General features: G+C 30.4%; 8 protein-coding genes across 14 annotated transcripts in view; 3 read left to right on the forward strand and 5 right to left on the reverse strand.

Moving 5' to 3' along the window:
• LOC124542958 (sushi, von Willebrand factor type A, EGF and pentraxin domain-containing protein 1) overlaps window positions 1–1,190 on the reverse strand; it is a 27,553-nt gene extending 26,363 nt beyond the window's left edge. For 2 of the 4 annotated variants that reach the window (XM_047120917.1, XM_047120916.1), the window contains exon 1: window positions 980–1,188. In XM_047120917.1, coding sequence (XP_046976873.1) covers window positions 980–1,022 — 43 coding nt within the window. In that variant the 5' untranslated portion in view covers window positions 1,023–1,188. Of the gene's footprint in view, window positions 1–979 lie in introns of all 4 variants that reach the window. The other 2 variants (XM_047120919.1, XM_047120918.1) reach the window with 1 other exon arrangement.
• Window positions 1,191–5,296: 4,106 nt separating this feature from the next.
• On the forward strand, window positions 5,297–15,089 carry LOC124543175 (SET and MYND domain-containing protein 4-like). The gene is made up of 15 exons (XM_047121251.1): window positions 5,297–5,633; window positions 6,159–6,417; window positions 6,582–6,762; window positions 6,828–6,972; window positions 7,251–7,403; window positions 8,565–8,696; window positions 9,047–9,254; window positions 9,858–10,059; window positions 10,347–10,443; window positions 11,091–11,277; window positions 11,954–12,101; window positions 12,632–12,769; window positions 13,725–13,804; window positions 14,113–14,189; window positions 14,705–15,089. Exons 1-15 carry the CDS (start codon window positions 5,485–5,487, stop codon window positions 14,898–14,900), a joined length of 2,352 nt encoding a protein of 783 aa, XP_046977207.1. The 5' UTR covers window positions 5,297–5,484; the 3' UTR covers window positions 14,901–15,089.
• A 3,645-nt stretch (window positions 15,090–18,734) lies between these two features.
• Window positions 18,735–26,277, reverse strand: LOC124542893 (transcriptional repressor CTCF-like). Of its 3 annotated transcripts, none has more exons than XM_047120801.1 (15): window positions 26,154–26,277; window positions 25,180–25,301; window positions 24,743–24,882; window positions 24,512–24,664; window positions 23,482–23,568; window positions 23,309–23,391; window positions 22,884–23,053; window positions 22,605–22,741; window positions 22,318–22,468; window positions 22,069–22,235; window positions 21,777–21,913; window positions 21,321–21,555; window positions 20,025–20,220; window positions 19,290–19,432; window positions 18,735–19,099 (listed from the first exon to the last, which is right to left on the reverse strand). In XM_047120801.1, the coding sequence occupies exons 2-15, from the start codon at window positions 25,283–25,285 to the stop codon at window positions 19,028–19,030; spliced, it is 1,977 nt and encodes a 658-aa protein (XP_046976757.1). In that variant the 5' UTR covers window positions 25,286–25,301; window positions 26,154–26,277; the 3' UTR covers window positions 18,735–19,027. The 3 variants fall into 3 exon arrangements, with proteins under 3 accessions (XP_046976757.1, XP_046976758.1, XP_046976756.1); XM_047120802.1 differs by lacking the exon at window positions 26,154–26,277 and adding an exon at window positions 25,798–26,073 and having other exon boundaries at window positions 24,521–24,664; XM_047120800.1 differs by lacking the exon at window positions 26,154–26,277 and adding an exon at window positions 25,798–26,072.
• Window positions 26,278–31,392: 5,115 nt separating this feature from the next.
• Window positions 31,393–36,010, reverse strand: LOC124542894 (zinc finger protein 248-like). 2 transcript variants are annotated; one of them, XM_047120804.1, is made up of 2 exons: window positions 35,609–36,010; window positions 31,393–33,841 (listed from the first exon to the last, which is right to left on the reverse strand). In XM_047120804.1, the coding sequence occupies exon 2, from the start codon at window positions 33,777–33,779 to the stop codon at window positions 33,177–33,179; it is 603 nt and encodes a 200-aa protein (XP_046976760.1). In that variant the 5' UTR covers window positions 33,780–33,841; window positions 35,609–36,010; the 3' UTR covers window positions 31,393–33,176. The 2 variants fall into 2 exon arrangements, with proteins under 2 accessions (XP_046976760.1, XP_046976759.1); XM_047120803.1 differs by having other exon boundaries at window positions 35,613–36,003.
• A 10,187-nt stretch (window positions 36,011–46,197) lies between these two features.
• LOC124543126 (gamma-soluble NSF attachment protein) lies at window positions 46,198–51,029 on the forward strand. The gene is made up of 8 exons (XM_047121191.1): window positions 46,198–46,374; window positions 47,934–48,001; window positions 48,193–48,347; window positions 48,433–48,588; window positions 48,669–48,739; window positions 49,210–49,357; window positions 49,486–49,734; window positions 49,941–51,029. The coding sequence occupies exons 1-8, from the start codon at window positions 46,322–46,324 to the stop codon at window positions 50,040–50,042; spliced, it is 1,002 nt and encodes a 333-aa protein (XP_046977147.1). The 5' UTR covers window positions 46,198–46,321; the 3' UTR covers window positions 50,043–51,029.
• A 1,511-nt stretch (window positions 51,030–52,540) lies between these two features.
• Window positions 52,541–54,597, reverse strand: LOC124543270. The gene is made up of 2 exons (XM_047121433.1): window positions 54,383–54,597; window positions 52,541–54,045 (listed from the first exon to the last, which is right to left on the reverse strand). Exons 1-2 carry the CDS (start codon window positions 54,513–54,515, stop codon window positions 53,633–53,635), a joined length of 546 nt encoding a protein of 181 aa, XP_046977389.1. The 5' UTR covers window positions 54,516–54,597; the 3' UTR covers window positions 52,541–53,632.
• Window positions 54,598–67,285: 12,688 nt separating this feature from the next.
• On the forward strand, window positions 67,286–71,035 carry LOC124543408. Its single transcript, XM_047121625.1, has 4 exons — window positions 67,286–67,438; window positions 67,528–67,586; window positions 70,138–70,448; window positions 70,696–71,035. The coding sequence occupies exons 1-3, from the start codon at window positions 67,421–67,423 to the stop codon at window positions 70,418–70,420; spliced, it is 360 nt and encodes a 119-aa protein (XP_046977581.1). The 5' UTR covers window positions 67,286–67,420; the 3' UTR covers window positions 70,421–70,448; window positions 70,696–71,035.
• Window positions 71,036–71,115: 80 nt separating this feature from the next.
• LOC124543409 (mitochondrial thiamine pyrophosphate carrier-like) overlaps window positions 71,116–72,089 on the reverse strand; it is a 5,572-nt gene continuing 4,598 nt past the window's right edge. The window contains exon 5 of the mRNA XM_047121626.1: window positions 71,116–71,460. Within this exon, the coding sequence (XP_046977582.1) occupies window positions 71,245–71,460 (216 nt within the window). The 3' untranslated portion in view covers window positions 71,116–71,244. The remainder of the gene's footprint in view (window positions 71,461–72,089) is intronic.

The following is a 72,089-nucleotide window of genomic DNA, read 5'->3' on the forward strand; positions in this document are numbered from 1 at the left end:
GAGAATGGTATGTGTTTTCGGTCAATACTCTTAAAATAATTCGATGAATTGCAATATGTAAAGCTGCAATATATAAAGCAGTAATATAGGGCAACCGCCAGTTTTAATCAGAAGAATAAAATTGACGTTTCAAAGTTATCTACATTTTTTTTATAAATATCAAAGATGTATTTAATTAAATGTTACTAAACTAAAGAAAGTTTGTAAATCGATCAATAGTCAAATAATGCTCTATGTTTAATCAAAATATTAAATTAAAAGAAATATATTTCGATCCCAAAAATAACTTTTTTAAATGAGTACATTGTTTTAATTTACAATATTATGAATGAGCCATCGTTCAAAATTTTGGTATCTATTGTGCGTTTCTTCAGCGACTGAAATTGAGTATTATTTAACATTCTAACTTTTAAATATAAATAATTAATATATTCAAAAACACTTCGACACTTTCAGTGTCATATACTGATCTTCTGTTGACTAATATTCAACTACCTCTACGGTTAGCATGATATGAATAACATTTATGAGAACTCACTTCCGACTCTCGAGTTATTGTTATCTTTTTATTATTATTAAATCCTTAGTTTCTTAAATGTGAAAGTAACTTTTGTATGTTTATTTGCCACTTTCACGCTTCAACCAATAACCCAATAGCAAAATTTAATTTAATACATACATTGCAATGTTAATTCATCGTGGTTAGGGGAACAAGGTAGATTTTGTTCCCGGTCCATAAATACTTTTGGCGGGACATATCTGATAAAGCCAATATGAAATATATTTAAAGCAAAAACACTTTGGTATTTTTGTATTTATATATTTAATAATTTTATGTTTTTATTAATTGGTAAGATAATGTCAAAAGGCATTAATGGCTCTTGAGGAGAGTAAACTGAAAGTGGACCATCTTCTGAAGCGACAAGAATATTCTTAACCCACTTCAGCAAACAGACGTCAAATCAATTATTAAACTAACCTTGCACGAGAGCGAAGACAGCACTAAAGAAAATGACATCCATGGTAATGTTCACACTTAAAGTTTTTCTAACGACACTCACGACGGTTTTTCTTGACAAAGCGCGGTCATGGCGCGTGCAACTTACGCAGCCTTCGACGGTCTACTGACTTTGCCGTCAGCCGGTGCTGTGGCGCTGCGGCAACAGGTGCGCCGGCGCATCGCAGGTACACAACGCACCGCAAATCGCAAACTCTGAGCTTTCGCGTGCCGAATAAATTTCTCGAGCTCCAGAGTACATTTTACGTGTTTCGACTTGGAATGCCGATTTCTGTAGTGGTCGCTTATTGGGTTAGTGGGTATTGAAGATGCTATTTGCATAGTAATTTTGAGTAACCCTTTTTATAACCGATACTTACAATCGAATGTTTGAATGACACAGTATAGTATAGAGTTATGTCTAATTATACATTTTGGTTAATGGAGAACAATAAATATTATAATTAGTGATTTTGAATTGTTGTCATTATTTTATGTTAACTTATCTTATTGTAGATCTTGATACAAAATTAGGTATCATGTTAAAAAAACCTCATTCACCGTTTGAATTCGTATGTCATATATGATGCTGGCTCGTTGATGTCGTTTGTAAGGAATATTTCGATGCGACATAGATACTTAAATAAGAATTAAAAAATATAGAACATACCTTTTTTTTATAAAATATTTACCAATTATAAAAAGCTATGATTTTTATAAATATTCGAGGCCAATTTTATTTTATTAATCCATCTTTGTCTTTATTTACAAAAGCGAGAGAGAGAAAGATAAGTAGGGTATATACTCTACTAACGTATTCGAATTATTTTAAATTAGATATAAAGTTGCGTATAAGACAATTACGTTCAAGTACGTATTTTAATAAATAGTTAAAAAAAGTAAAAAATCTAATGCATTTCCGTAATTCTAGTTTAAAAAGTGGCCAAATAAGTTAATTAAATCAATTATTAATTTAATAAAAGAAATTTTAATGTCAATGTGTATGTCGGGCTTTCAACTTACAGTTAAAAAACTCGTTCAAAATCAATTTACATATTTCGATTATGTTTAAATTCATTTAGTTTCTATTAATTACGAAACTATTATGAACTTATTAAAATGTGAAACTATCTTATTTGTTAAACGGCTAGAGATAATTGGCCAAATTTGGTTATAAGCTATTAACATTTTATTAGGCCAACCTCTTAAAACGTTTCTTAGTAACGAATAAAAAAAGTCTTTCTAAAGCTTATTCATTAATAAAATTTCCAAGTCGGACAACTGCCAAGCTATTTCTTTATATGACCTTAATGTTAACATTGTTTTGCCGTACGAATACGTAAATAACATTTATTACATCAATTTATTTACAGACATTTCAAATTTCTTATTTTGTCTATTAACAACAATTTATGAAAAAATATATTATTTACGTATAATCCGATAGATAAAAATATTTTTATACACATTTCATTTAAGAAAATTTAAAAGTCAATCAAACATATTTTAATTTTCTATGCATTCCATTATAAGTGTTGTGATAGTTCTCTTCGCAGCAGTAGTATTAGTAGTACCCGCCCCGGCTTCGCACAGGTACAATTATACTGATACTAAATATATTACAGAATTTGTTAATTTATGACGTTACATTACAAACTTAAAAAATTTCAGTGTTTCTTTATTATATTGTACAAAAACCTTCCTCTCGAATCATTGTATGAATTAACAAAACCGCATCAAAATCCGTTGCGTAATTTTATAGATTTAACCATACATAGGGATATAGGGACAGATAAAGCGACTTTGTTTTATACTATGTAGTGATTTAATTCTTCCAAATCCGAAGAAATGTTTTGCGAAAGAATAGACGTAAGCCTAACCACATTGATTATCATTTTTAAAAAAAGTAGTACATACCTACAGAATTTACAATTAGTAGTATTTATGCTTTGAATACCAATTATTATCAACGCACTATAATATTACATTAATATTACAGTTAATGTTCACCAAAAATACATAGCTAGTATTTATTGTACTATATTATAGTACAATAAAGTAAAGTAAAGTAGGTATTTGAGTATGTACCTATATGATATTGTGAATTGTACTTTTCACGATAATCTTTTTTATGCTTTTATACATATCTCACCTAAAACGCTATTTTAATTATATCAAGGTAATAAAAAAAGTTGTTTTAGGATCCTACGAGGATTATAACAAATTCCTTCAATTTATAATTTCCATTAACTAAAAATTAATCCTACCTTATAAATAAAATCACTATAATTAAAAATATTTATCGAAAGGTAAAAGTATCCAATCTATGAGTCTAATAAAATAAAAATTCCGATGCGTTTTATCGTACGTCATGGGGGTGATGGCTGTGTCGTCGAGTAACGCATTCGTTTCCATAATGGATTCTAAAAAGGAGCGTCACGGATAATCTCTTATGGCACAACCTATTTTTATTGAATGTGTACTATGTACTTTATCCGTGAACAATAGTACTGGTTTTCGAATACGTCAAGTGAAATGTATTTTGTCACCTAATAGGCGACTATCACGACTTCGCTTTCGGTGGGTCGGAATGCGACGAGCACTCTCCATTATCCTTCCTTAGAGGGATAGTAACTTAATAGCATTGTTACGACCTAATTTCATATCGCTCATATATGACTAACGCTTTTTACGAGTATACACTACGTCTTATATAGGCAGTATACAAAAAGCATGTAAAAAAAAAAGTTGAAAAAAATAATTTTAATCAATAAGGAGTATTTATTCATTATTATAATTGAAGGGCCAAATTAATAAGTAGTTGTTGATTTAATATTGATACAGAATACATACTTACAATTATGGCCATTATATGCATATTTATTCATTATTATTGATCAATTCAATGATTATTATTTATATTATTGACTGATAACAAAACATTAGTTATCGACGATAGAAGCAGTATCAAACCTAAATAAATTGAGAATTAAATACACGTATCAACAGTTTAATAAAACAAAAAGATAATTCAAAACATGTTTGTTTAAGTATACAGTAACGAGCACCATTTTTTTTAAAATAGACTAGAGATAGACTCTCTTCTTCTTCATCTTAGGTCTAGCACCGCTTCTAATTTTTTTCATCTTCAGTGATTAATGTTACCTATTGATACTTTTCTAAACTTTTTTATGACTTCTTAGAATTTCAATTAGTGGCTACTGTTAATATTTGAAATGATCTGCATGTAAATTTATTATACGATTAAGAACAAGAATTCATAACATTTTCAACTATATCGAAATAAAGTAGATTTGCCGTAGAGCTTATAATAATTATTTCATTTTTATTATAGATAATGATAATCATAAAATGGTATGATGATACCATTTTTTTTTGTTTTATAATATTTGACCCTTTGGTAGGTAATCACATCTATGAAAACGTATGTGCTGGACGTAGTGTCTCGTATTATTTTCAGTACTTGTTAGTAATAAGGTTTAATTGAAAGATATAATTATCATTATATTTAAAAGCTAATAAAATAATCTTAGTCATCAAATAAATTAAAAAATTAAATATTACATTATTTTAACATACACGATATTAGGATTTACTCCTACAAAATTGTACAAATTTATAAAAATGCTTGTTTTCTTTAATGTTAAAAATATTTAATTTAAATAATATAAAGAAAAATATTAACAACTATAACGCGAAGTATTTGTGATAATATTCTCAGACAAATTGTTTTATAGATATTTTGTATATTTTTAATTGTGGTTATGTTTTTATTATTGTGGTTTCAAAAAAAATTAAAACTTCATAGTCATATAAATATTTGTATAAAAAAGATTCACAGGGCAAAAATAAAAACTTAACACGCGTGTTGGAATAGGGGTTCAGGTGTTAGGGATATAATGTAACATGCTATTTTAAATTAAAACCTACCTCTGACTCAAATTTCATTCGGTTTCGTTCATCCTTACAAACCAAACTTCAGCATTTATAATATTAGTAAGCACATTAATATCACCACTTAAAATTTTATTTTATTAGATTTAAGAAATAGAAACAATTACAACTGAATAGTACGGAAAAAAAATAATATACAATAATAATAACGTTAGGCATTATAATTACTTATTGTTTACTTTGCTTTTCGGCTCTACACGTTTTGTTCGCTTCTTTTTAGAATCAAAAAGTATATCAGATTTTTAATCAAGTAAGCGTAGAATGGAGTATTGCTAATGTCAGTGTCAAATATTAACCAACAAATTTACGGCAGTCAAACATATTTAGATAAAGTTAATGTAATTACATCACTTCTAAATTTAGAAGTTTAATAGACGTGATTATTGTCAATGTCATCTAAAAAGTCAATATTGCGACAAATAAATAGGGGCAAACAATAATATCTACCACTTGTCTTCTCTGCTATTCTCAAACGAATTTTGAAGAAATTTAATTTGTATATTAACTTAAAAATGAATAGTGTTACTGATATGCCCGAGGATTGTGCAAAACAATGGGAGATCTTATTGTTGTTATTATCATCGGAAGAGAAGAAAATCGATCGTACCAATGAAAATGAAATCGATACAATGAATTATTTTTACAATAACAAGGGAGTACAGTATGTAATTGTGTAAATATATGTAGAAACAGATGAAATAAAAACTAAATAATCATAAAAAAATTAAGATGTCACTACTATATCACTACTATAAAAGTTTTGCATTGAACTATTTAAAACTGATATAAAATCCGTCGTTGCACATATGTCTATTAATTAGGGAGCCACCATATAAAAAAAGTAATAAATATTTGATAAATTAAATGTTTTCTGTGACAAAACTGAAAAAGAAATAAAGTAACCAAATAACTTTAACTGAATAATTTTAATTGAATCCTTCCACATAAATCAAATTTTTTAATCCTTGGTCCAACACATATGATGAAAATCTTTTTGTTACTCCATATAAGTTTTTTCTATAAAAAAGCCATACAACATGTAGTAATCATCTCTTTAATAATGCTTATTTGCATCTATTTTCTATAGGTATTGTTTTACTATACTTTTATTAGAAATACTAAATAATTTCAAATTCGGAACACAATAATTTGAAATTTTAATACTATATATTATGTTGTTCCATAGAAAAATCCTTCTACATTGGTTGCAACAAATGAAACTGTCCTATGCCAGAAAAACAAGTGAATCAGATACAGCTTTAAAATGTGATGAAGTCTCCTTATATTGGAGGCTACGTGGAAATGAAAAATTTCGTGCTAATCTACTGGAAGAAAGTTATAAGTGCTACACCAACAGTGTATTATATGCTAAACATAATAGTCTTATGTATGCACTAGCCTTGGCGAATAGATCGGCAACTTTATTGCGCTTAAAAAGATTTCAGGTTAGCTTTTGATATGTGTCAAGAATATTTGTTACCTTGCAATATAATATAGGCTCATAACTTTATAGATATATACCATTTATTTATTGAATATTGCAATGCCTCTAAAATTGTATTCTTCTGTACACACAATCTTTTATGTACTTCATTTTTATTATCAAAAGGAGTGCCTCTCAGATATCACAATGGCAATAAGCAATGGCTATCCAATTGAGCAACAGCACAAGTTGTTGATGCGCCGTGCGGACTGTTACATCGAATTACAACAGCGAACTGAAGCACGTGCCTCGCTGGACGCAGCTATTCATCACGCTGACACTTTAAATTTTTCTGCTGTTAATGCGAGTAAGTTTTTTTCTATATTTAATTTATCTGATTTATTTTTATTCAACTTTATTGCATTGTTTTAGTGGAGTTTGACCGTCATTTAAAAATCTTGGAAAGAAAACTGGAGTCTGTAGTAGGTGACACAATAAAAGAGCCAGTCAAACTGCCCGATTGCTACATGGGGTTTAACCCACACTTCAAAGCGGCTTCCAATGCAATAGAACTCAGGTTAGTTTTTAGTTAAATAGTAAAAGTTTTGAGTTTTCTGCAGCAAATTGTTACAAAGTACTGGCACTTTATAGATTATAAAATTATTTGGATATCCTGTCCATTATTATGAAAAAATATTAATTGCGTTACTTCCCATAACCTCTAAGCCTGTAAATTAGCCTGTATCTTGAGCCTTGATCTGCATCTTTAGACACTGAGTTATTTGTATAATGATTAATAATAATAATTACTAATAACAGAGGTTGGTCGCTATAAATATAATTTTGTATGTACAGATGTAACGACACAGTGGGTCGGCATGTGGTAGCTAAAGCGAATACAAAACGGGGCGACGTTTTGTTCTCAGAGGAGCCCTACGCGTGGGTTACTTTGCCCTCCGAAGAGAAAGTTTGTGAGATGTGTTGTGAAGCTGACATTAATCCAGTGCCGTAAGACATATACAGATATATTTAGTTTTAAACTAAGGTTTTTACACTCATACGTATGGCCTTGAAGAGATTATCGATCATTTAAATATGCCATACTTAATTATCTTCTTTCCTGTTCGACGCGCGATTCACGCATGTTAACCTAAAGTCATTAGTAGCAAAACGTTATTCTGTATTTAATTTGAAATTTTATATTGTAAAAATATGTTTTAGTAATTATTCCTTACATCGCCAATGTACCAACATCCATGGGAATTAAGATGTTATGTTCCTTGTAGTTGCATTCACTCACCCTCCAATATATTGCCGCAATGTGGTATAAGTTACGCTGAATGGGACCTACCACAAAGATCTGCCACAATCATCCTGCTGTCCTTATCTCAATTTTATTTGGGGTCGGCGTAGCATGTCTACTCCTTACATACTTCTCTGTCAGACGTCATCTCACAAGTAACATTCTTTCTAACCATATCCTCTTTCACACAATCCATCCATCGTTTCCTTGGTAGTCCTCTACCTCTATATCCGTCAACATCCATGCTCAACTGGAACTTTGTGCTACCCGCACGGTGGCGGGTAAACCCCCACGAATATTCCCAAAGAGGGTTAGCGTCAGACAGGCGGCCGGCTTTAAAAATCAAGCCACTACCTTTAGCAGCATGGAGAGCGAAAACTAAGCTCTACCACAAATCAACATTATTTTATTTTATATAATATGTTGTTTATTAACGTTTCATTCTATTCTATAATAAGCTATATCAAACCAGTTCTTCTATCTTAAATTATGTTCCACACTAATAAACAGACATAAACTAATATCGGTAGTGCTGGAAGTTTAAAGGAATACTGAAGAGAAAGTTTCATTTGCTTGTAAAATTGTAATCCTATTTTGTGTAGTCTGTCACCGACTATGTTCTGAGCCGAGGTGCGATCTCACAGGAAACATCCTCAGGGCAAACCTCACTCTTAAGTCCGAAAGGGCTTAAATTCAAGGCTGAGTCTAGTTTTCGTCCCAACGCTCTATGATGCTGTAAAGGCCATTAGGGTCAACAGCACAACACTGGCAAAAAAGTTGCCACTGTTTATGCAACTGGCATAGTTGGCAACCGAAAAACTGAGGTTAAGGATTTCATGTCGGACGTTTGGCTGTCTCGTTATCAGTTGCAGCGTGTGTTCGCGTAGCGTGTACTGCAGCGAGAGTTGCCGCGCGCTCGCTCTGTTCCACCGCTGGGAATGCGAAGCGGCGCAGTGCGCACTCTTTCCCACTATTGGGATCGCGCATTTAGCTTTAAGGTATTAATTCATTATTTATTCGGGTAGGAAGACAATCAGTCCTGCTCTTGTTAAATTGTAATACAAAATGTGTATACTTTTCATTTGAATATCTTTAATTTATTTTCCTTAGCATTTATATAGAGATTACAAAATCAATTGAATTGTTGTGCAGAAATGTTCCAACCCACAGAAATACTTATCTTATTAAACTAAATAAAATCTAATACCAAAACTGTCACTACAAAGATAGCTTTCTATTTTAAATTTTAGTTACTTAAAATAATTATGTTTTCAGTGGGTTGGAACAGGTCTATTTAAACTACAGCATTTATTTGGTGACAAAATAAATATATTTTATGTATATATAGGGTGTTACTAATAAGTGCAAGCAACGGTTTCCCCGCGCCCCCGCGGCCTCTCCCCGAGCCGTGTACCGCCATAGACCTCTTCAAAAGTTACTCACAAGTTGATAAAATAAAAATATACGACAAAAATACACCGGCATTCTACAGGATGTTTAATCTCGTCACAAACTTCGACAAAATGAACAATATGGACTATATACAGTACGCTTTGGTGAGTAGTAGCAGTACAAGTAGATCTATTGTCACCATTCAAAACATTCACACATATTACTAAAAGACTACATTATTAAATACACCTTATAGTCAACACTATTCCTATTATTATTTAAGAGACATTTTTCTGCACATTACTTGAATAACTCAAGTCGTATATCACATAATAACGCAGTGCCGTTTAGAGACGTCTTATCTGTAGCTAGCAGGAATATTGAGTACTAGAAGTATAATGCGAGTGTCAAATATTTCTTCGTGTCCTATTTATGGCGTAAACAGCTGAAGAACCTCTGAGTTTATATGTGATTCAGACGTATGGCTGCTATTCTTTTTGTAATATAAATCTGACTCTTGTATTTCCATCAATTCGCAGTTGACCAGCGTTGTAGAATAATTTTAAACTATTCTCACACTAAAAAGTAATAGGTCCTAGGGCATAGGTCCTCTCTCTTTTGTGGTACAATAAGAGATTAAATTTAAACTTGAAAACTCACAGGTTTTTGTTCTTCCAGCCCATCTCTCCCCTAATTTTTCCTCAGTCCTTATATAAAATAATGTTTCGTTTGTGTTTGTATGTGCGTAACTCGTTGCCCTTACACAGACAGCGACGATGCTGACCCTGTACCTGGAGAACTTCACGTTGTTCTTTGATTACTTGCCGTCTAAAGTGCCTTGCTCCCTGTCCCACGCGGAGCTGAGACTGTTCGCGGCCGCTGTCATTCTGCGCAGTCTCGGGCAGCTCGTCTGCAACGGACACGCCACTCTGAGCTTATCAACCGTTGAAGAGGCTAACGGGAGGAATGGTTAGCAAAACCAATATTATTACTACAACTTAATTTACAATCTAAAACTTATAATGTCGATCTGATTGATCTCAAAAGATACCATTCAACTCACGCGCAGTACCAATGTGTTTACGTCCTTTCCGAGTCATTTTTCATGAGTCTCAGGTCGATCGGAGAGTCGGCTCAGGACAATATATCAGCACCTCATAAAATTTCTATAATAGTGTTGTTAAATTTTACTTAGAATATGTGACATGGGCTGTGAAATATGGGAAAAATCTTTAAAAAGTAAGTTTTTCTTGCAGAGCGTACCCTCACGGAGAGAGAGGTGCGACGCGCGACCGCTATCTATCCTTCTGCGGCCATGATGAATCATTCCTGCGACCCGAATATTATTAATACGTAAGTAGGGACGCGATCATGAATTAGTCTGGATTACTCACTCGTATCCAATACGACTTATATATTCTTTAAAACTTTTAAAACTAAAGTTGTAACCTTTTTATATTGTATGTTTTTCATTTGAGTTCTGCTTACATTGCTAATCTATCTTTCAAGACATTTCATATTTCAATTGAATAGTCAACTGGAAAACAAACAAGCTGGTATTATTTATTGAGAAACCACACAAGAGATTACTTAAAACAAATACTAGAGATTTAACATATATTATCACTCAACGTATTTTATAATTTGATCAAGATGGACATTTAAATTTATAGGACTTAGCTCAGATTGGCAGTTCTAATAACATTTCTAACTCTAAATTAATAAAAGGCCTCTATAAATATAAATAAATATGAGACAACATCACATACATTACTCTGATCCCAATGTAAGTAGCTTAAGCACTTGTGTTATGGAAATCAGAAGTAAAGACGGTACCACAAACACCCAGACCGAAGACAACGTAAAAAACTAATGGTAATCTACATCGACTCGGCCGGGAATCGAACCCGGGACCTCAGAGTGGCGTACCCATGAAAACCGGTGTACACACCCCTCGACCATGGAGGTCGTAACGTTAACCATGGATAACGATTGCATAGGTTCTACAAGAGTCGTCTAATAATTCGTTGTTCGCGCGAACTGTCGCCGGGGTCGGAAGTACTGAACTGTTACGGGCCGCACCGCGCTCGCGAACCGACCGCGCAACGGCGCTCGCAACTGCGCGCGCAGTACATGTTCACTTGTAACTGTACCGCTTGCAGAGACAACGAGCGGAAGGACTTTTTGGTAAGTGGTCAAACTCAAATGCTGTGTTAACTACCTGTGAATATAATTAATGAAGTATTAACTCATTACTAATATATTAAATATTAACAGTACACTTACTTGGTGGTAGGGCTTTGTGCAAGCCCGTCTGGGTAGGTACCACCCACTCATCAGATATTCTACCGCCAAATAACAGTTTTGTTGTGTTCCGGTCTGAAAGGTGAGTGAGCCAGTGTAACAGGCACAAGGGACACAACATCTTAGTTCCCAAGGTTGGTGGCATATTGACGATGTAAGGAATAGTTAATATTTCTTCCAGTGTCATTGTCTATGGGTGATGGTGACCACTTACCATCAGGTGGCCCATATGCTCGTCCGCCAACCTATACCATAAAAAAACCCTACTGCTTTCGTCCAATTTAACTTCCGCGTCCATTTTATCTCCCGAAGGGTGAATTAATAAAATTAGCTTATGCCTTCTTTAAGACCATCTCCACACCCAATGTCGTAAATATAGAGACTGTAATAAATATCAAGATATAAAAATATTTTACCTATACTTTTTCTATAGTAAATAATAATAATTGAGTACTAACTCAACAGACTATCATTTTTGAATTTAGATTCATTATTTATACACACACATATAATAATCATGATCGAAATGTGGATAATAATAATAATTATTATTGTTTAGCTGTTGTTTAGTGCATACGCGTGCCAGTCGTGTAAAGGCCCCATATCGTGGCAGAGTAAGCGACCGCGCTGCCAGCAGTGCAGCGCTGAGTTCCACCCGGACCGCGCACTGGCTCTGATCGATCGAGCTGAGGAGTTAGCTTCTCAAGGTAACATGAATGAAATAAAGCTCAAACATTTTATATTGCATTAACAATTGAGTTGCTGGCGTACTTATTATCGTTATTCAACAAAAATAGCAGCCTGTAAATTTCCCATTGCTGGGTTAAAGCCTTCTCTCCCTTTGAGAAGGTTTGAAACAAATTTCACCACGCTGTTCCAATGCGGGTTGTTGGAAAGCCTTTATCTAATTCATTTCACTTATTCGTACTGAGTAGTGTGTTTTAAAGACACTGAAATAAAGTATTTGGGTGGTTTTAATTGGCGATCACCTGACGCTAACTGGTTCGGTTTCCAATTACCATAGGACTGTTGGGACCAAGTCTTTTCCACGAATTCGGATAAAAGGCTGTGCTGTGTAAAACCAAACGACATTTTTACTTCAGCTAATTATTTTACTTACGCATTGAAATTTGTAATAAAAAGTAAACACATTTTAGACAAATAGATATCAAACTACTAGAATAATTTACTGTTAGTTTGCCGTTTTCGAATAAATAAATTGAGTGTTTATGTCTAGCCGAGCTGGCGGTCTGCTTAGAGAGCCGCTGTGACAAGATGTTGGCCTCGTACCGATTGAGGCAGCAGGTGTGGCACCGACACCACGCTGGGCTTAGAGTCACCGCCGACAAGCTAGCTCGTCTCTACGCGGACGCCGGTAAGTGACAGCGGGTCACTTGACAGTACAACAACAACAACAACAACGGCCTGTAAATTCCCACTGCTGGACTAAAAGCCTCCTCTTTTTCCTTCTTCCTTTGAGGAGAAGGTTTGGAACATATTCCACGCTGTTCCAATGCGGGTGCTGGAATACACGTGTGGCAGAATTTCTATGCAGGTCACATGCAGGTTTCCTCACGATGTTTTCCTTCACCGCTGAGCACGAGATGAATTATAAAGATAAACCAAGCTCGTGAATCGGCGGTGCTTGCCTGGGTTTGAACCCGCAATCATCGGTTAAGATGCACGCTTTCTAACCACTGGGCCATCTCGACTCACTTGACTACCCAGTCCGATATGTACCTATCAATATTATAAAGTTACTATTGAGAGATGGTTATATGTGTAACTTTAAAAAATAAAATTCAATTTTGCTATTATAATTATGTTATCAGCCAAATCGCCTGTTTATAGATAACTATTTACAGAAAAACCGACTACTCCGCTATTGTTTACACACAATACATTACTCTGATCCCAATGTAAGTAGCTAAAGCACTTGTGTTATGGAAAATCAGAAGTAACGACGGTACCACAAACACCCAGACCCAAGACAATATAGATAATTAATGATAATCTACATCGACTCGGCCGGGAATTGAACCCGAGACCTCGGAGTGGCGTACCCATGAAACCGGTGTACACACCAATACATCACGGAGGTCGTCAACTTTACAACTAAACTTATAAGGCAGCCTGCAAAAACTGAGGTGCTGGTGGTATAATACTGTTATTTCTATCAAGAAATTCTCACTAAAAGTATTGAAGTTGACAGAATGAGTACTTACCCCGTAGTCTTATAGACCAATCCACGTTTCTTTCAGATATATAATTGTCAGTTCGAGAAATCATTTTAATTTATTTATATTATAAGCCAATGTGATTGTTAACAGGTGAATTCAGTAAAAGCATGGATCTTATAAAGCAAAACATTCAGAATCTCGAGTATCAGTTTGGGTCTTTCAGTGTTGAGGTAATAAATGTTTGTTTATTATGTGATATATACATGGAATTATTTATAAATATTAATTACGACATGCTTCGACTTCGCATAGGGCCCTTTATTATTTAAATAACTGAAAAACCCTGTAAATTTTAAGTCGATCATAATGTTTAATCTCCTAGGACAATTCTAGAAGATTAAGTATGAGAATTCTCATACAATAGGTATGAAGGCCGTATTGTTTGTATAGAGGTCTATAAAAATATTCGATTTTACCAGTACGAAGTCAGAGCGGTGGGTAATTTTTAAGCGTTTATTAATTCATATATTTCATTCAGGTGGCCCACGAACTGAGGAAGTTATCGGACGTTATGTTAGAAAGAATCGTCAATTCTTCTCAACACGTGGATCACAGGTATGGCATATCTAGATTACGCGAAAGACACTTATTTTATGTTTAGACAAGCAACACCTAGTCAGAATTTGTTGGCCATGTATCATACATAATTTATTTTTTTCACTGACATCTTTATACGATAATAGTGTATCTATAATACTGCATTTTTTTACACAGTAACTTTGAAATTAAATTTCATTTTAATCAAAAACTTTCGATGATCTCGTGTTCAAGACAGCAGTTGATACCTGTCTGAGTTTTTGAGTAAACCGCGCACAAACCGACCGAATTACTCTTTACTTTATTGTAACTGTAAACCAGAGCCAATTAAAGAAGCTTTATTAACGACGTTGCATCTAAATCACTACGCTAGTTGCAAGTACTGTGAAACGCGAGCTCACATATTGAACATAACAGTAATTATAAAAAATATGTAAACCCGTTTAAAAATACAATGTAGTGATTAGACTAAATAACAATTGAAATATTTTTTTTAATTGTACAAGATTGAAAACTTAAACTATTTCTTCCAGGGAGTGGTGCCTTGAAACCCATAAAATAATAAAGAAAGCTATTCAGTTGATGGAACTGAATTATGGTCCATGGGAACCGGTTGTGTCAAGGTTGAAAGATCAGGAGGCGCTTGTGTCTTCTCTTCTAGCAGAGAGCAGGACTCCGGAGGCAGCGGATTGCATCCATCACAATTTACATTACAACCTTAAAATTTAATAAATTGCTTATTTTATAAGAATTACGATCCCGTTTAAACCATAGCGAATTTAAATCATTTTACTAAAGTATCAATGAAAGTATGTAGTTATTATATTAAAATACTTTCAGTAACTTTACATAGTTACGAACGAATTTTATTGTTTTTGGTACAAAACGTTGTCACGGTACAGTATAAATAAAATGAAATAATATATCAGTTTTTCATTTCACTTGAATCATTACACAAGTTTTATTTATTTATTATTTTTATTTTCGCTTGCAGGCAGCTGATATTATGTTTGCCTTTAAAGTTAACATTTGTAATATAAGGAATCTGGTTTTACTGGCATTTCGAGAATTTTCCTTTTATATCAACAGAACAGATAGATTAAGAAAATTTAGTTTATTGAGGTTCTATGAAAGGGACTTTTTGAGTTACATTTTAAGAAAGTATAAAATGGGCGCTTAATTATTTCCCCATTTATATTTCTTAGACTGATGGTCGGTAACCTTTTGACAGAGACAGAAATCGAAAGATCTTATATTTCATTTAATATTGCTGTAACTTGACGAAACATTTTTGGTAAACCAGTATTCTCCAGTATCATACCATTCTACCATAGTATTATATATATATATATATATATAGTATCCTTTCTGTATATAAATTGAGTTTACATATTATACCGCATAACGGCTTATTTAGTTCGCTCATGCAAAAATTGTTAATATTTCTTATACTGCTAATGGTTATGAGCGGTCGAAATTCTTCCCAATAAAAAAAAAAATACAGACGAATTGATAACCTCCTCCGTTTGGAAGTCGGTTGAAAAAAATAGAAGGCTTACCTTTATCATCGTCCGTCTTATGATTCCGATTAAAATTATTATTGAAGATAACAAACCAATGAAAACATGTTCTTGTTTAATTTCTTTAATTAAGATTAGGATTACTATTAGGACTTTTCCAGTAGTGGTAGCGACATACATTAATATTATTAAACAATTTATACAATAAAACTAAATAACTTTTGTGAAAGAAAAACTAGATTTAAACATGCCGTCTCAGTGCCCGCTGACAGGTGAGCTACTAAGTTTTCGTTTAGAGAATAGAATTGCGATCCAACTTGGAAATGCTGCTAGCATTTTGGCCATTACTCCACAGTACATGATCAGTTAAGTCCTCAATGCAAATAAATATATATATAAACTATACAGTACAACAATGATCATCTAAATGATTATATTACCTTAAAAGTATTAATAATTATCATCTAGTGACATTTATTATTAAGGTATAGACAACAATCTTAAAACAATTTTGATTGCAGTCGACTACCTGAGGGCTGTTGCTAAAGTATGAGATTTTCCGTTTACGAATAACGCCTTAGAATTAAATATTTGTAGAATTACATAGACGTTTATAAAATAATAAAAGTGCAATAAGAAAATATAACTTTAAATTTTTGAATATTTTCTTGTTAAAAATATATTTTAAAGTTTGGTAGTGGCAAGGTATTATTGGTGAATTTTTGAATATCTCTAAATAAAATCTATTTTGTGATTGAAATTATAGTGGTTTGTCAAGATTTCCATAGATATAGATGTCTTGAGATTTGTAACACTTCTATGTGGAACTGTTGGTGCTGTGTGCTGTAAGTTGCTGCGAAACATTTACACCGCCAAATGTGCTCAATATATTAAACCTAAACATGTATCAACTATTACAATCTAATTTAAGATGAGATGCTGATTCACTATAACACGTTATTTTAATTTCTATAGCCTATTCCATTTGAAGATAAACAAAATACATAAATATTCCTTCAAAAAAGCTTTTTTTTCTCGATTCCATAGTGAATATCGTGGATTCAATATCTCGAACGAATTATATTACTTCAGTTCAATGAAAATGTTGTTCATAACTGTTGTTAGAATAGGCTATACTTATAGATAAGTTTATTTATCTTGTTTGTGACCGTTTTAAAATAATTGATGGGCATTTATAAGTCCCGATTGTTTTATAAACATTTAGTTTTTAATTGGCTTATCTTATATTGATTTTAAAAAAAAGACCACTGCTCTTGGTCGTTACCAGTACATTAAAACAGTTTTAAATATGTTGTATTATCTAATCAAAATGCTGTTAGAATATGACCTTTAGAAATTACATGACGCGAATTATTTTCGAGGGAAAAACACGAAGACAGTTTTATGAAAATGAAAGCATTTTCTATAAATGTCAATTAGTGTATAAAAAATAAGATTCAAAAACATAGGTCCTATCTAACTTATGGCACATTCTCTAGGCACTCATGGGTCACACTTGGTTCAAACTGTATTACATCTCTAATATAATTTTAAAAATACAATAATATAACCTACACGTTAGTAAAAATTTAGAGGTGTCACTTGATTCGGTGCTCTATGCCAAAACTGTCTTATCCCAACAGCATTTGGAATGCATAATAAATTATCATACAAAATGCGTAATTACATTTTGGAAAGTTAAGACCAAAGAGGAATTTATCAACCATTATTTTCGTAATGTCTCCCTTTACAAAAAAAAAAATATATAAATGCATTTCAATGCTACTTCCATCAATTAGATGAAAAAGTAATGACGCGCCTCGCCCCCTCTCCCAAGGGAAATATTATTCTTAAGCAAAATATTAATTACAATACAGGTAACTAGGTATACTCCAACTCTATATTCCCCACGAGAAAAATCTTAACATAAAATTGTAATCCATTACCCAGTCGCTTTGTATTTTTCATATTTCTGAGCGAAATTATAAGTACTAAAACTTGAGAGCGGAAAATCTCATCATAACTATTTTTTTTTTTTATTTATTTAATATTGAGTCTTGGCCAGATTATATTTAGACTTCCATTAAGTAACATTTCGAAGTTATTAGCGGAGGTTCTATGTTTAAATGAAAACAAAAAATAAATAACGGCTTTCATTGGTCATTGTCTTTTTAGAATAGTTCAGGATATTAGTCTACAGTGTGTTTTCGATTTTTAATCAATTTTAATATTAACTGACAGTGTACGATGAAACATTTATTAATATCATGATAAAGATATTTAATACTATCACATCTACGTAACTACAATATAAAAATATTTACATGTAAATTAAAACATTACTACTACGTATTACAACAAATGTACATTATATTACCATTATCTCAATTTAAAAACACCTCAAGCTTTGATTTAAAATATATCGTTTGAACAATATCATATTTCAGTAAATTTGAAAAACTGACTTGCTTTGGAATCATTTAGTTCATTTTTTATTCCAATTTCAATATTCAAACTATATATAAAGTTCTTTTAAGCTTTGATGACCAGAAGTAATTACAAAAGAAAACTACAATTTTGAACATTATATATAAATATATGTTACCTTACCTACACATTGTTTCATATAAATTACGAGTTGTACAAATAAGTATTTTTATAGACGTAATATTCGAGTACCGCAAGGTACCACAGAACTAATAAAGCAAATATCGAGGCCCGCTCAAGTAAGAAAAAGCGTGCTGTTTATATATTCTGAATTTCTGTTTGTCTATTCGTGGAAAGGCCAAATAATTAAAATATATATAACATTTATATCATCTTGATAACTAAGATTAAATTCCAAACTTAATCCCAACTACAACATTTATGAAAAATTTGAATATTTATTTAATATTCCTATCTAGCCAAAATTACAAAGTCACTATAACTTTTTAGTAATAACGAAAGTACTAATATTGATTTTATACTTTAAAATTACGATATTAAAGTTTTACATTGAGTAGAATGTACATAATTTGTTTTAAAATGAAAATAAAGAACATAATTTTTAGGGTTTTAAAATTTTAAAGTAAAATATTAACATAATTTACAGTTTACGATGTTTTAAAACAAAATCATCATTACACATGCTAGATATTCGATTTCAACTACAATCACATAAGTGTACATGCCTGATTTATATTTAAAGATAAATTACACTAGACATTAAAATGCAAAAATGCACTTTTGATAGAATGCGCATGTATTAAGTAGTACATTAGTGTGGCCGTTCTAACTGTAACAATACACAGAGTGACTTACATGAAAGGTTATTAAGTATTCCTACTTGTGCAATTAAACTAAACGTAATACAACATTTTCGCTATAGGTTATTTCTTCCTCTTCATCTTCTGGTTCATCATCCTCCTGAAAATAAAAACAAATTTATGATTTTCGTCTGGATTTAGAAAACTATAATAAAATTTGTATTGCAAACTTTGCATATTTTATTTCATCTATAATTCCGTACATGTGAAATTATTGTTTTTTTTGAGTTTTTGTTTAACTTAGCTGAGACTTCAGTAATTTGCATAATTTTAATTTTTATTATACTTACATCAAAGCCAAAGCAAGTATCTACATCCTTTTCAAGTTTAATGCTCCTTTCTAAATTTTTCTGCTTAGCTTGCTCAATGTAAGCCTGTTTCTTTTCCATTTCATCTTCTTCATCCTCTTCTTCCTCCTCTTCCTCTTCTTCTTCTAAAAAATAAAATTAATTACTGACTGAAATGAAATAAATTACTGACTTTTATTTAAGTATGTGCATATCTTTAATAGAAAGATAATGAAATAAAACCAAGAGCCTTTGTCAGTATATCATGACTAAAACAGTAAAAATGTCTGTCTAAATTTAATTAAAAATTAAAGCAAGATTACTCATAATACATACAATATTTGACACTATTCCAAGAGGCTATGTAAGAGTAGTATTTATGCAGCTAAGTACTGTATGATTATATTTTACATTAATTATACTAATATTCAGAATATGGCATAAATAGTAACTAAGTCAGACTTAGAATACAAAAGCGATAGTTATACAACCTACTTTTAGCTAATAACAAATTATATGTGTTATAGTCCCCCCAAGGGTACAAATCTACCTTAACAAATTATATGTGTTATAGTCCACCCAAGGGTACAAATCTACCTTAACAAATTATATGTGTTATAGTCCACCCAAGGGTACAAATCTACCTTAACAAATTATATGTGTTATAGTCCACCCAAGGGTACAAATCTACCTTAACAAATTATATGTGTTATAGTCCACCCAAGGGTACAAATCTACCTTGTTCCTCTTCCTCCATATAATCAGGGGCAACGACAGCGACCTGCTGCTCAGTGCCATCTTCCAGCTGGATCACTTCGAGCACAACGTATTGCTGCCCTTCACCATCTGCCACTGTCACTAGCTCGCCACGTTTGAGTTCATTGTTGCCTAATTCTATCTTTGTTATATCCCCGTCATTGCTGGAGTCGTCCAACTGAATAAAAAGTTACTTTGATATACACTTTTTATAACAAAAACATATTTTACTTTTTTTTACTAATTTGTATTATAAAATGCAGGCCATTAAGACAGTACTCATATTCGCTAAGCAATAGTAAAATATTCAATTAATATCATAACATGACATTTTGATAAAATATTTTCGCATGCTGCTAAGTTTTATTATTATTACAACAAACTCTCACAAGCAATAAAATACTTAAAATTTACAAATGATTACTAATTCAATAACTCGTTACATTCAATAAATGTAATTCAAAAAGGTTTAAAATGTTTAACAATAGCAATCCGAGACCTATTAGTCTATTTGTCTGTATCTTGAACCATTAAAAATCGCCATGAGTGAAAGAATTACCGTAGGGCTTCAAGAGCATAAAGACGCGAAAAGTTACATAATTATATTTGTAGGCAATCGCATTTAGCAATAAAATATTTATGATACTGTTAGGCAAAGTAAAACAAAATACATCAGTCATTACATACACAATAGTTCTCTAGTTAGAATAATTTTTGATCAAGATCCTTAATAAAAAATTATAAAAAAACATTCGCAACCATAATCAGCACATATTATTTTATAAAATATTTGAAGAAAAGATAAACAGTTTTAGAACAAAACATTCTGTTCGGTTGTTTTGAAATTAATTTGTTAATTATGAACACCAGACATATCCTTGTTCTGATTCAGCAAATTTATAAATAGGTTTAGTAACAAAATTTAATTGTCAAAAATAAATTCTACAGATACTTAATATATACAGCCAAAAGTATTATTAATTTTATAATAATTAAATTTTTATTGTAACTCATGCTAACAAATTGTTATTTTAATAAAATTGCAATATATTTGTACAATATGGGAAATGCACAGGTAAATTGAAATTAATGCTCTTTTTCTTTGTTAAGCTATAAAATAAAATAGAACATTAAGTTTTAATTAGTCCCAAGCCCAACAAAATACAAATATCAGAAAAAATAAGTTGTTCGCCAAATTATTTACTTAAGAAAAACCAATGGTTTAAAAATCTAATCTGATTTAAGGAAAACAGGTCATGGTTGCCGGATAGTACATACCTTCACATTTCCATCAATAATTTTAATTTTCCTCTGACGACCAAGTTTAAGGGCAAGGGCTCTCTCATGGTGGCCTGATTCTGGATCATGAATAGCAAGATGCCTGATTAAATTGCCGTTGTGCGCAAATGTCCGTTTGCATTCATGGCATGTGTGTGTCTTCTCCTTAGGAGGCTTTGGCTCATAATTGGGGTTGTGGTACAAGTTTTGATGGCGGCGCAATAGTTGCTTTTGCCTAAACAATGATAAAATTATTAAATCAGTATGATGATATGCATTTAATTTTTTCAAGCTGAAACTTTTAAGTGATTTGTATTTCTAATAATTGCACATTTGCTTCGGAAATTACTTTAAAACCACAACAGTAAGTTTAGTTTAGTAAGCATAGCTTTAACTTTCTCAAGTATTTGTTGTACAAGCTGTTATAATAATGATATTATGATGAAACTGTTTTACCTAAATGACTGGTCACACTGATCACATACGAAGGGCTTCTCGTCCGTGTGTTTGAGCATGTGCGACTTGAGATGACGTAGAGTCGTTGACGCATATGGACATAGCTCGCATTTGAAACACTTCTCACCTTCATGCGTCTGGACAACAAAAGGTATATTAGTAATTTAGAAAGTAACAACAACAAAGTAGAAACAAGCAGTTATTATAGTAAACAAATTCGGTATATTTATATTGCAATCTTAGTCTATTAAAAAATCATAACAAATCTAATTAATATGATTATTTTGCTCACCTTGTTATGCATTTTACACGAATATCGGTCTGGGAATGATTTTCCACATCTTTTGCACTTAAGAGGTTTATCAGAAGTATGCAATTTTTGCACATGTATGCGCAAATCCGTTTTACGCCCGCATTTTGTTGGACAAAGTTCACATGCAAACACTGGTTTCTCTGATACTGTAAATAAATGCAATATGGATAAAGTATAAGTGAAAAACTTACTTATTAATGATAGGCTATATGATAGACTTATCTTTACCATTGTGTATCAGCTTATGAGCTTTAAGAGAGTTGGATTGTGTAAAACACATGTTGCAATGATCACATTTGTAAGGCTTCTCCCCAGTATGTGTGCGCAAATGTCTTTTCAGCTTGAATGTATCTTGAGAGGCATATGTACAATGAGGGCACTAGAAAACAATATCAATTTATAACAAGTTTCAATATTATTTTAAATACCTGGATTTCTTCGGTTTAAAGACAGAAAACTAATGTCTGTCGTTAGTTATACATAGATACTCTTTAAGAGTTCAATGCATCTGTTACCTGGTATGGTCTTTCTCCAGTGTGACAACGCACATGACGTCGTAGTTTCGAAAGCTCTACAGAAGCATAATCACACTCGGAGCATTTGTGAGGCTTCTCGTGTGTATGACGGTAGCGAACATGTCGCACCAATTCTCCTGCAAGTAATATTTATGTTAAGAAACAAAAATACCCACCTCTCTTTTTTAAATAAATATTTAACATTTGCAAAAGAATTAGTTTGGTTAAATGTTCCCGAGTTCCAGAAACACAAAGCTTTAAGTATTTAAAAAATAATACCTGAAGTAGTAAAAGGGCTTTTGCAGTATTTGCAAACATGAGGTTTAACACCATTATGCATGTTGACATGGTTCTGCAGAGATGCAATCGTTTTAAAGCCACGCTCGCAAATACTGCACTTGTGTGGTCGTTCCTCTGAATGTGATTTCATGTGGCGCAGCAAAAGGTACCTGAGATAAATGAATATTCCTATTTAAACTGATGACAAATTGTATAACATTGATAAATATATATGACTGAATTTTTAATATATTTATTTCTCTCCTTCTTGCAAAACAACTCTGTGTTTTTACAAAGGACATAGCATTGTGGTCCCATATTTACTGGTGTATTGTAAGGAATGTATAAATTTATTTCAGTAGTAATATTTATGCACATAACTTGTCCTTGTAATATAAATGAATAAAAAGGAATATGAAGCTTACCGCCTGTGACTTGTGTAAGTACAGAAATTGCATGTGAAATGTGGTCGCACACACTTGCTGCGTTTTGAAGTTGAACTTTTGGGCTAAAAAACAGTAATAAATAATGTAGCTTATACACACAATTTTAAATAAAAAATAAATACATATCGTAAAAATTGAAATAAAAGTAATACCTTTACAGGTTCATCGCCATCTTCAGAACCCTCTTGATCGCCTTCCTCTTCCTCTTCAAAAGTGTACACATCATTACCCTTTTCCTCCTAATTAAAACAAAAATGCAATAAATACTGGGTCATTTACTTCATGATTTTAAATATTAATACAAAACGTAAAGAGTATTTCAATGTTTTATGTCCAAGTGAAACTTATAATGTTATGTCAAACCTTAAATATTGATGGTGAAAATATTTGTTTAGTCCAGCTATAAATCAAATGTTTATTTTATTACATGATTCTTAGAAAGCTTATAAATCAATTCAAGACTTATTTGGTTGTCATCATACATAATAAACAGTGACACCTTAGAGGAGTTATTTGAGAATGGGCAAAATATCTTTAAAAGATAAACATTGCTAATAGATACTTTGTTTATATTTGTAAAATTACTGCAAACTGAATCTGAAATTTGAGACAACTAAACATGAAGTAGTATTTTAATATTTATAATAGTATATTACATTTACCATTACAAAAAAAAATGTGCTGAATAATTATGGAAACTATAGCAATATGTATTTAAAAATTATGACAATATTGTTTTTTCATTTCATTCAGATCAAATATAGCTTAGACTGAAAATCATGTGGTAATTTTCTTTTTTATGAATATAGTAATATGTTTTTAATAATTTGTATTGAATCTAAAAATTCAAGACTTTTTGGTAATACTTTGTAGTTACATATCGATGTTTTGAAGATTTTAGATTATAAAGCTATTGCTGTTAAATTTGAATGATCTTTAATTATAAAGCTAAGCTCTTTTACAAAAAACAAACACTACATTAAAAAAAGGGGGCAATATCACAAAAAAATAAAGTAAGCAAATCTGCCATTAATAGATCAACAATTCTAGAGCATGCTGAATATGCCACAAAGTAATGCTGTGCCATGAAGTAGTAGGGTCCATATTCATAGGTGATCTAAATTCTACATTATAAACATTGAGAAACTGAGGACACCTTCGAGTGTTTTAATAAAAGATTACCTGATCCACCTTTATATCAATGTTCATTACTGGTTTATTTTCATCTTGCATTACTAGCACATAGCTGACTTCACCATTTCCTGTTTCTGACGGTACCAATGTGACAGTTTGATAACTATCCCCTTCCACCAGCATCTGTGACTCTTCTGATATCTAAAATTAAAGATGATATACAATATTATATTTACAAACAAAATAATGACTAAATTATTTTAGTCTATCGCTAAATACCTCTTCATTGTCTTGAGTTACTTCTGCTGGTATAGAAACAAGATTTTGATTGTCACCAGCTTGCTGGTAATAGTAACGCCCTTCTTCATCCACAAAGTATGTTACACCTGTATCTGCTTCTTCATCACCACTGCCATTTACTTGAATTAAAATAAAAATGAATAAATATGATTTAAAATTATTTATTGATCTGATTTTTGTAGTTTTTCTTGAATTAATGTAAAAATAACTAACTAACTAAACGTAACTAAGCAGAGAATTTATGAAGAAACATATGGCTAAATAAACCTCATACAAATTATTTGATGTTACATTAAATATTATTAATATGTGCAGAGATGCTCAATCATATTTCATTACACTCATTACATTAAGATTTCATTATAACATTGTTATAAGTGTATTATCAATTATTCTTTAAAATAAATTATGCTTACCAGCAATTACTGTAGTTGTTTCTTCATTATCTTGGTCAAAAGAGTTCAAATAAGATTGTAGTATTGTTTTTCCTTTAGTTGCACTTTTCTTATCTGGTGGTGGCATGTCTCTACAACGACACCTAATAGGATAAAACAAATTAAAAACAAAGCTATTAGTGAGTGATTTTTATAGTGGATATATCATATGATAAAACTTTAATCAGAGGCTCATTCACACCTTTGTTTGGTTTTATGAAGTATACTTATATTTTTTTCTTTATATTTTATACTTTAACCTTTATATTTTGTATATCAATAACTAGCAGCCAACATAATATATTTTATTATTTACAAGATATTTTTTGTTATTTAATAGAAATATTTAATTTATGTTTACAAAAATGTTCTTATTAATTGGTGTAGGTTTACACCTATAATGTGCACACTAAGTACTTTTTTACGATAAGCTTTTGTTAATTTGTAAAACAGCAGTAGTTCATAAAAACAATATCGACAGATAAAGACTTTAGTGTAAAAATATATTATAAGTATTATTAACGATGCGAATGACTTGCATTGGCATATCATATCAATATGCATGAGCAAAGAAATATTACATGTAAAATTTCTACCTACTGTATTATAGTCTTAGAAATTAAACCGAGGCAGTGTCCGCCATCTTATGTTCGACTAACACAGTTAACTCAACCATGTCCGAAACTCAATTTTAATACACAATATTTTTTACAAAATACTTATTATTCACAAACACTATATAATACTAACAAATTACCGCCACTCAGAAAATTGAAAACTAATGAGAAAGATCACAGACGGCGCTGTCGTCAGTGCTAACTTGATAGGAATAGAATATATTTCTCGATTCATAAACTTCACGTTTGAAATGGCCACGTTACTAATATTAGTCATAAAAATAATTGTGCCGTAATCACTTCTTTGGATTTATTCATTTTATAGAAGATTAATTGTACCTGAATCTTTTAAGAAGAGCTTCTAATTTTTCTCAACGAGGGCGTTTCAATCAATTCTTTATAGCGATTGTGACGCCGTAATGGCGGACGAGAGAACTACAAGACGTAACAAAATGACTAGCAGTGTTGCTAATGTAAAAATAGTTACAACTTATTTCAAAATAAAGGTTAGCCTACAAAGATAACAAAAATATGGATTCGGTCGATTAAAATACGAATTTAAAATTTAATATTCTTTAGAAATTTCATATTCTTGTATTCATTACACTAATTTAAATGAATAAAACGTTAGTGGTTTCAGTAATTTATTAATAAGAGCTTTTTTTTAGTAAGAATACTACGGAAAAGATTCTATCATATTTAGTAATTTAAAATTATTGTGAACAAAGTAATATAATTAAATTAAAGTTATTGCATTTATGTATGCATACGTAGAGTAAATTATTGACAATTAGCTCTTTACTTTTTTAAGTACTTTAAATAAATTTTGGAAATGTGTCATTGATATCATAAACGTACATATACATACATACATATATTGATTACTTTGAACTTTTTTAAGGGAAATATTACAAAGCATTTAGTAAAGTTTATCTCTATCTAAAAATATTTTGAGCAAAGTAATGTAACCAAATAATCGCTGCTGTTTTGTCATAAGTAGTATCTTTTGTAAAATATTAGCTTAAAACTGGGGTACTAGTTGTATGTTTAGTTATCTATCTAGTATTTCCAAGTGACAAAGTAAGATAAATAAAAGTGTCTCCAAATGGTTTCATTCAGTTCTGTTACCTGAACTTGGCTGACATGCTACCGCGTATCTAAATTTAAAAAAGATATATTAATCATAAACTCTTAGTAGTGCATCATAGAAGGGAAGATGCGATATTTTTATTTTTGTCTTTATTTTAAAGAACTCCTTATAGGATAGACCACAACTACTTACATTAAAAATTTAAAACGCTGTAATTTTCTGCAAAAAATGCAGTTTCAAAATGTCAATGAAAATTTTCGCGCGAAAACGGAACTATATTTCGTGTGACGACACTCCTGTCAATCGCAGTCGCATTGTATTATATTTGCATGTAACCTGTTGTAAAAATTAACATGAAGCGAAAATGAATTGCGTTTGTCGAATTAAAAAGGAAGTTAGGTTTATCAAAGCAGACTCCAGATTCCTTTTTTCAGAACACACTTTTTTGAAAACACTTTTATTCATAACAGGAGTGACTTCACTGAACGTTATATTAGTGTTTTGAAATAAGTTCCGTTTCACCTTACTTTAACTCTTAATTATTGTTAAATACAAAATTATATCAAATATAAACCTTGCAGTGGCTCTTCTTTTATATATTTTTAACATTAATAGAAAATTTTTCATTAATATTATATTTGCATGTTCTCTATACAGCTGCGTTATTAGCAAATCGCATGAAATATGTAAATCAAAGATTTATTTACTTTTTCCTACTTCCGTTAGAATAGGCACTGGGACACAACTTTTTGAAATCATGATAAATTGGCAGACGTTGATTGACAGTTGGGTCATTTTCTTAATATTTGTAAGTAACGATAGTGTTGTACTTGTAACGAAATAAATATGTTGACAATAAAAATTAATAAATTTGTTGATTGTCTTATCGATTTATGACTCATAAGCAACGTACACACTATTCCAAAAATTATTCAAAAAATTAAGTTAAGATATAATCAATATACAGAATAATAATTATGCAGTAAACGGCCAACCTAGTCGACTGAAATAATTGATTTAATTAATTAGGTTTTTTCAACAACTCTATTTTTCGTAGGGGAATGGAGAATAGGGTTTGCAATTATTTGATCCCTTTATAAATAAATAATAAGTCCATTGTTGTTTTAAAAATAATCCATATTCGATTTTTCTAAATGTTTTAAAATCGTATTTTTATATTACGTACAAATGTATATGAGTACATATTTATCACTTTTCAAAGGATTATATAAATAAAAAGATATGTATCAAAACAAAAAATCGTTTTAATGACACTTTTTTTACAACGCTTCACCTCTGAAACTCGTTTTCATCTAAATTTATAGCACAGCAACAGTAGCTAATTTTTAACCAATCAGAGACGGATAAATATATTAAATTCAAAAATAATGACGAATAAGTATTACCATTACTAAACTTGTTTGACAAAGTTATAAAAAATCGTGAATGATGTTTTTTTAGTAGAAACTACAATTTGTCATAAGTTTACTGTAGGTATATATGTACTTAGTTCATAATTTGCACACTGTAGCTTATATTAAAAAAAAATTATAACTGTTATATAATTCGGTGAGTCACGTGTATCTAATATTTTATTATTAAAAAAAAAGATAATAAAAATATCATATTTATAGTTTTTTTATAAAATGAAAAGATTTTTAATTTATTTTGATTATAAAGTTCTTGGTTATTACAATTTCATTTATAAGCAACTAGCGGCCCTGACGGATGCAATCCTGAACCTTATGAAGTGTGGGGGGGGCTGTGGGGCTCCCCGGTTCCCTGGGCGCCGAGTGCACCAAGGTTCACCGGGTTTACCCACTAAAAACCAGCGGTACCCTCTCCGTCTTTCGGCGGGCGCCGCGGGATCACTTACGCATGCTACCGTGACGCCCTGACCGTCGGCCCACTTATGCGGGCCTCCAACACCTAGGGGGCATTCCCGAAGCAATCCTGATACCTACTAAATATATCAACTACTGAATTTGTTTATTTACAACATTAAATTAGATACTTATAAATTATAAATGTTTGTTAACTAAATTGTTTATTTATTATATATAAAAAACTATCCTCGCGAAACACTCTATCTCTTAAAAAAACCGCATCAAAACCCGTTGCGTAATTTTAAATATCTAAGCCTAATAGGGACAGAAAACGGTAAGCGACCAAGACAGAGTTTTATACTATGTAATGATCCTCAATACGACAACTATTTTGAAAATGACTCAGTTATGGAGTGAAGGAGTGTTTGCAAATCATTTTTGAAGCATACTTGACATGACATTAACTAAGCCAAAACGAGCAGTCAAAACTGTGGTTACTCATGTTGTTGTGTGACTAGGGTACAAGGGATATAACATTTTTTTCCCCACGGTAGGTGGCTCATTGACGATGTAAGAAATGGTTGATATTTCTGATGGCGATTTACCACCAAGTGGCCAATCATCTCCGTCTATCAATGCCATGAAAAATACAAACCGAGTGTGCTAAAGAGTGTTTGATTAAATGTCTGTTTGATAACTCGTTGAATTTTAACTAGGTATATAGGTATAACTCGTTTAATATAATTTAATTTATTTTGCTTGAATCATTTGATAGTATACTTAATACAATTACTCAAATAATGCCATTATAAATGCCTAAAATAATGAGAAATAAGTCACAAACAAAACACTACCCACTAACCAATAATTTTAAACGGCTTGCGTGGGTAAAAGGGTGGTCCGCGAGTGTCTAGAAAGAGTATTTATAAGCTTGAAATAATAATTAAGTTAATTTAGAAAGAGTTTACAAACTCGTAAAGATTTCCGAGAGAAAACATTTCAATGTAACCTGACAAAACCAAGCTATATTCGTCGTTGTTATATGTTTCAGTCATCAGTAAAAGACCAAACATTATTTGATGTCTAAATTATATTTACTTATGAAATGATTTTTCGTCTATTTTCTATAATACAGAGACCAAAAAGTAATAAAACCTTACAAATTGGATTACAGAAGACGAGATAGGTACATCTTATTTTAACAGACCACAACTATTTATCATTAAATAATTTGCTATTCATAATGCTTATTTCAATTAAAACATCAACTACCTAAAGAAAAATTTATTGAAGATTAAATGATCCTAATTATATAACAAGGAGCTGTTGCACATCACGAATATAAAAAATGAATAAATATATAAACAATACACACTCTGCCTGCTTCGGTGGTCTACTTTAATCTAGTGGCTAGTAAATTAGGACGCAAAATCTGAAGACATGGGTTTAAAATTTAAATTCCACAGGCTAGTAAAGAGCTAACCTTAATTAAGAGTTATTTTTTCACCTGTAGAAAATTTTATAAACTTTACAACCTACTTTTACAGCACGCAGTTATTTTATGTTTTTAATTTGATATAGATAAAGAGATATATTTTCTGATTTTTTTTAATGCTAAAACTTAAAGAATCCTTCTAACCAAAACTACGCAGGAAATTAATTTAGAAATCATGCGTGTTTTTCTCCATAAATTCGGCTTTGTTGTTCAGGAGGAGTCCTGGGTGTCGTACCTACGTTCGCACAGGTGGGCCGTACCCTCCACTCCACTACGATTTATTGCGGAGTCTCGCGAAGAGCATTACATTTAAAAAAGAAAAGAGACAACAGATTTTACCTCTCTGCAGCCCATTACAAGCGTTAAGATAAATTTACAAATGGTTTAGTTATGCGTTTCGTTTTAGTATCAGTAGTATGGTGTCAGATGTTGACATCTTTCTTTAACCTTATATCTTCTATTTATATCAAACTTTTTTACAAATTGCTATAAGAAGCTCGGGGTGTAGTTTCAGCAGGAGTATTTTTGAGTTTTATATTTAAATGCTACGCATTATACACAGACAAACATGTAATTAACACAACACTTAAAAATAAATTCTATCAAGAATAGATTTCGGAAGATATATAGCTGAATACATGTTCATAAGTTGAATGTACTTACTTATTATTCATATTAATGGTTTGCTGTTCCTATAAATATTTTAATGCATGATTAACTAAATATTATGTCGATAGCGACGAATAAGATTGAAAGACTCAAGTGAGATTCTTCGAAAATATTTATTACATACCTGCGAATTTACATGCGCTATAATTGTAAAACTTTACCTATGGCTCACAGCCCATCATTACTATTTTTACCCTTTTGAGGGGTGTACATTATATATATCATATATTTCATCTAAATTGGTTCAGTGGTTCAAACACGAAAAGATCATCTTTTATTGTAAAAAAAGTACGGTCAGAGTCGATACATGGCCAAATGTTGATTAAACAGGTATAGATTAGCATTACGTTACGTTTTAGGCTTTTGAAGAAACCAAGCTAGATTCAACCATTACTTTCTAGGTTTTGATTCATACATACATCCATCTTTTATTTGTAGAAGATGTATGCCACAACGAAAACAATATTTTTCATAGGTAAATGAAATAAAACACAAATATCAAATGAAAATCATCCATTTTAATGACGATAAATAACTAAATACCTATTAAATAGTTATTGTTCAAACACAGCAGATATGTAATAACTACAATAAAACAAATAATCAAATTATCACAGTAATAAAAATTAACAGCAATCCCTAGATATAGCTAAGCTTATGTATAATCTTAACCAACACTATATTAACTAATATACTTGAAGAATTTTATAACAAAACCTAAACAGTAAGTTTGCAAACGATATTTGTTGACTTTATTTAATGAAGAAGAATAAAGTTAAAAAATATATAGATATAGTTTATATGTTTATTACAGAGTTATTGATATTTACCCTGATTTTGTAAAAACAATTATTATTAGTGTTAAAAGGACTAACTTTATTTTTAGCGTGTATATATTTATTACATTTTCTATTATATATCGGTAAATGGTTTGAAGTAATTTTATGAAATTTTATAAACATTATTTATTTACTCTTATGGAATGCGTTTTCATTCAGTCATACAAAAAACCGCAGTTTAATGGCAGATACTTGTAATTTACAGTTACTTTTACGGTGTAATTCGAATAATTGTTCTTTTTAAACTGAACGCTCCTTTATAAGTAAAAATAATGTAAATCACATACTTAAGGTATTATTATTAATGATAAGTAAATTTTAAATAAAGTGAAAGATTTTAACAAGTTTATTTTGTTTCAACAATTCAAACATAAAACCAATTAAAAAAAACAACTAGGTATATCACCATTAAATTAAAATATTGTTTGCCTTGTGGTCGAAATTCGACCTTAATGATTATTAAAACTTTGCACAAAACATGTATGAATAAATATGTTTCGAACATTTTTTTTCCATGTTAACGTATAATAAACTAAGTCAAACCTTAATATTAATGCTGTTATAATAGAACACACGAGAACAATAAGGCAAAAATACTTTTTTACCTACTAACGCATAATATTAAGGGAAAATTACAGAAGCCTATTGAAGCCAAACTCCAAAACTTTCTTTGTATCTCCATAATAAGACAAACAAGCGAATAACTCTTAATAATTCAAACATTTAGCCAATTAACGAATATTTAGTTCTCTTAAAAATATAAAACAGTTAGTATTAAGTAGATAAAAAGAAAATTTTGTTTACCTTCATATTAAATACTATACACATTCTAGATAGCATTTTCTTAAGTTGTAAGGAATAAGTACGATATTATTTAATGGTTTTTAATAAGTTATATTAAAAACCCATAAAATGCTTAATGTGAAACTCCTATAAATAACAATTAAAATGAATAGGCTAGTTTCTTAATTTATTAATCAGTAGCTTTGTTGAACACATATGTTTCAGAAAATAATTTAAATGATGTGCTGAATGTTAAAAAATGCAAAACGTAACAATAAATACCTACCTAAGGTCATGTTACTAATACACTAATCAATAAGCAAAGCAAAACGATTAACTTAATTTGACTTAGACACATCGCATTGCGCTCAGCAGTACATACTATTTTAAACAAAAGGTGCATTCGCATTTGAGCAAAATAATTCGCTTTTTAAGTCTGCAAATACTGCAATGGGATATGTCCTTACCTAAGTAGGTATAATAAAACGTAGTACGAAGTCCTTGTTATCCTACAATTAAAAATAAATATAGCCAAATTATAAATATCTAGAATTACAACTAACGAATAAATAACTTTAAGAATATAAGTAAACGCATAAAAAGTAGAAACGAAATCACTGTACCCGATTTTTCATTTATGATTGCCATTTCCAATGGTGTTTAAATTTCTGGTGCTTGTGGCTTTCGTGTGTGCGTTCTCATGTGCCGCGTAATCATATCACGGCGGCAGGCGGCGTAGGGACAAGCTGGACACCGATAGGGTTTCTCGCCAGTGTGGGTACGCTGGTGTGTGGCTAAATGGTCCGAGCGGGAGAATACCTGTCCACAGGCAGAGCAAGAGTAAGGCTTTACGCCGCTGTGTAAACGAGCATGTCTGGTCAGCATATCCGACCTGGCAAAGCGTCGACGGCATATCTCGCACTCGTAAGCACGTGTCGCTTCCGGCGCCTTGTCTCTGTGTCTAGAGGCAACATGTTTGGCCAGACGATCGTGTACGGCGAAAGTCTGGCCGCAAGTGTCACATGCGTATCCGGATGTTTCTTTAGTCGCCGCCTTTGGAACCTCCGACTTCAAAGACAAATCGAGTGGAACATCCTCGGAGGTTTTCGTGTTATAACAAGCAGAGTCGAGCATGAGCCAGTGTGGTAATGGGTAGTGATTATTATTACTTATTTGCACAGCAAGTTTATCAAGAAGCCTGGATAGCCGTCGGCGTTTGCGCATATATTTCGGACTATGGGCAATGGACGCTGTTTCCGCCATACTAGTATTGAAACCGCTGCTTCCCTCCCCGAGCCCAGCAGCTCCCAAAGTTGTATGCCAGCCTGTCGAGAAAAGAAAATATTAACAAATAAAATATCTGAGAAATTAAAATTCAATTAGTTTAGTTTTTTGTTACTACGGAAAAAAACATGTTTTTAATGTTTATATAATACTATAGTATACATATTGTCGTCATTTATAACAATCAAAAATAATACCTATCACTATCGCAAAGCTATTCAGATTTATAAATCCTTTCAGTGGGACACGACTATTACAGGACGAGATCTTAGAGTAAATAGTGAAACGGTAGTCATGTTTAAGGCAGGTGATGTTTTTTTTCATTTATTTACTTAGCGAGATGACATAACAAGCGCAAACAAAGATAATATATTGCACCTTTAGCGCATCTGTTCACTTGAGTGTAATGGGCGCGACCCTTATCCTTGGAACCCCATTGGCAAGGCGAAAACATTTTTTGGCCAATAGGAGTTCCCCGCGGTAGCACAATAGCGATCCCCTTAAGTTTACGGTATGGATTTAAGAGTTCTGGTTTTAATTTTTTCTTGAAAAGGCGTTACTAATAGCTTTACTTGAAAAGATGTCGGATAGGGTGTGAATAGTAAGCTGATCTGTTACTAAGAGACCCTCTATCTTATTTTTGAATGCGTTTGATTATAGTGAATATCAAGCGCTTATTTACAGAATCCTTTAGTACATATATGTATGTTACCAAGATGTTAATTTAAGAACGTACTAGTAGTACCTACCCAATAAATAATTTCATTCAAAAAACTATTTGCAATAATGTTGCTTACGAACGTGTATAAAATATGATACTTAATATACCTTAAATTCTAATTTGCAAAAAATTTATAATTTGCATTCTTTAAAACTATTACATTTGGTTAGGTCTGTCTTAATCTGGCGTTGTGGGGCTGCCCTCGCCGATTATGGCTAAATCATGGTTGGTATGGTTAATAAAGGTGGACTTTCGAATTTGTATGACTGATGTATATATTTGATAACAGTGTATATCGTTTCGCTCAGGTTCCGTATCGTGGGGATTATAAATTAGCTGATATTAACATATGTGCATAAGTTTTTCACTCCGTAAAAATAATTTTAAAATGGAAAAAATAATATTTTATTAGTATTATTCCTGTCAATCTTAAAAACGAAGAAAGTAATCTAGACAGAGAAAACATCTGCTCGATAAATAATTGTTTTGAATTTATAGAATATTTACATTCTATGATATGCGCATACGCAATTGCGTTTAGTTGTCATTGTCACTAATCATAATAAATTGTCTGGTTTTATAAAGCATTTCTTTTGTTAACTTTTCATATACATTCTTTGTTATTTCTTTTATCTGTAAATATAACATTATAGTATTGTTTAATATCATTTATGAAGCACTTAAGTTTGAACTAGGTATAGGACAAATCGATTTTTTCTTTATTCTATGATTGAATGATATGTTATGATGATAAATATTTTTATGTTAATTATATTAATACTTTACTATCAGTTTATCTAATAAATAAATATACTTCGTGCTAATATTAAAATCTTTTGCTAGGGCTTATTATAGATAAAAACGTCAATATAAAAGAAAAGCTTTTCCGACTTAATTTTTTTTATGAGTATATTTAAATAGTACTTATGATTGATAATTGAGATTATTGATTTTATTGATATACAAATATTACATACTTGTATTATAATTTATTTTCAACAATTTTCTAGTAGTACAATCTATTTCTACTATGCCTAGTTTACTAGTATTACTAGGTAGGTAATTATAGAGATAAAAGTATACGAACATACATGTTTTACATTATCCAGACCGGTAATGTTGGAACTTGAATCAATCACTGCCGAGTGTACATATCACATACAAGGTCTCTCGAAATTTAACACATGAGGTGTTTTTTTATCTATTGCATTTTATATTTTGAAGATGCACTTAGAATCACGAGAATCGTGTTGCGTACAGTGAACGGTACGTAAGGTCGGCGGGTCGGGCGTGCGACCGTCGACCGGTCCCGCCGCCCCCGCACCTTGCATGGAAACATTGGACATTCACACACGAAACGTCGATGCTCTCGTATGCACACTAGACACGTTCATCACACAATACGCATCGCGGCCAACTGACAGCCGGAGCGCCCGCGCCGCCTTCACTCAACTCTCCAGTCTCCAGCTCCACCTGCCGACTGCCGCACAACCGCACATTTGCCTATGCGCAAAAATGTTACATTGCGGCGGTCGGCACACGCACACTCATTAAATACGTACGCGCAATACAATCAGTAAAGTAAAATAAAATTGTATGAAAGTAAGCTTTAAATAAACTGATAAGTACCTACTCTTTCCATATAAGACAAATAATCTTCCAATATAGCGTTCTATGAGTCGTTGATTCAATTTACCGTGCTATTCATAAAGATACTAAGAAATGCAACGTCCCCACCACGTCACTTAAATAAGCGCTCATTAACTTCAACTTGTACAGAATTCAACTACCTACTTATATTGACTTCGATCAATAAAAATAATTTGCAACAATAAGGTGTAATTTACGATATTTTTACTATAAGGTTTTATAGTAAAAATAGGTTTTATAGTATAAAATGTTATCTAAGAAAGTAATAAATATTGGTACAGTTAAGGGACCGGGTAATTAGGCAATGACCTGAAGAAAGTGTAGGACGTCATTTTATGTAAAAGCTCGATTCCTACCTACCAACAGGATAATACATAAATGTTATAATTATTATTTTATATGGTACTTTATTAATCAGTCCGTATTAAGTACAACAAGCGCTCAAATGCAGGCTGTTTTCTAACGATTTTCCTTCTCTCCAAATATGACTTTAATGGTTTAGTTCCGGCGGACCAAGACTTGACATCATCGGCTAGGCAACCAGCAACGCGTACCACCCGGACTAATTTGCATCTCCAGTACTCACGATTAGGTTAAGCCAGGTGTGTTCATTAATACATCATTTTAAGTTATGTTTATTTTGCTGAGTTATCTCATTATTAGGTATATTGTAAGTATCAATCAACGAAGTGAAAGTAAGTAGGTATGGAACAAAACGAAAAATAAGTATGTGTTAGGGCCGTACAATACCTAATACATAATAAAGCGTGCGTACGTAAATAAAACATCTAATAATTTGCAAGTGTTAAATCTTATCATGAATTTCATAGTGACATAAAAAGAAAATATTACATAACTTAAAAACATTTCCCGGAAAATGTTCACGCTGAAGATGATTTAAGGTGATCTTATTAGAAGTCTTTGAGATATATAGGTATAGCAATTTTTAACGGTATAAACAAATCTTTATTATGTAGCCTAGATGTTTTCATAAGAATGTTCTTTTTTTTTAAATTGCACTTAGAAATAAACTAAGTACAATATAATACAATTTGATGCGATATTTCCAGAACTGCTAGGTAAACAAAAAATCAACAAACGATTTTATGGAATATTGTAGCAAGTATCTACCTACGCAGTACACTTCGGAATTGCTGCGATGTATAAGATGTATTAAGCCTGATTGATTTGTATATTACAATATTATGCATGGAAAATATATTGAAAAAACTATTCTTATAATTTCATTAGTACTCTTGAGAAACTAAATAACAAATAGCTACCTACATATCTAATGACCTGAAATGAATAATACCTAAAACTGATTTGTACATACTTGTGTTTTTTTTTGGCGATGCACATATCCTATTTTATATTTCCTGTATCATTCAAAAATACGTGTTCTATTATTTTAAATATAATATTAAAAATATTTTAAAACATATTCTTAATTACAAAAATTTACCAGATTTATTTAGTATTTGTTTAAGGTTCCAAAAGCATAGAATCCTAATGCCACGCTCCGTCGCCAGTTTATCTGCCTTGGCGTTGATCTACCTTCAAGACCCTGATAGCTAAGTTATCTTCACAGATTACCTACAGCCATTGCCACTTTCATGATACAAGTATCACAAGATAATGAAGAAGTATCACTTAATTAGGAAGTAGAATAAGACCTATTGCACTGGTGCGGCTCTTATTTTATCGGTTTATTTATTTTGGTAATTGTTCACTTCAAAGCATTTTTTGTATTGTAAAAGTATATTTATGATTAAAAAATTAATCATAATTACTTACAAAATAATGTTACGTTCTTAGCAAACCGTTATGAGTTAGGTACTTTTTATAAAAATATATAGGTATATAAAAAATAAAAAATGTGTATGTTAGCAAAATTAGAATTATGTAAATTTATTTTCAAATGAAAACAAATTCTTACCTGACATATTTAAACTCCCAATATCTGCTTTCTGTGAATCAATAAACGCTTGCATTTTCCTTTTGATACGTTGCAATACTACTAAACTTTAACTTAAAAACACTCACTAAACATAACTACTCGTACATAGATTTAAGAAAAAAAAAGAAGCGGTGATGTCGCACGCGCGATGTCTTCTTAACGAATGAGTCCCGTTATATGAAATCAGTGCTAGGGTAGAAAAATAATAAGGCCAAGTTTTATTATTGTGTAATGAAGTCTGTAAGAAGGGTCCGAGCTTTAAGCAGATGGAGGGTTGGCGTGAGAAACGGGGGCGGCTCGCGACTCTAGCAGCTGTCTGGGCTCGTGGGTGTCTTAGCATAGTTCTGATAAGTGATGGGTAATCTATAAACTGTTTGACACAATATTACGCCTACTGATGACCTCGCATGTTTTGTTTCAAAAACACGTTGTCAGGTGAAATTGCGAACATAGGAACGCTGTTTGAAATTAGCAGGCATTTTATATGTAATAGGATTGAAGATGCTATGCTTAAATTGATATATTTTATTGAACTTTAAGTATCTTAAAATTAACGGATAAAATTAATTAATAAAAATCGGGGAATCATTTTAGGTAAATTAGTGTATTGCATGTATGTTGAGGTATTCTCACCCACGTTATAAATTATTGATAATATTGGTATTTCATTTTTGAAAATAATTATTTGTAGGTAAATGATTATTCTGATATTTTTGTTAAAGAAACGGTAAAATTTTCGTCAAAACTTTTTTTATTGAAATACATTCTAAATATAAAGTCGGAAACTTTAATAAAATGGACTTTGCCTACGCATTTCATTATGATTGTATAACATTGATGACGATTCAGTTTTAGTCGTTGAATTAATAAACAAAGGTCATTTATTAACTCTAAAGCTTCCGATGTTATTAACTTTTGTTTAGGGTTACCGAATAAATATTATCCCACCAAAAATATTAAATGTAAAAAAATGCCAAGTCTCTCGATGCAGTCTTTCCATTGCAAAAATGTTTGAGATCTCATAGAAGCCAAGTCCTATTCAAATTATTTTGTAGTTATAAATCAACATTTAGTAATTGTATCAATAGTTTTCCTTATATTATAATTATAGTGACTTGGTAATGAACACAAGAAGAAACAAATAAAACGGCATATTTGGAGGAGTTGAAAGTTACACACACCGCATGCATTAATATCAAAAAAAGAAATTTTCTTTTGGTTTATCCGTGTCGTCCCAACCGAATTTCGACAACGGCAGTCAGTCTCATCCATGACTAGAAAACTGCGCAGAACATAAATTATAGTGCACAAGTGTGTGCGTAGATACCAGTGTTAGTGTACTCTCGGTTCATTTACTTTCAGAAAAGCGATGGCCCGTAAGGTATTCTTAATTATTGTATTGGAACATGTAGTCGGTAGTGACCATCATGTATCACACATAACAAATAATATGATCACAGGTCTCGTCAGCAACATTTGCACATAATTCCAAGGAACAAGCAGCTTTTAATTTGTGCTCATTGTTCAAAACCCAAACTCCTAGCATTGTCCACGTCGAAGGTATAGGGAGGGGGTGAAACAGCCGCGAATCGCTTCGAGAAAAGATGGTACGGCTGTGCCCGTTTTGCTCGAGACTTGGCTGGGGCACTGCCGTGCTCCCAGATTATTTATTGTAGTGTAATCTCGTTATTAAAACAGCAATCCACTAATACACTAGAGGAAATAATTAAATATAGCGGTACAAAGAAAATGTATACATTAAATACAGAAATACATTCCTTTTCTTAAAATTGTAACTGACTGTTTTCATTATCAGCACTTGTTATCAAAGGATATAAGTGTATGGTTCCTATGTCCTAATTAAGCTATATACCTAAACATTGAACTAACGAGAAACAAAAATACGATGAACAGTCAGAAATAATAAAAATCTCAAAAATATGAAGAACTCCTATTATTATTATTTGCGTACCGTCAAGTAACGTTTAACAGTTTTCTATTATTTCCGTCTTGGGCACATTTTTTTTTAATTACCCACCTTATTGTGTTCTTTATACATTTTAGTTAAATAGGCACAATAAATACTAGGCTACTAGGTAATAGTTAATACTTAGGCTACTTAAATTTGTTTGGATAATATTTACTAAATAAAGGTATATTTTGGGACATTTTAATATTCAATTGAAATTATTAGTTAATATTATTACCATATATTACAATTAAAAGTATTGATTTTGACTTTATCGTTTCTAATATTTGTAAAAAGCCAATTCAGCTATGCAGTAATGATTTGATTTTGATTCTCATAATTAATTGTTGTTGTAAGATTATAATAATTGCAAACATGGATCGCGAAACGGCATGATACTGCTTTATTATTGCCAGAAAAGAAAATTTGCAATGAATTCAGCTTTAATTTGTATTTTTATTTTACACAAACTCGATTTAAATATCTTAATCTTATGAGATGTGAATACCTTTTGCTATTACTAGCACTACACACTTAAGTACACGCTTTTGTATGTTTTCAGCGCGATAATGTTGAGTAGGTACTTAATCAAAGAATAAATTAATCTCGTTGTATTAAAACAGACGATTCTGGTTAATTTAAATAAGATTCAGTTGTTACATAGATTCCCTTGAAATCCAATTTTCAGAAAATCTTATCTATTTTTGTCGCTATTAGTAAACAAAGATTAATAATTGAAATTAATCTACCTATAGTACGACACAACTGAGATGACGCATCGGAATTCAATAAAACCGATTACTGCCGATTTACACAACCAATAGAAATAGCAACCTATCGCACCATTCGACGCTATACGTCGCTATAGATTCTCGCGTCATTTCAACCCGACAAATCAAGTGCATGCATTAGGTCATATGATTTTATGGGTTATTACGTTTGTGTAAATATCATATTCACATAAGACCTGAATATTGATAATTGGGGATACCGTACTTAATTCGGATGTGACTGGTTTTACGAATTATGAGGATGCTATATCTTAGTTGTGTCGTACTATACTAATTTCAAATCTTTATAGTTCAGCTTTCATTTAATCTAGATATTCTCTTTTATATTTCTAGATTAGTGAGATGCATTACAATGCCTCTATTTATGTTCGCAATCATCCGAATTAATATTACTGGAACGAAAACCAATTTGCCTTCGCATTGAGGATAGGTAAGTACTGTGCTAGAACTTTTGCGCAATTCCTAACAACTACCAACTTAATCGTATGAACGATGTCTGGATGAAAAGAATACGCAAAAGTACAAGCATTTAATGCAATCTAATAATATTTTTCCTTCACAAACTCTAATCATAAATATAGAGAAAGTTCTTATCTCGAATACACAAACCCAAACATCTGTATCTTGACTTGTTCAAACAATAAAATAGTTATGGCTGAGATTAACTACATAATAATTTATACAAGCATAAAGCCGTGGGAATGTTACCCCTATACTCTTGCAAATCGCCCTCCGCCTGCTAAAAGTAAATCCTAGGTATTGAGGGGAAAGATTTCTCACGATTCACACCTGCGTTGACGCTAGCGCCCTCCGCCTTACGGTATTATTGTATAATAAAGGTTATACTGGTCAGCTTTTACAGTTATTCTTTCAAGTGCTTCTCGTTGATTCTCTTTGGGGCTAGAGTCGCTTTTGGAACATTAATATAATGTGCTCGTGGATACAATTACGTTTTACGCAATATTTCACTGACGTATACGCAAGTCGAATGGCACAGATTTCTTTGAGATCACCGTAGCAATTCTTAATTATATATTCTAATAATGTCCTTTGAATCTTTCAAGATATTTAATAAATAGTAAATCATGTTTATATTTTTATTTATAGATTAAGATTAGTTTTAATATAAAAGTAAAGCGGTTTTATATGACCAATATGAATACAGTTCCTGTATTAAAATTAATAACCCTTATGATAAATTTGTGGTTTGGTTTATACTTTTATTTATTATATTAAATTAAGTTAGTAGCCTATTTATTAATTTATTTCGTCTACTTATTTAATATAATATGTAGTTCAACAGGTTCATATATTTCAATACAGTAGGTATTTCCTTATTTCTAAATCTATATTTATTTGTTGTTCGTACATTTTAAAAATAAAATAAGTACCGTCTTCTTAATTTAGTACTTAGAACATACGTAGATATTTATTATATTACCTACTAAACCAGAATAACAATATTACTGAAAACATTGAAATAAGCTTTAAATCAGATTGGAAAATTAAATTCCTTAAACATTAAAGTTTTAATGTAGGTAATTGTATTTAGGGGTAGTTAGTTAACAGAAGCTGTCTTCTTCTTTGTGAATGTGAAATCAATTATGACAAAAAGAGACCAGTCTTCAACAAGAAACCCGCTAGTGATTTATATATTATAATAATATAGACAGTGACAATATGATAGGTTAAAACCTAGCATAGCAAGTAGGTATTTGACTACACTATACCATATATATATTTTTTATGTAAAAATAAGTCGTAAATTTCCCTACTTTTTGGTTAACGTATTGTTTCGTAAATAATAGTGAAAATATGATAACGTTATATATAACGATTTGCCTTATAAGGCAACATACATTGAAGGAAATTCTGACTAAGGAAAGGTTTGTGTCTGCTTTTTAGTTCTAATGGTAAAGTGTGTATAAAGGACTCATCGTGTTTGGTTTAAGATTTCCTATTCTATCGGACTATTAAAAAAATTTGAAAAATATAACTAGGTTTTGGTATACATATATTTATAGGATAATTAAAGAGATCTATGTCAAACTTTGAACCAAGGGATAGTGTATTTAAAATGTTTAAAGAATAAATTATCAGCGTGCTACCTATATATAACCATAAATACTTAAAAAGGGTGTGTATTAAGTCTTGAGGTAAGGCCCTTCTTACAGTCCAAAAAAGAAACAAATTGCAGGACCTCATAGTAGATAAATAACGACGTTATCGCTCGTAACAAACATATACATTAACAAATTAAGACGGACTACCTTACGATAATAATTCATTTAAAGAAACCTACAGAAATCTAAAACACAAAGGAAATTTACACGATATCGGTTAATATACCTACTCATTGATATATAGGTATAAACATAAAAATAGAACATAATAAACTTATAAGTGTTATAATATATAAAACTAGGTCATAACCTGATTTAATACAAACATGATATATTTGCATCATCGTACATAATAGGTAATTTAATGGAATTTTATACGTCTTGATATACTTTTATATATATCTTGATATGAGCGATTTGTTTATACATTTTAACTTTAAGTACTAACAGCGAGTATACATTATGCAAATTGAATCTACTGTACTATTGTTTGTAATTATTTTTCCAGTAGTTATTGGTCAGTTCAAATGTATTATCTGTGGTATTAGATGTAATCATCCAAACTAAAGCAAGCATGTGATATGGCAACTAAATTTTAAGCTTTAGAAGTACGTAGTCTTGTTTCTAATTCATGTAAATTATGTTAAATGCTAGCGACTAAACCTAGCCTCCACTATGGTTTTATTTTGCCATTCCGAACTACTGACATTACACAAGTTATATAATTTAGGGCAACCTTGTCACTCATTGTTTAAAAAAAAGAAGCTACTATGTCAAGTTTTTTGACCAGCTGTCGCATATCAAGATTCTAAAATAATATCAAATATTTGATGGTTTTCATAAATAAAAAAATATTTGTGTGTATATTTATACTTTTATTTATTTGGCATTTAATGAATTAAATATTTTAAAAATTACGCAAAATCTTATGTTATATTGACTCCAAAAGGAGGGTGTACGTTATGGTAGACCAATGCAAATATGTGCAGACCAATGTCTTAATGAAGAATATTTGGATCAGTTGAGTGGGCGGCTTTGTTTCGTTTTGCAGACTCTGAAGCTCGTTTACTTCTAGATTTATTTTAATTAGGGCCAACATTTCAAATAAAAGGCCATTGTTGCGTCAGTACAGTTTTTATTGGAACTAAATTTGAATTAAAAAAAAAATGTAGCCCAAGTTAGTCCTTATTATATCAGTTATCTGCCAGTAAAAGTCCCATCAAAATCGGTTCAGAAGTTCCAGAGATAAGTCCGAACAAACAGACAGACAGTCATAAATTGTAAGAAAAAATGTTCTTTTGGTATATGTATATACCTTGTATACCTACATACTTATGCATTGAGTAAAAAGGGGTTATTTTAATACAAACAGACACTCCGATTATATTATATGTATAGATTATGAAATCATCTACTATAGTCGATTAGGACCATATCGGGTTTTAGGTTAGTATTTACCAATACTATCTGTAAAGGAAGGGAATGCATCTTATATCATTCGCAAAATTCTGTATTTCGCCCAAAAAGAATCGGGCACACTCGGATAGGATAAGTTTTAAAATTTCGGTTTACTAAAAATAATAGACAACATGATAACAGTTTAGATACAATATTAAAATAAAGCGCCAAATTGATAGGTACTTCTGGTAAATTATGTTAAAGGTTAAAAAAGCAAATCTCATTTAAGTAATTTCTTTCAACTGATTCCAATAATATAAATTTAACTAAGGAAAAATATTCGCATAATATTAATTCAGGAATATTTTATATAGTATCAGTATGACGTTTAGGCAACTCTCCTTTTAAAAATAAAACAAAAACGAAACAACAAATATTTAATATGATAGTTTCTTATCGAAGTTATACTAAAATTATCATTTACTTTATTCACTTAGTACACACTTTAATAATGGATGATAATTAGACATAAATATTAAAACGACTTTAAGCATCAAAATAAACACAAAAATTCCAAGGTAAAATTTTTGTTACTATTGACGTCATAGATGTGCAGTAATCGTAGTAACAATAACGGCACTAATAAAAAGTAATGATGAATGAATATTACTTGGTCTTTTTGATACAAATAATAACCAAGACCGATCCCACGATCCGTTATTCAATTTTCTTTTCAATCTTACCCTCGGCACCGCGTCTTATGCGTGGGGTTGAGCGGCGGGGGATCAAGGGTGCGCGCGCATTCTCACGTGGAAATGTTGCTATTGTTATTACCTACATAAATTATTACCATGTCCAGCTGCTTTAACACTATGTAATTACATTTAAGAAACGAATATTTATTATATTTATATAATCTTAAAAAATACAAACATTTTTATGTCATCATCATCACCATAACACATTTACATAAAGATTATTAACATTTAGGCCTTAATAACATACAAAAAATTTAAATTGTTGTCATGTTTACTGTTATAAATTATAAACCGTAAAGTATTTAACAGTAGTCTAAATGATCTGAATAGTGAATACTTAAATGCTCACAGACTGTTCGCCAGACAATTATTTTCGTCCACAATTCTAAACTCGTCTACTTTCTTATTAAGCTTCTACGTACATTGCAATGCAGCTAGAATTAGAATAAGCCATTTACGTACCACTTAAGATTATTTTATTTTGTTAACTGTTACTTATTTTTATTATAGGAATAAATAATATTTTCAAAAACAATCCTTTATTTTTAAGTCTATTTTAATTCAAAAGATAAAATCTTTGATAATGGACATTTGAGTCATTTCATGCTTTCAAGGTTTCTCAAAGATAAAATTTTAAAAATAAATTATTATTCGATTCCATATCTGTTTCTTATATTTTAGTTACATTCTGCTTGTTTTGTCTAATATAAGTATCTAATGTCCAGTATGAGGAGCTTTACATATTACGTGAAAAATGTTTTGAACATATATATTTTTAAATATACTTTACGCAGGTAAAGTTAAATGGATAATATAAACTAAAACCAACACAACAAATATAAGTGAAAGTTGTTAACATAAATACATATTTTATCTCTAAATATATATAAAAAAAAATTAGAAATTAATTATCATCGAAAACATATAAATATTAAATAAAACTATACAACCAAAGAATTATGTAAGTTAAATCTGACTTAACTATTTGGCTGTATGCTTCAGGTGTGTGCAACCGTAGACAATATTGTATGAAAAAAAAACTAGTGTCATAATAACTTGCAGTCTTTGAATAATCTTAGTTATTGATTTTCGAAGAAAGTAACTTTTGCATAGTTATTTAAATCTACACTGTGAAAAAGATTTAAATCATAATGTCTGCGAAACTCCATGAAGCTCAAGAACATTGCAAGTCAGCAGAAAAATTGTAAGTCGAATAATGTTTATTAGTCACACAAATTTACACCTCATTATTTTGTAATTTTAATTGGTATTTTTTCTTCTATAACTAATGTTAAGATAAACTGAAATATATTAATGAGTTTTTAAATTTGATTACAAGTTAAAATTCAATATTTTATATTAAATTATTGATTAAAACGTGATATGTAAACTTTTGTTAATTGATAGCAACAAAACATTTTTATACATAATAAAATATATGGAAAATTTACTAATCAGAATTAAGTTTAGGTAATCACAATTTAATGTTTATATATATGGTATTATTGAGAAAAAAACCTATGTGGTTATTGGTGTCAGTGAAAAAACATTAATATTTATAAGATGTATTGTCATCTAAATATTGATGAAATTTGAAAACTTTATTGTAAAAATTTATTGAGAAGGAAATAAATTATGTTTAGTATGTTTGCTTCATAACATATGATTTTTTTATTTATTAAATTAAAAGTAATTGTTGTCTTTTTTATTTTACTAAGAAATACAATATGATAATATGAAATAAATTGAATTTAAACATTTTATAACTGCAGTTACTTTGATTTAGTATAAATATAATTATTAGTTAATTTAATAATATATATAAAATGAGCTAATTAACAACTAATTAAGTTGTTAATTAGCTCATTTTATGAAACCCTTTGAAAAACTAAAATAATAAATTGAGATTTACACCAATAAATAAAATATATGTAGTGGCTGTAAATACTTGAGAGTTGGTCATATTAAAAAAAAATGTTATGACAAATCTTTGTAACAATATTAACTCATATTCAATACTGTGTAAATACACACTGCAAAACGGATGTTTGATGTAAATGTGCAACTTTGTGTTTGTTGTAATGAAAAATATTGTTAGCAAATTTGAGTTTACATTGAAACAATCTGGAATTTTATTAATCCCCATAACTGTAACTGCAATAACCAGATAACCAAAATAAAATTTTTGAATTATTTGAAACCTTTAAAAAATTATAACTCTGGTTTTGCGTAAAGTTATATTATTTTTATTTATTTTTTTGATTATATCCGATAGATTTAATTACTATATAATCCTAAATAATAGCCTACAAATAAATTCAATTTGATATCTTACATATCCTTTTACAATTTTTCAATATTCTAATATTAGTCACTGAAACTATCCAAAACTCAGAAAATATGGAAAAATTTCAATTTATGGGTAATATATCTGAAACTGGTAATATTTTGTTTATATATCCATACCCAGATATGATATTACTATCTTATAATTGTATCATATGTACTTATTTCTTATAATTATATCTATACTTAATGTCTTATAATTATATCAATTCTATATTTTCTGAGTATGTAACAATATGAAGCGTTCAGCCCATTTCATAAAAAGGATATTTTTACGTAACTGTAAAGAGATTTTCGAGGTTTTAGCTACATTTAATTTGATATCAAACCAGTCCAATAATAATTAATGAGCTATTTATATTAAATTTTGTTAAAACATAAAATAGCTTGAATTAATGAGACTTTTATTTCAATTAGTTTGAAGACATCTCTGCTGAAATGGAAACCTGATTTTGATTCTGCAGCTGATGAGTACAGTCAGGCAGGTTAGTGTTTTAGAGACAAGTAAATATATGATATATTTTGAGTTAATACATAATAAAAAAATAAAATCACAAAATTGATAAGTAGAATTAATAACTATACACTTTTACTATGAGTAGAGGTTTATGAGAAATCCAGATTAAAATATAGTAGAGGTTTTATTAAAAGTAAACATATGTCTTTTTTTTTGTAGCCCAATGCTTTCGTATTGCCCGAGATTTGAAAAGCTCAAAAGAATGCTATTTAAAAGCGTCAGAATTATATAAGAAAAATCGCTCATTCTTTCATGCTGGTAAAGCAATTGAGAATGCTATTATAGTGAGCAAGGAGTTGACCCCGCCTGAAGAGGTATAGTAGCTTTATAATTTTTTTACAATTAAATTAATTTCTTTCATACTTAATGTATGAAAGTAATCACCTTTTTTCTTTTTAGTTGTATTCGCTTGGCTGTGAATCTAGCAGTCTTTATCAGCAACATGGATCTGGCGACTCTGGAGCAAATATTTTGGATAAAGTTGCTAAAATCATTGAAGAGAATTCACCTGACTTGGCAGTGAAACTGTATCAGCAAGCTGCTGATGTGTCTTCAGTAAAAAGATTCATTTGTTCATAAAATAATAACACAATTGACTATGGGTAATTTAATCTTCAACTTTTTATTTGTTGTAGTCTGAAAGCAGCCAGCACCAGGGTTCAGAATATATCAGCAAGGCTTCGAGAATCTTAGTCAAACTCCAGAGGTATTTTATAATCTTATTCTATTTATTTATATATATTTTTCGATTTATAAACTGATTGCCGAGAGCCGAGATGGCGAATGGTTAGAATGCGAAATCTTAACTTTTGCGATTGCGAGTTCTTACCCACTGAATTTTCATTTGGTTAATTTTTGTTTATAATTCATCCGTGAAGGGAAACATTGTGAAAAAACCTGATGTATAAAGCCTGCTATATTTTCTGTTAGAGAAATTTTAAATAGTACAGATTTTGTAACTTGGTACTTAATGGTCTTTGTGTGTGCTTCTCAATCATTCATCAGACTTTCATCACAATAGGTTTTTCTGCACATACAGGACAATTTCTGCTAGGTTTTGCTAGTTAAAATATATATATAATATCTCCATGATTGCTATGTACAATATTATCTATACAAACATTTTTTTTTTTATTCTATTTGTCATTGATCAATTATTACTTATATTTTAAAAAGGTATGATGAAGCCGTAGACAGTCTGCGTCATGAAATTGGTTTTCACCAAGAGTCAGGTAACATCAATGCAGTTGGGAGGTTAACTGTTGCTATTGTTCTCGTCCAATTGGCAAGAGGTGATGCTGTAGCTGCTGAAAAGGCATATAAAGTGAGTGATTAATTGTATATGTACTATATACTTGTATTTATTTTTTTAAATTACTATAGATCATTGCAGTATTTTATTAAATAAGCACTATTTATATGATGTAATGCTAATTAACCAGTTTACACTAGGAATGGGGTAACAACTGTGAAGTTCCTGAGATACAAACACTTGAACAATTGTTGCAAGCCTATGATGAAGAAGATCGGGACTCTGCCAAGAAAGCACTCTCCTCACCTTTTATTCGCAGCATGGATGTGGAGTATGCTAGACTTGCAAGCACAATTCCTCTTCCGGAGGGTTTGGAACCAGTTCCAAAGGCTAGTGTAAGGGAGAATGCAGCTCCATCCTATGTAAGCCAAAATGCAGCTTATATGGAGGTGAGTTTATGTATATGGACATATCTATTGCATACATTTTCCTAAAGAATGTTTACTGTGCTCTTTTTTATGTTGTCAATTTTTAATTATAATTAGTATGTTAATGATAAATAATGTCCTGATATTTCTGTATGTAAAATATAAATAGAAAGTTTTGAAAATATTATAAAAGTGTGTAACTAAATTGACTTTTTATGTACTTTCAGCAGGGTGATAATGCTGAAGGAAAATCTCAAGACACAAGTTTTAGTACGTCTGCAGTTGACAATACAGAACAAAAAAATGATGACGAAGATGAGTTGTGTTAAATATGCCTGAGATAGAGAGTAGCTTGTTTTACTATTACTTCTCTCATCTTTTTGAAATTTCAACTTTGAGCATAGATATGTTAGTAAGCTATTATATCATTAAAAATATATAAAAAATAAAATAGTAACAATGTATTAATCCATTTAGATTGGTCGATGTGATATAAATATATATTCCAATGGCAAAATAATTGAAAGTAAATTAAACATTCAATATACTGATTTCAAGGGAATAACCCTGCACTAAGTGCTAAAAGTTCTTCATAAATATATCTTCCATTTATATTAATTTTAATTTTATTTCCATTTTTAGCATTCATAATGATTTTAGATCTCGATCAATGATGTTATGTCAAGTCAAAGTTGTTAATTTATTTATAATACTAGGCCATTGGAATAGGCAATACATTTACGATAATAAAAAATATATTTAAGGAATTACTTTGCTATTTTTGCTTGAAGTTTGTCGTGTGTATATGTACTTCTAGCAGTCCATAATATGAATATAATATGTATGGATTTGAATGTAATTTTTTTGGGACGAAATGTAATTGTCATCTTGTTTTTATGATGCGAAATCAACTTAAGAGTTATTATTAGTTTATTGAACTTAATGAAAATATTGCTAAGCTAGCAAATTATTGCACACTGATACTCTTATGATTATTATAGTGCTAAATGAAAAGAGTTACATAAAGGATATCATATTTTTATTTTTATGATTGTTATGTATGAAATGTTAAAGCTATATTTTTTATTGCTGTTATAAATTACATATGTATATTTGTATATGTTAGTAATCATAGTCATTTTAAATATTAACAAGCTTCTAGCATCCATAGTAGGTTCTATAGTTAAAGTAAGACAATTTATATAACAACTTGTATTGAACACGGATGTTTTATAAATATTACCTATCTAATATCATTGTGAACGCTTCTTAGTACATATTTAAATTATTTATTTTAATAAATGAATTATAACATTTTCGGACATATTTTTTGTTTAGATTATAATATAGATAAGTGTTATTTATCGAATAAAAAGCAATACCCTACGAATAATATATTAGTAATGTTATTTTTTATACAAAAAAGGTACATAATGAACTGGAGTATAATGTGCATTACAAAATCCATTCATGTTCGCATGCTCTGACTAATATCAAATCAGATAAAGTAAAAATGGAGTTCATTGAATCTGAAGAAAGTAACAACAGGACAGGCTTACGAGGTACATCGACAGCCTTGGTCGTGTTTGATCATCATGGAACCCTTTGCCCAGCAGTTGACGGCCCTCAGCTGAGATCATAAAATTTATAGTTTATTAATGCAATATTTACTTGATAAACTTTATCTTACAGTGTAGGATAAACATATATGTCAATAATATAATATTAAACTAGTATGAGTATTAGATATCTTTAACAGACTTCAAAAAAGAGAGTTCTCTATTCGTTTTTATATTTTTTTATGGATGTGTGATTATATTTTTTTATGCATCGATTACGCTTCTACTAGCATTGGTTTTAATATTGTTTCAAAGTGGTTCAATTCTATTGGTATTAATTAAAAAAATATAATATGTAACAATAGCAGCAAGTGTAGTAATTAGAATTATAATTATCAAATTACTGTGTGACTTTGAATAGTACTTCAATTTTTTCTTATCTAGTGGTGGTATACACCATTTTTATGCGGGCTAACGTGAATTATGTAGTTAGAAATACGCACTATAAAATGTCAATTTAGTAAACATTTAACAGAAAACCTGCTTCGGTTTTGAGATTGAAATAAATGTATGTTATAACAAAAAAACTGTTGTTTCAATTTATTTATTTAATATTATTGGTATATTTATTTATTATAAAAGTTTCTTATAAACGATTTAAACATAATATTACACAATATTTAAAATTTAATTTCCGACTTTAGAAAAAAACGACTTTCTATACAATAATATAAAAATATACGATTCTACGAAATTATAAAATCAATAGTACAACTTATTATGATAAAAATGTTATGCATCACACTGTACTATTTCATTTTGTTAATCATATATTAAAATCTAAACAGCAAAAATATTGTTTGCCTCGTTCACCCTTTTTTCATCATAATAAGTCAAAAATAACATATAATCAAAGATTTTACAATTTTTGTAAAGTTTGTGATTTTGAAAAATACTATGAGATCTATTAAGATTCGTTACAAATACTTGAAATAATTTCAATAATTAAAAATAAAAAGAATAACAAATCATGTTATACATTAACATTTTATTAATGTTGATTTTAGAACAATAAAAATAATTGTGCTGCATATTTTAAAACTACATTACAATAATATTAATAGCTACAACATATAAGTATTTGTTTCAAATATCAACACTGAATATGATTAAATTGTAGCTCTCAATACATTATTTCAAAAACAATTTCATTTTAACACAATAATAAAGTAATTATATGCATAAAGACTAGACTTTTTTCAGTTATCAGTAAGTTTTCTGAGTAGCTTTTGAGTATTTATTACGAGTTTGATACCAAGGTATCTGAAAAGACAATCGCCTAAAAGTTTTAGTAACTTATATATATTTCATTATATATACAAAATAGGCCAATTGAATTAATATTAAAGAGCAATTGGCTTTAAAATAGTAGTTGTCTCAATATCCATTGTGATAATTATGTAATGAAAATTGATTGTACTCTTTATAACTCTTTGAGTAATGTTATTAATGTATGAAGGTTTGATGTTCATATTAGATTGCTAAAAAGAACAACAACGTAAAGCAGCTTGATTAAGTTGAACATTACCAGCAGCAACCCAATTCGAGTCAAGACTGCAAAATCTATCCCAAGAAAATCGTTTGATCTGCACGAAACAAATATCTTCACCAAATTTTAGGCCCATGTTGAAACCATGTTTGTAAAAGTCAGTCAGAATATTACCTTTCATAAATTGTATTTTGAAATAAGTACATGATACAAGTACATAATAATGTACATTAAGTCTTTTATGTATGAATGTTGTTGTAAAAGGAAGCATTGTATTGATCACTGTCACTCTAAACAAATGAAGATATAAATAAAAAAATAAAATTGTATATTGAGTTACAATTATTAATACTAGGTGTTGAGTATTTGAAAAAATACAAGCATTTGTAGATTTGTACCAATTACATCCAGATGCTTTGTTTCAAGTAATCTCAAGAAGAGAAAGTATGGTTCTTAAAACCAAAAGTTCTCCTTATACTATATTTTCTATTCTAATTATTATACACTAAACATTAATATTATTAAATTATCCTAAAAATTGTAGACTAAATATTATATTGATTATTTTTACAAATATAACAAAGAACTAGACGATAGCATGAGATATTATAGTTAAGTGTAGATTCGTAAACATAAATAGTATTACTTATGAACTAAATATCATTTAAAGAATTTTAGTCACAACATATAACTTCATACCATTCATTTAGGTGACATTTATGTCAGAAGTCCATTATACATTAAACAATATAATACATTTTATTATATAAAGATTCAGATTGTATTTCAGTTCTGAGATCAATAAATTAGTTTATGATTGGAGATTCTTATGACTGAACATGGAGTGAATATATGGCGGTACCATCGGAGGGACAGAGGATGTTGATTCTGGTACTTGATCTTTTTCCTTGTTATTTTTCGTTTTTCGGAACTGAAAACCATTTTTGCGGAGTATCTTTCTCAATGTTTCTCTTGAACCTTTGAAGTTGATTTCATCTTTTAAAATTTGTAACAGCTTGTTTATTGTCGGCACCTCCTTTTTAAATGCATAGAACTCATGAATTTTGCGTCGTATCACTTGCAAATCATACTCATCCACTTCGATTTTTCCCTTTGTTCGTACCCTTTTTTTGGGCGTCTTTTTTAATGTCTCAGGGTCTAATAAACCTTGTTCAATGAGTCTAGCTTCCTTAACTATGTTTAAAACAGTTCGCTCTGACACGCCTATAAAAAACAATATTTTATTTTGAATAAGCGAATAATATGATGAAATCTTGTTTTTTACCAAAATATTGATATTAACTAATTTCTATTACCAATAATGTCTTTGTACATATTCCATAATATTTCTACATATTGTACCTATATAAAAAAAAAAAACAAAATGTCTTTTCAGTTGTCACACGCCCATGTAAATGTATTTTAATGATCGAATCATTCTTTTTTTTGCTAAGAATGACGAGCATAATTCATCAATATTTAGCATATTTTCATCATCCAGTAATAAATTTTTCCAGGTATAAAAATATTTGCAATATAGAACTATAATTATAATACTAACCTGTGGCTGCGGATACTCGTACGTAGACTTTACTAAGCGGTATTATGGGCACTTGCATTCGTTTTTCTTCATCCATAAATTCCTTCACTTTTAAAATTATTTCACGCACTTCACTTGTTATATTTTTCGGCATATTGTTGTTTAAAATTTCAAACAAACAAATTAAATGGCCGCCTGGTTTGCTTGCAGTTTGTCAAATTGTCATTGCTTAGACTTTTAATTCTGAAGGCAAAAGCATAAAACCTTGCAGCCAACAAATGTATAGTTAGGTAAAAATTTTATATACGATGTGCAATTTTATTGAACAAAAGTAAATAATAGTAATAAATAATTTTAATATCTTATTTTTGTATGAAATAGGTTAATAATATGTGTAATATATATTTGGATATGTGTAACCAGCCTTACGCAGTGTGGTCATCGTAAAATAAGTGGTACAGAAAAAAAAATTAAAAACGGGTGTTTATAATATCAAGATATAAATAAAAAAATAACAAAATGAAAAACCGACTTCAAACAAAACACTATTTTACACATTAGATTACACACATTAGACACCGGCTCCAAATATAGCAATAATTATAACTACATAATATAATCGTAAATCGACTTTTAAGTAGTCTAATATTTTTCATTTCATTTTACTTAGGAGGAGTCTAAAAAATATGTTGAATACACAATTATTTTTATTACTTTTTAGTGCACATTAATTTGTTTTAAAATAGTGTTTTGTTTGAAGTCGGTTTTTCTTTTTGTTAAATTATTTATTTATTTTAAGTGAACCTGGTGTAGAATAACATTTTTTTCTTAAAATGGATAGATTATGCGTGCCGTTTATATGAGTTAGAAACTACTTCAAGGGCTATTTCAAAAGAAACTTGCGAATAGTTAAAAATAGACTTTCGAAAATGCGGCTTTAATACATGCGGCATAAACTACAAGGTACCACCCTCGAAGGAGCTGTAATCAACCTCAGTAAAAAAACTTTGCAAAACAGATAATGTATGTCATACATCATATGATATCACATTACATACACAAAATTTGATTAAAGACAGCAAGAAATTCTGCCCCATATCGCTCCCTAACCGTGAGCCGTTTAATAGTTCCATCACTACATAGTGTAAAATAAAGTCGCTTTCTCTGTCCCTATATCTTTAAAACTATGAAACAGATTTTGATGCGGTTTTTTTAATAGATAGTGTCATTCGAGGAGCAGTTTTGTGTATATAATACATGAACCATATAGTAAAGAAACAATGATAATTTTAGAAGTTTGCAATGTGATGTTGTAAATAAACAAAATCTGTAGTATATTTAGCATCAGTATTGCACCCATGCGAAGCCGGGGCGGGTCGCTAGTTGATTATAATATTCGACTATGACAATTACATGAACATAACCACGTTATAGAAGGTGACTCAAATAGCTAAATACCTATAAATAAAAGATTCGGCCGAGTATCGCTAACGTGCTCTTCAGAATTGTTCCGTTCCCTTCCTTTCCGTTACTTTGTCATGGACCCTATTCTCAGAACATTACCAAACTTTCACCAAACTACCCTTCAAGTATATCCTTTATAATAAAAAAAGAATTATCAAAACTGACTGTCTCAATTTTGAGTTATTTACCTATTTATGGCGCACAACCATAATGCAAATTTAAGAATTATATCGTTTTCATATGGGTACCATCATCAGAACTGGATAAAATTAAAATGGGACCACATGGGATGCACTACCTTTCAAACAAAAAAAAATATCAAAATTGCTTCAATCAGTTAAAAGTTATGAGGTAACAAACATAACAAAATATAGACAAATTGATAACCTTCTCCTACTTGAAGTCGGTTTAAAATATCATTGTTCAAGAATAATGATATATTATTTATTGAAACGAGACATAAAATATGAGATTATAAATTGATTAGTTCATGTAAATTAATTGAAAACAACGAAATAAAAACAAATTAATCTCATTATATAGTTATTAATATGACAGTTACTAGTACAACTAAATTAAACCATTTTGAACCTTTTTGTTTTACCTTACTGCAATAAGTATTGGATATATAGGTATTCATATTAAATTATTAAAACTAATATTTTCGCGCGAGCGCACTTCCCATTTTCATTGTTAGTATATTGTACCCGAGAGAAGCCGCAAAGGAAATTAGAACTAGAATATTTGTTTAAATACATCATTTCTTCTCTGGTGTGGTTTACTTTTTTATTTTATAAATCGGTTGTAAATATTGTCAGGCATAGTATATTTTACTTTTTGGTATATCATGCCCTGCGGAAACTATTGATAACAGAACAAAATTATATTTTACAATATTAAATAACATATCAATATATACAAAAAACCCGTGCGAAACCGTTAGTTACATATTACAATATTTATAAGTATAAGAATTTTGAGATAATAAGTATGCGAAGATACTTTATAATATTGTACTTCTTAGATTTAATAAATACTGTAAATATAATAAAGGAAAACAAATGGAGACCGAATTTACGTTTCAAGAATTTTTAATAATACATATTGTGTCATGTAGATTTTCAAGAAACTTTGTCAAAATAATTAAAAATCACTTTTCAATGTTACTAATGCCCTGTCTCCTTTGGCAATAATCGGCTGCATGTCTAGATGCGTGACGAAAATTCGAATTTTAGAGACAATAGTTTGCTCAATCCTGTCAAAAGCAGGCCAATATAGTGACAACAAAGTTATTTTATGAGCGAGGTGTAGATTCCGTGATCGTGCACCGCAAACTGGCCACGTTGAGAATGCGAAACAGTTTTTTCCTTTAATTTAATTAATATTCTTGGAAGTGTGGCGTTGCGACAAGAAATGACGGAGAAATGTCACCTTACTGTGCAACGCTTGTATAATGTACATATGCTTACTTTATTATTTATTAATTCTCACATATGTATTAATAATCATTTATTTAAATCGAATCAACATCTGTTTACATTAGAATACATGATGAAAGTCTTTAGGAATAATTTTATGACGTCACTCCATAAAGGTATATCATAAATGACGTGACAATAAAAACCACCCGTCTAACTTGTCTTATGTATATGGTTTTTCTTTATTGTTACGATTTTATTATCGTCTCGCCGTTTGATTCGAATTTGTTATCACTGTAAAACTACTAGTGTGATTTATATTTATTATTGTTATTTATGCCTGACTGTGAATTGCAATGCTAAGCGTACAAGGCACGAGGCTCATCGAAGACAAATCCAATATCGAATCAAAATCATTATCAAAATATACTGTATTCAGGTATGCTTTTACGAGTACTTTTGAATCGTTATTTAACAAACCGGATCTCCTCGGTAGAATCTCAGTAGAATTCTAAAAACCCGCAAGAAACTCAGTAGTTAAAAAAATACAAATTCATGCTAGTTACATGTATGAAATATATCCCGCCTGGAAGTCAACTAGTATTATTTAATAGTATGAAACGGTACGGATACGAAATTTGCGTATGTATACTAATATTATAAATATAATCAGATAAGAGCTGTCTCCTATTACATACATTTCAGGTATATAGCCTGACTTTTTTCAAACGACTTCAAAAAGGAGGAGGTTATCAATTCGTCTGTATTTTTTTTTTAAATTCACCTTTGAAGAATAGAAATCATTTTTGTAACAATCCGGTAGTTTCATGAGTTTTCTAGATATGTTATACAACATATTTATCAATATTACTGTACGAACATATTTGTCAATATTACTGTACGCTGTCGCATGACTAATCAATTTAAATGACATAAATACTTATTTTATTGCAGTTAAAAAAGCTTTTCTATTTACCCTAAAAACACAAGAGATTTTTGTTATGTGATATTCATTTGCTTACTTGGGCATACTTGAAAGAGTGTAAAATTGTATATCCAATATCAGATGTCTAAACATTTTCTCTGATTATAATTCGTTGTTAATAATTTTTATAACTTTGATAAAGAGAAAACTATACTACTTTAACATCTTACAGTTAACTAGGGGATATCCCCACTTTTATCGAGATTTAATAAAAGCTGTCTAACCATCAATAATTATGTAGCGTTGTGGTTATTGATAATTACCCGAACGAGCCGTCGACAAGCGTCACGTAAGCTTGGACAAGAAGTTCGTGATGTGATTTGATTTAGTAAAAACGCGTATGCTCGGTCTGAGGACATTTATACCAATAAATAATTGTAGGTTATATCAAAATTCACAATCGCTTTATCAAGCTATTTTTCGTTCTATGATTTTCTTATGGTTTATTAGAGCCTAATACGAGTTAATTTTTTAAAGTACAATATTAGGTACATTGACATAGATTTATTATTTAATTCGTATAATCTGTATTTCTTGAAATTAAGAAATAGTTGTGTAACGTAATTGTACTAGCCTCCATCAAAACAGTGTCTTATTTCATGTACACAAAAATTATATTACAATTATTATGATTGAAGAAACCAGTACGTCAGGTTTAGAAAAGGAGGTTGCTCGTCCAGCCTCTCACTCTGCGTAGATTAATCTGTCTCGAGTAAAGCCTTACAAATGCCGGACGTTACAAAACAAAAGTTTTTCATACTTTAATTCATAACAATAATAATATATAATGTCCGTGAAATCATTATATTCTAAAGTTAATAAATGAGCGCGGTTATAAAACTTTACGGTGAAAAACGGAAATGCACGTATGACGGAAATACGATAGATAGCCAACTTAACACAGGAAACGTTGATTCCAATAAAATTATAGAATATAATATTTTTTGCACTGTTATTATCTTGGTTTATAACGGTATATCTATACTAATTTATGCGAAGACTTATTTTATTATTACTAGTTAAAAAAAAAACAATTAAAGTAACAAAACATCATACTTAAACCAGAAGATACAGCGGAGAAGGTTTCGGTGCATAATATTATAATATATATTCACTTCGCAATTTCACTCGCTTTAAATTAAGACTACTTAATAGTTTAAGTGACAAGCGCGAGTTTCATATTACTTTATTTTACAAATATTTTAGGATTAAGTTGTGTGTGTTCATATGTACAATTCATGATTATACAATTTTAATCTTGCAATTGATCTTATTAACGCTCTGTTAAATAATATAAATGAAAGTGTTGCTTAGTAAAAATATTCTAGAATACGTATTAGCATTGTTAAAAGAGATATATAAACATTCCTCACACGCCTGCACTATCAAAGGTGTGATACCTAATAAGCCTTAACTACACTGGTAAACAAAACCCAGAATTCTAACGCTAAGTTTCGTGTTACCGGTAGGTACTTATGGGTTACCCTGATAAGCCTGTAAACCACCATCCCATCGTAACTGGAAAGATGTTGGTTTCTCTTTAAGTAGGCTGGTTTTTACATAGCTAACTAACTACCAAAGACGCTTTGACGTTTGTTGTACTGTAACAATCACTATATATTATTAAAAATCTTTCAAGACAAACTGTTACCTTTCCTCATGTTAGAATAAGTAACTCACTAATTGCAGGAGTTATAAGCCATTGGTATAGGTCATGTCTAAAAATTGCGTAATGCACGTATAATGAATGTTCATACATTTTAAATATTATCATAATATTATTATTATTTTTTTAATATAAAGTATTAATTAAATATTCATTCTTTTTATGTATCTGAATATCAATATTATACAAATAAAATTCGAAATAAAAACATCGAATCATTATTATATGGATTATGTGGAAAAGTGGCAAAAACTTTCTCTGTAAACGCAATATACTTACATTTGTATCTTATCGTACCAGAAAGTAAGTTTAATACCTGGCTCAAGAGCGCACTATCAGTATAATTTTAAAGAATGTTTTGAAACTTATAAATAATGCTTTGTAATGATTATGTAAGTATAACATAATATTGCTTCAGCATTTATTAAATGAGAGATTTATCGAACCGTATCAGTGCACGGATTATATGTCTTCCATGTGTTGGCAAACCGCGACGCTGACCGAGATAAATATGAGCGAAAACGCCTTACGAAATTTAATGTATCCTCATATTATACTTACGTTGTTTAGACGTGTGTAATCACGATTTTAAGTAGGCTTGAGAACAGAAATGGTCCACTAGCGTTTTAAATAAGGAGCCACTGGATAACTTACCGTACTCTATTTCAATTTTTCGTTCAATAGCGCAGGTCACTAATAATGATGTAACTATATGGTGATTTGATCCTTCGATCCCGTAGTTTTAAAAGCGCGAATTTGTATAACTTTAAAGCAACCGAACCTTCACCTACCTGCTTATCCCTGCATATGCATAAATTGATTTCCCATACAATCTTTCATCTTCCTTCTTACACCCATTATGGGATGATTTTTGTCATAAAAACTAATTTATGTCCTTCCCAGGGTATTCTATTTCTATACCAAATTTAATCAAAATCAGTTTAACGGCTTAAAGATGGAGGGATAACAGAGTTACTTTCGCATATTAATTATATCAATTATTATAATATTAGTAGGCCATGGGTTGTCTTTATCCCACCAGCTGAGATGGCCCAGTGGTTAGAATGCGTGCATGTTAACCGATGATTGCGGGTGCAAACCCAGGCAAGCATCATTATATATATATGTGCTTAATTTGTGTTTATAATTCTGCTTATGCTCGGCGGTGAAGGAAAACATCGTGAGGAAACCTAATCTAATGTCTAATTTCATAGAAATTCTCCACATGTGCATTCCACCAACCCGCATTGGAACAGCGTGGTGGAATATGATCCAAAACCTCTCCTTAATGGAAGAGGAGGCCTTATCCCAGCAGTGGGAAATTTACAGGCTGTTACTTTACTTTACTTATCCCACCAGGAAATTTATTATAAATTTTATAAAGGTAATCATTATGTAATTAGTTCGTGAAACGTAAATATTAAAAATATAAATATTACATAATTTGTTTATTGAAAATCGAAGCAGAAATCATACGTTCATTTATTTTTACGTGATCACTGTCACTGCCCCTATGGACATGTATTTTAAGATGCAGTCCCAATTTTAATTTAACAAACAATGATTAAATTTTGGGAAGATAATTGTAATGCATTTATTAGGTCATGAAACAAGTCATATTTATACGAGAACGTGAACTTCACGCTTTTCACGTCGGTACATAAAAATGGGAAAATGTGAAACGACTTGTATAATAATTTAATTGTACCCACTATATACAATATTGTCATTTAAACGTTAGGTCTCCTGTTGTTTGGATAATTATGTTATCTCTTTACGCGATCATCCAGCGGTTTTAATAATACTGTCGTAAAATATACCGTTTATTCACTAAATGGTATATAAACACATACCATTTAATGAATAAACGGTATATTTATTTATCGATCAAATAAAATTTACATATACGGAACACAAATCATTTAATATTACAATCAAAAAATAATTTTATTATGCATACATTGAAAAAAATATCGGTCAGTTCAAATAACTAATAAATCATTAAATAATATGATACGGTACAATTTGTATCACTATTATGAGTATGTTTATAAACCATAACTTCGTAACTAAGGAAGTAATTTATTGTTTTTGCAGTCATTTGTTTTTTGTGAAGTCATATGGAACGCGATCTAAAGATTTATCAAGTAGTGACCAAGTAAAGTGAAATTTTAAGTAGGTAAGCTTAAGTCAGGGTTTTAGCAGATTTTATTTTCTTTTGAAACAATTAACTGTCAAAATTGTTGTTATAGAAATAAAAAGCTGATATGCGGCCTGGAGGCATTCTTTACCAGTCATATTTTAGGATAAAAAATAATATGCGAAACAATTACAGAAAGTAATTAAATGTATAAAACTTTTTTTATTTTATATTAAAAATATTATAATATAAAATAATTTTCTGGTTATAAAATAGTTACAATGTTATGGATACATAAATGGGACACCATATGAAATTAAAAAACGTAAACTACGTTTGAAAGTAAGATTACAACTTTGTAACTGAATCCTGAATCCTTTTGAAGGAATAAGCACGTTAATTAAAAAAAAGCATAAATATAATTTTCTTATGATTTTTTATAAATAAAAAAAATTATAACCACATTTATTATATATCCGTAAGATACACTCGCTGAAATGTAGTTATGTGAAGGTATGTGGTCACCACTGCTCATAGACATTAGTGCCGCAAGAAATTTTAACGAGTCCTTACATCACCAATCCGCCAAAAATGTGCCAGTAGTTTTACTGGCTTAAATATGTTATTCTCTGTTTGGCTTTGGAATAAATGGACTCTTTGCTTGCAAGCTAATGTAATTTTTCAAATTCCCAAAGAAACACATGCCAGCAAACAGTACCCTTGACGAAGAGAGTCAAAGCATTGTTAGTGCTTGGTATAGTTGCTTTATTTATATTAGTATGACGTATATATGTTTATATGATATTTTGCTTTCATCTGGACAGACCAGGGTCAGATCAGACAGGTACGAGGCCCACTTTTATTCTAACACCAAGACACAGTTGGCTAATGATTGTTAGCAGGATAAGTGGCTTGTTAATTTGTGTCGTTTCTATAACAAGAATTGTGTATGCTGCTGTGTGCAATTTTGCTACTTGGACCCGCTCTTTATGAGACAATCAATCAAAAAACTGTATTCTATGTGGTACATCCTACCACATAGAATACACGCGGTTTTTTATTTTCCCAGTATTCGTTTTTATAGGCGTTAAGCAATAGCAAATTTCAAACGTTCATAGTTGAATGATTGATGATGATTGTTAATGACTGTAAAGAGGTAATAATTAAATTTGAAAGGGAAGTTGATTATGTCGTGGAATATAACTAAAATCTCTATAAGCCGAATTTATACAAAATTAATCCCAATGCCCAAATGCTTTATAGAAACATACATACTGTAAGGCGTTTAATGAAAAATGTTACAGTTGTATACCAAAGTTTTGAGACTCCCATCTCTTGGCGTAATGTTCGTAAGTTCCGTTAGATTTTAAAAATTGAAAGGATCATCAAAGGGTGTTGCAATGATAAGTACGTTGGAGATTAATGCATTATTATTTTAATTGTAAACTAATAGCCTGTCAATTTTCCATTGCTGGGATAAGGCCTCCTCTTCCATTAAGGAGAGGGTTTGGAACATATTCCACCACGCTGTACCAATGCGTATTGGTGGAGTGCACATGTGGCAGAATTTCAATGAAATTAGTCACATGCAGGTTTCCTCACGTTGTTTTCCTTCACCGCCGAGCACGAGACGAATTATAAACACAAATTAAGCACATATATGTAGTGGTGCTTGCCTGGGTTTGAACCCGCTATAATCGGTTAAGATGCACGCGTTCTAACCACTAGGCCATCTCAGCTCTCATTTTAATTGAAATGGATACAAATGAAGATTGTACAAATTCCAACAGTATCGTACACAATCGTTTGTTTTCGCTTCGTCTTATTTTTCGTTTCTTCAATCAAAAATGTATGCACGTCCTTTAGCATTAGTAAAAAACGTACGCGATCGTAAAACAGACGCGCCCGGACGCTTTCTACATTAATTGTCCTTAGAATACACATTTATTTATTTACTTTTTATTAAAAGGGAAGGAAGATTTGTGTATTGTGTATTATTTTATTATGTATTTATACCACATATAAGTAAAAAGTTACTGTACCCTTCCCATTTATATCAACATTATGATCCTTTACCCAAAGGTTGCCTGGAAGAGATCGCTGCTTAGCGATAAGGACGCCTGTTGCACCTCATGCAACTGATATGTAACGAAAATGTTATTTTTTTTAGTTTTTAGATTGGGTGCAATAAAGAAAAAATAAATAAATAACATTATGAATACAATACAGACCGTATTGTATAAATATCTAGTAATGACCAGTTATATAATCTATCAATATGTTATCATATAGGTTCTTTAGTGAATGACCAATGTAAATTTTTATGTTATATAAAATTTCTACACAAGTATTTCGTTGTTTTTAACATAACATTTCTATTTATTTTTATTAAATCAGAAACGTATTTAAAATGTTGATTTTGCGCTCAGTGGCTGTAACGGAGTTGTTTTTTTTTAGACATCTCTCGTCAATCAGGAAGTCGAGATATAAATACCATCTTATAAAAATACTACAGCAATTAAGTAATAGTGACTTTTTTATTGTAGGTGTGTCTCCGAGGTAGTTATGCACTAACAGTCGCTTATTATGTGTTACGCGCAGAGGTGACCTAGTAGGTAGGATGTGTGGAATATTATCGAACATCGTAACTTCAAATCCGCACAATCACCAATACTTGCCATGTCGTTAAATTATTTTTTAATAAGTCATTTCATTAATTCGCGTAGAATAAGCTGCAAGCATACTTTAGAGTAGAAAGGCTTCCAGTGAAATATTTCAAGTGTAATACTTATTCACGTGTTGTTTAATTATGTGTTGTGTGGAAAAAAACATGTAATGTTATATCTCGCTTCTTGCGCCCGAAAGATCTGTAGTAATCGTATCATATTTTAAGTTATTAGACTGAATACTGTGGAAATAATTTTACGTAACTAAGCCCCTGCGTATCATGTACTATGTATATATAATTTTGCAATTACATTTTGCAAATTAACTCATTATGACTAAAATTTATTGTTTTATTATTTTTAAATAATACGTAAATTGAAATTATTACTTTGGGCCTACCCTTCCCGTAATTACTAATATTTCTAATTTTATGTTGTGTCTGGTAAAATGCTAATTTATATTATTTATTTAATATAATTAATTTTCAATTCAATATATTTTTTATAGGAAATATATACAAGTACGTAAGCACATTACAGTCAAGAATACACGAGAAATTAAATTGAATTGAAGAACTCCTATGGAATCCATTCATAAACTGCGTAGATATCAGAATGAAATTATTATTTATATTGGAAGAAAATCAACATAATTATACCTATTGAACGCTTTCGTCGTCTATATAACATTATATCGAAAATATTTTTCATGAGACGTCAACAAGATATTTATATAAGTTTTTTTTTTAAGAATCTGTATTTCCTGAGTGATTGTAAAATATTATATATTTCGTAATGAATCTCATTTGAGAAAAAATAATGATTTAAGCTATGAAACTGTTACGTAATTAATTTGTCGTTATTAAATTATAAATTTAATTAAATATAAATTTCAAAACAATAAGTTTATTAATTGGAATAGACGCGTGACACATGAGTTTTCTCTGTTATGTGTAACAATGGCAGAATATTTAGGGCAAAATATAAATTTAAAAAAAAATCGTAAAAATTATCTGTACCATATTTGTATCCATAAAATTTTGATTCTGAATACATTAAAGAATTAAAAAGTATATAAACAATTCCGATGTGGAATCTTGCAAATTGAATCCATATTAAAATATTTATTTAGAGAATTTAATTTCATTGAAATGCAAATGCAGATTTTTTTATTATCTTTTGAACTCAATTATGGGAAAAGTAAAAAGTAATTCGAACGGCATTTATTTTTCAGGTGATTTTACTAATTACGACAAAATTGGATTTTTTTGCGTAACAACTGGTTTTTTATGTAACGTATGACTCTCGTCCAATCTTTGCACAGGATATAATTAAGATATTATATATATATTTTAAATAGTTTTATTTTATAAATACATACCTATATATTATGGTACTAAAATCAAATATAAATTAAAGAATATTTTTAAAGTCATTTTGGTCCATATTTTTCCACGCCCAGCTTTTACTAATAAGATATTTTTTTTCTTATTGTAGTAGAAATAGATTTGAAAAATACCTAATTGAATTTTTATCTTGAACATTAATTATTAAAAAAAAGACGTTCTATAATTTGAAATCTGTTAATAGGAGATAGATACACACTGTAGTAACTAAAAATAAGCCATCTTACTGTTTGTTAATTATACTGTTATCATGGTAGTATGATCGTTTTAATATACATCAGTTTCATTTTTGTCTTTTGAAGAATTTTGTTATTTATTCGTGAATATCGAAATGAGTAGAGCCACCTATTACTGTAATACATGTTTTCGTGTACTTTATTTTTTATCAAATGAGTTGTGTCTTATTTTATGGAGTGATTAATGATGTAAACTGCGTGTAAAAATTATGACGTAGGATTAGTTTATATTAGTCCTTTTGTAATCTTATACATATTACAAATGTATCAATAAACAGTCGCAATAAATTCAAGCATTGTTAATTCGGTTAGGATTTGTGTGTGTTTAAAATGTATCGACAAGTAGTATTGTTTTATTTTATAACGCACAGCACTGAAACAAATAGGTACATACATATTTGAAATCGCACAGCATTTAATATATAATACGATGAAAGCGAGTAAGTTAAATTTATAATTGAAACAATGAACATAATTGAAAATAATTACATTTATTGATACTTACATAACCGTTTTAATCACGCACGCAAACATTGTTAACAAATTAAACATATAATATTAAAATAGATCCGTCAAAAATGCTATCAATAAAAATCGTCGTAAAATTTGTTCTACACTGCGATAAAATGAAAGCGCAATTTAAAAAATGTAAAAATAATACACATCCGAGTTCCTGAAAAAAATAAAAACACAATGATATTATAAGATAATCGATATTCTAACATAGGAAATAAAATGAGTACACTCAAGAATCACACGCATTGTAACTCAGTTACACTTAAATGGCGGTTCACATAAACCTACGCGGTGCACTTTTAGAATTATTCGTTAATCTACCCCACCTGACTGTTCCCCACCAATTTCAAAAGGCACCTTTCTACTGCAAACTGTTCAAAGTGTATCACCTTTCTAATGTGGTCGGATTACTCGGGCTAGTAAGGAACCTGGGGGAAGGATTATGCAATTCTTGGACACAAGAATGGCGTATATAAGCTTGAGGAAGGATTGGAGTAAGTAGAAAGCCAGCAAGTCTCAGCAGGCCAAGTGTTTCACTGAATCAGTCCAGCAAATCTAAAAGATGTACGCGAAAATCGCCGTAAGTGAACCGTTTACCGAAAATGATTATCTTATTATTTATTACCTTTTTTATTTATTCATATATTTATTCTGTTTCTATTGTTTTAGCTTCTCGCCTTGTCGGTTGTTGCTGTAGTCGCCGTTCCTACCCCAGGAGGCGGTGGACAGTGAGTATACAATACTTTATAATAAATATAATATTAATAAGAAAAAAACATAAAAAAATATTTGATTTAATGGTCAGAGTTTAAATCTTAATATGCAAAGCAATACAATGATTAAAAAAACTACATACTTTTGTATAACCTAAGGTCAAGAGCACTAGAATTACAATATAAAAAGTAACGTATAATTACGCTGAAGAACGACTATTGGTTTAATTTTAAAATAGACGTACTGACGTCATCCGTTTCCATTCATAAAGTGATTTTCTTTTTTTTTAAGTAATCGGTATGTGCGTTTGACGTAATTACATAACACGTGGTACGGTTGTTTCAATAATAGTTATTTAAATTTTACTATTTGGAAAATATATCAACGATTATTTTGTTTATAAATCTATGCCTGGCATTGTTATTCTAACCCTTGAGTTTACTAACGTGATTAGATACTATAATCGAAAGAAAGTAATCTCTTCAATACGTGTTTCTTTTTTGAACAAACTCTTTACATAGTTGTTTCTAATAATAGTTAAATAAACGTCTTATACGTAGGAATACATGTTAGATTATTTTTTCGAATATCCATAAAATAATCATGAGTAGCGATCATTAATAATAAAACCTGCGGTCTGCCGCGGTAACTCGTACCGTATAGCCGGTCATTAAATCTGACATGATTTTTGTATTGCAACACTTTAAATGTCAGCAATGGGTTATAATTGTTTAAAAAATATATATTACTTAATTTGGGTTCACTTGCGCATAGCTCTGCATGACTTAGATATTTTGTGACGCAATGGGATATTACATGAAGAGTTATACAATTGGGTGCGAGTATCATTTCATATGATATGAGTAATATTTGTTTATTTTAATTAGTAATCGATTTCACAAAGATAAATAAGAAAGCTTTTTTTTTAATACATCACTAATAATCGTGTATTGTCGGTTAGGAATTCTTATGTAAAATTTCGTAATTGATTTTCTATGAGATTATCGTTACAGTACTGCAAAGTCATGTAAACATCTGTATTTGAATAGAACTGTAATATTTGCTTTGCGTTTCTTTCAATGTGATTACTAGCGTAATATAATCATCTTCTTTCATTAGCATTCAATGATTTGACTTTTATTTTTCTTTATGCAATACATAAGTAGCTGTTTAGAATAGCTTAGTTTAGAAACATCAATCTGATCGGCATACTCTAGTGAAAGGCCGAGTGCTTTCGATGGAATTATTTATTAAATGCTCGGTAGCTCCTTCCCGTCATTGCGTAAGTGTAGACGTAAATATTTCCATACGACTTATCTCATTTCAAAATATGATATTTTTTTTAAAAACCGCCGTCATTGTTTGGTACCGTAGATATCATCATCAAATATGAACAGTTCATGTTGTAAATTGTGGTTGGTTTGCGCCCATCAAGCGTTAAGCTAAATCATATATTTATATTGAATACAAAACTGTGTTACGTAATCACTTTAATATATGATATAATGTATTCGAGACGTTTAAAACACTTTGTTAGTAATAATTACTGTCGGACCAAACATCGTTTAAAGAAATCGAAAGGTATCCAGATCAACAACGGTAACATTATTACGAAAATATTCTGACCTCTTGTAATCTCTTGTAATCTGTTGTAAAAGTAAAATAATTTTAAATATAAAGATGAAAATTATAATATTAAATTGTCCGATTGAAAAAACGGTATTTTTTAATACATACTACAGAACTTTAAGCGTACCAAAGAGTTTTTACTACAAAAAACGAATCGATTTGGACATGGTATAAGTTAGTACGATATACTATTTTTTTCTCATTAAAATGTAAAAGACATTTCTGTCTTTTACATTCGCGAGGAATCACGTAAGCTCGATCGCATAAGTATTTCCAATGAAGTCGGAATGTGCGATGGAGTACTATACTTAAGGCTGTGCCTTACAAATAATTATCTGTTATGTAATGCATAACATCGTACTTTTTTGTCCGTCGTATTAACTTATATTTATATAGAATTAGTCACAGTTAATGATGTGATTATTGAAATGTCTTGTGAGAATTTTATACCATGTTATTTCGTGCTTTTTTGTGAGTACATAATTCGATCGTGTTGAGCAGAAATGTTAAATATAATTGTAATGTTATGATCATTATGTTAGAGATATTTCACAACTTTTTTCTATTACATAACTATTATTTTGGCAATCATACTAGCAGTGAATGAAATTGTTCCAATGTTGATGTTCCAGTAACATCGTTCAACTCAAGTATATTTATTCAATGGTAGCAATTTTGCAATAACAATGTATAAGTAGGAATAACGAGTGTCGCTTTCACCGCTAACATAAAGTAAAGTATGCTTTTCTTACATAAAGTAGTATACTAGACCATTCGAGAATATTCGAGAAATTTGATGCAACGATTTCAAAGCTTAGCACAAATTGATTTAGTTAAACAATCAAACATTAACATACGAGTATATAGACTCAATTAACTCGATCGTGTTTTATTTTTAATTTGGCGTGAATTAAAAAAAAAAAAATTCTCTTTCAGCAAACACGTAACCATCCACGTACCATACAAGGTTCACACCATTCACCACCATCACGTTTCCAAAGTCCATGTGCCTGTGCACGTGCCCGTTGTTAAAGAGGTGCCTGTGATCAAAGAGGTGCCTGTTATCAAGCACGTGCCTGTGCCCGTCATTCAGCACATTCCTGTGCCCGTGATCAAGAAGGTGGAGGTTGAGAAGCAAGTGTTTGTGCCCGTCCATCATCACCAGGAGGAGCATCACCACGGATGGGAGAGCGAGTCGCTGTCGCACGGCTGGCACTGATTTATAACCTTACATAATTTAGCAATAAGTAAGTAACCACTTTACCTAAATAATATAAAAACAATTTATAAATAGTCGCTCAATTGACTCAGCTTGATGTTTTTGATTAATTGCACCGTGTAGTAATACTTTCTTATTTTAACAATATTATATGATATGATATATAGGCGTAGATTGTAATATATATTTCATAGGCAAAAGCAATCATTATTAATTTTTTTTTTCTATATAAACAGTGTTGAATTCTAATAGAATAATTGTTATTTCCATTTCAGGTACAATTTAAGTAGAAAAAACGTTCTTGGAAGATGTTAGTTTGTTTTTTTACAAGTTTATTTTGATATTCTTTGCTCTGTGAATTTGCGTTCAAATTTTATTATAACCATTTTTAAATTAGCTAGTCAGAAGATTGCAAAAAATGTTGAAAATATCGTCACAAAATATGTCATGTACAAGTTGTTGGAAGACCTAATAAGTTGTTTTTTAAAGGATTCTATGAACAAAGATATCACAGTAAATATAAAATCGAATTGTGAAAAATAGAACCAACAAAGTTGTTAAAAGTTACCAATACATAATGTAGGAACCAAAGAAAAATAAACGATTTTTTATCCATATATTTTTTTATTAACCTAAAAGAGTTTTTATATAAATAACATATTCATTAATTTAAGTGACAACACTGGTAACATTGGGACGAGCACCAATACATTATAAATATGAGTATCAAGATTACTCATTTACATTACTCTTTGGCGAGAAAGAATTATTCCTGCTGTATTGCAGCATTACAATCAAATAATACAGTTTTTTGCTTTTAGTACTTACATTTGTCTTATAAAGTAACATACAAGTTCGTAAGTCGTAAATGTTACAATATTAGTCATCTGTGCTTTATATATTGTGACAGATAAGCCTCTGTACAAACCCCAAAAACCTTCAACTTTGTACGTCTCCGTGATGCATTGTATCAACCTCGTGCATCGGACTAAGTTTCTTGATGTTGTTGGTGTGTAAAATTTTTTATCCGGTTTATGGCTCTGTAAATGAAAAAAAAAAGAAAATAAAAATAAACATAAAAAACATATTTTAGTTTTATGTTTATATCGTGTTTGGTACAAATCTTGTCACAATAGAATTACACATAAAAATGTTTGAATGGTGTAAACAACAAACATGTCTTGGATTACACTTATAATATAAATCCAAATTTTTCATTTATTATATAGGTGTACATATGTATATTATTGAAACTTGAGAAAGTATATTACATTGACATAAATTACTATTTCAGTTGAGCTGTTGCATGCGTAATACTCCTTGGCGTTATGTGATTGAATCCATTTATTTTACATTCGGTTTTTTACTATAATATATTATTAAGGGGGTTTTACCGCTTACTAGCGTGTATAATGCGCTAAGTTTGTTTATGTAATAAACATCCTATATTATAAACTTAGGCATTTATAATGTCACGCCTCACTTCCGATTTTGTAGCGTCAAAATCAATTATAAAAAGTTGGGAACTGAATCACAGATCCGGAAGTTTAGTGAAAGCACCATTGAAGAACGTGTCTGAGGAACCCTCTGCTGATGTAAATAGAGTTCTCTCAGGACTCCATTGATTGTGGAGATCCTTCAGATATCTAATTAATATTTAATTATTTTT

Source organism: Vanessa cardui, chromosome Z (assembly GCF_905220365.1).
Source record: "Vanessa cardui chromosome Z, ilVanCard2.1, whole genome shotgun sequence".
NCBI classification, from domain to species: domain Eukaryota; kingdom Metazoa; phylum Arthropoda; class Insecta; order Lepidoptera; family Nymphalidae; genus Vanessa; species Vanessa cardui.

What these genes read in the sequence shown, in the direction of transcription:
- LOC124543408 (XM_047121625.1), top strand. An exon ending in ACCCCAGGAGGCGGTGGACA is followed by an intron (nt 67,587 to 70,137) that starts GTGAGTATACAA and finishes ATTCTCTTTCAG; the next exon opens with CAAACACGTAACCATCCACG.
- LOC124542894 (XM_047120804.1), bottom strand. Translation starts at nt 33,779, where the DNA reads ATGGCGGAAACAGCGTCCATTGCCCATAGTCCGAAATATATGCGCAAA.
- LOC124543126 (XM_047121191.1), top strand. Translation starts at nt 46,322, where the DNA reads ATGTCTGCGAAACTCCATGAAGCTCAAGAACATTGCAAGTCAGCAGAA. An exon ending in TGATGAGTACAGTCAGGCAG is followed by an intron (nt 48,002 to 48,192) that starts GTTAGTGTTTTA and finishes TTTTTTTTGTAG; the next exon opens with CCCAATGCTTTCGTATTGCC. An exon ending in ATCTTAGTCAAACTCCAGAG is followed by an intron (nt 48,740 to 49,209) that starts GTATTTTATAAT and finishes TATTTTAAAAAG; the next exon opens with GTATGATGAAGCCGTAGACA.
- LOC124543175 (XM_047121251.1), top strand. Translation starts at nt 5,485, where the DNA reads ATGAATAGTGTTACTGATATGCCCGAGGATTGTGCAAAACAATGGGAG. An exon ending in TGCGCTTAAAAAGATTTCAG is followed by an intron (nt 6,418 to 6,581) that starts GTTAGCTTTTGA and finishes TATTATCAAAAG; the next exon opens with GAGTGCCTCTCAGATATCAC. An exon ending in TGAGGAGTTAGCTTCTCAAG is followed by an intron (nt 12,102 to 12,631) that starts GTAACATGAATG and finishes GTTTATGTCTAG; the next exon opens with CCGAGCTGGCGGTCTGCTTA.
- LOC124543270 (XM_047121433.1), bottom strand. Translation starts at nt 54,515, where the DNA reads ATGCCGAAAAATATAACAAGTGAAGTGCGTGAAATAATTTTAAAAGTG. An exon ending in ACGAGTATCCGCAGCCACAG is followed by an intron (nt 54,046 to 54,382) that starts GTTAGTATTATA and finishes TGTTTTTTATAG; the next exon opens with GCGTGTCAGAGCGAACTGTT.
- LOC124542893 (XM_047120801.1), bottom strand. Translation starts at nt 25,285, where the DNA reads ATGCCACCACCAGATAAGAAAAGTGCAACTAAAGGAAAAACAATACTA. An exon ending in ACTTACACAAGTCACAGGCG is followed by an intron (nt 23,054 to 23,308) that starts GTAAGCTTCATA and finishes CATTTATCTCAG; the next exon opens with GTACCTTTTGCTGCGCCACA. An exon ending in CTGGAGAAAGACCATACCAG is followed by an intron (nt 22,469 to 22,604) that starts GTAACAGATGCA and finishes ATTGTTTTCTAG; the next exon opens with TGCCCTCATTGTACATATGC.